General features: G+C 40.4%; 1 protein-coding gene across 1 annotated transcript; it reads left to right on the top strand.

Annotated features, from left to right (window-relative positions):
- Window positions 1-30,428: 30,428 nt before the first annotated feature.
- On the top strand, window positions 30,429-68,398 carry EGFL6 (EGF like domain multiple 6). The gene is made up of 12 exons (XM_065675735.1): window positions 30,429-30,541; window positions 35,700-35,812; window positions 37,958-38,050; window positions 40,942-41,061; window positions 43,906-44,025; window positions 44,515-44,649; window positions 46,399-46,521; window positions 52,589-52,918; window positions 61,663-61,743; window positions 63,716-63,802; window positions 65,180-65,445; window positions 68,303-68,398. Exons 1-12 carry the CDS (start codon window positions 30,474-30,476, stop codon window positions 68,396-68,398), a joined length of 1,632 nt encoding a protein of 543 aa, XP_065531807.1. The 5' UTR covers window positions 30,429-30,473.
- Window positions 68,399-72,089: the final 3,691 nt, after the last annotated feature.

The following is a 72,089-nucleotide window of genomic DNA, read 5'->3' as shown; positions in this document are numbered from 1 at the left end:
ATTTTATGTTAAGGACATCCTCCTTAAGAATATGACCTATAATCATATTCCAAATTGCACTTAGGTAGTCAGTAGGGTGAAAGTGCATGAAGTGAGAGGAAAGGATTTTGCCACACTAGCAATGAGTTAAAAAAATTGTTCATGGATACTTTACTGGCTCATGCAGCTTTTGGTGATATCAAGAGCAGAAAATAAGAGAGACCATCCAATCACTCCTGCAGACTTCTTAATCTTCCTGCTTGTTGGTCTTTTCCTTAATTTACATGAAATTTACTTCTTTAGGAAAGGCTACAGAAAGAGTATGAAACTATCAAGTATCCTGATGATCCACACTGCTCAGGGACTCCATTCTGCAGCCACCTCACAGGATGAGGGCTGATGGCTACCGCCGAGTCACATGAGAGGTCATCATGCACTCACATGATCCCCCCAAAAAATCTGCACTAAAGCTGAATTTCTGTCTTCCCACTGTTCTAGGAGGAATGCAGCACCAAGTTTGGCTTGTAACAATTTAGGCTGAACTCAACAAGATTTTGGTGGGTTTTTCCCTCCACCTGTGCTTCTTGGGATAACTTTTCCATGAGACTTAAATGAATTCCAGAATCTCAGTCAATAGCAGTATCCTAATCAGGACTGTAATTATCTGGGAGGAAAATGAAAGGTACTTTCCACTTCCTACAGTTACCTCAAAGCAAATGACTGCTTTCACTAGCAGACTGTCACAACACAAGACCTCTGCTCAACACCTCAGTAGAGCAGCCTGAATGACACATAGTACAGAGGCAAAGGGCAAAAAGTGAATGCTACTCCTGCCTCTGATCAGGAAACATGGGGATAGAGAGACCGAGCACAGGACAATGGCAGCAGGAATATGGTGAATTTGGGAGTAAAGCGATAAAACAAAATCTCTCACATGACTGCTGTTAGCAAAAAGAGAACAGGAAGAAGCAGGTAGTGAGGAAGATCAGAAACACTAGGTATACTACACAGTATCTCACACATAGAGCACCATCCTTTACACAGACAGAAATGCGACGTTGCTGATGGGGACCGCGCTGATGTGGACCTCGCTGATGGGGACCTCATGCAGCGTGATGGTGAAGGTACAAACAGAGCAGGCTCTAAGCAAGCCAAGAAGCATGAATACATTTTGCTTCATGCAGGACAGAGGAAAACTTTAGCTGAAGTTATGTTGCTATGGAAGCACAGGAAAAAACAGAGGAAAGGATCCCTCCTATATGAGATTCGTTATTCTTTATTTCAAGGTGTTGGTCAACAGAATGCAGCTCTGCTGTACTCACACAGCAGCACAGCTGCTAGCACTGTATTTCAGGAATATTCAGAACTCTATAAGGACCTCCTGGGATCCTTCCCAGCCCTGTTTACTGCTATTTGGTGTGGGAGATTTTGAGCTTTCTGACTGCATTTTTAAGTGCTGCCTGGTAATTTATTTATCCACTTACATTGCCATTCAAAGCAATTATAGGCAATTGAATAACCTTGAGAGCTCCTAAGAGCTCTCACTTTTGTAAAGCCGTAAACAGAGCTCTTCACTTTCAGAGGAAAATCACATTCTGACAGAGCTGTGAAGGGGTTAATGGCTTTGTTCCACCATATATAATGGGGCCACAGAGAATTCTTTTAATAGTGAAGCAGAATGAAAGCTGGAATCTGCTTCAGCCCACTGGAACATGAGGCCTACAGTTTTTTTTACAGTGAAATCTAACATAGCAAGTTTATTCTATGCTTCGGAACTGGGGTGTTAAAAGTGAAGTGGAGGAGCCCTTACTCTGTTTTCTTCTTTGTCAATATACTTTGATGTACTTCAAGGTCACTTGGTTTATTCTGCTCTTGGCTGATTTTTTAGAAGTCATGTCCTTTCTATTACATGTAAACACATGCTGTTTTTCAACATCACTTTGGGGGATTCCTGATCTTTGCATTCCTGTGTATGGACCAATTTAAAGACTCACAAACAAGCCATTACCACTAGGATGAATCCTCTAAACCTGTTTCCATTTGTGCCTTTTCTTTCACTTTTATACATATCTGTGTCCTGTTACTATTCCTGATGTGGTAAATGCACCCACCACACCAAAATGGCACATTATGCATGCCTGCATAGTATAGCTTTTTTTTCTTTTTTTTTTTTTTTTTTTAAACAGAAGTTACTGGTGTAACCGGCAATACTGGAGTTAAGCCATATGTTCCTTTATTCATAACCATAATATGTTGGATAAATAACTGCAACTATTATGAGGTGTGTGTTTGTTTGTAAAACTACCATATGTTTCAATGCAATACTGAAAACATTTCCTGGATCAGGCAGAGCTAGAGATAAGCATTTTTTGGTGAAATACAGAGTGACTGGAAATGAAGAGACGGGGCAGCTCAACTTCATTAACTTGCCATTCATAAATGTTTAAACCATCATTATACTCAATTTATTAGTATCAGTTTTCAGCAAATGACCATTTCATTTAAACTGGAAGCAGCTGAATAAATACAAGGAAGAAAAACAACCTTCCTAAAAGCTGAATTGCACATCCTTGTAGATGACAGCATATGCTAACACTCATGAGCTTCCTTCCCTCCTGCTTCCCATTCTTTTTGATTCTTGCACAATTTTCCTCTCACAATTGCCTCGGACATAAGCTTAATTTAACGTCACAGTTGCTTTGCTTTATGCTTTGAAAAGATGTGGTACTGAACTACAGAATGGCAGCACCTAGGGACTCTGTGTGAGCAGTGACAAAACAGTGACAAAGAAGAAACAAACCCTGAACCTTTCTTCATGTCAAGCTTAATCTTCCTTTTCCTTCTCATGAGTTCCATAAAATTGCTTCTCAATCACAATGTTTCACAAATGTTAGAGGTTCATCTTAATGACAAGAATATCCAAGAATGTTATGAGCAGCTGGAGACCAGAGAATCTAATGTTTAACTCCTTCAGACTGCCTAACTGGGATCCCAAACTACCTCACATAGATTAATGACTACAGCTGTCACTGATACTGATGGAAGCAGAACCAGAATTCATATTTGGATGGTGGAGCTCAGAATTAAATTTTTACATATGATTCTGAACACATGGAAATTTTTCATCATGGTAGCATTTCAGTGTTTTAGTGGTAACATAATAACATCATGTGTACACAAATGAGGTACGTATTTATGATCTTACGCACATACTTTAATTTTCCCTTTCTTCACAGCCGAGTCCTTTCGTATGTTTCCCTTTTCCAGATTTTCCTTGCAACATGTTTTCCTGTTAAAACAGACTGAAAGAAGGTTGAAGGCATAATTGGAAGAAGGCTTTATACTCTCTGTTTCATCTTAATTTCAACTTGATATAATTAACACTGTTAATAGATCGTAGTTGCCCCAAATATACCCTGTACATAGCAAGTGTCATGAATTTGAGAAAGGGAGAAATATGAAGAGAAATAAAGTTTAAAATCTTATTTTCTAATTCCTCATAAATTACTGGTCTCAGGTGAATCCTCAAGATAAATTCTGAAGACTGTGAAGAGCAACTAAAAATGAAAATAAAAATAAAAATTAAACAAGCAATAGAATGGGAGGATTCTTTTACAAAGCACTAATGCAAACGGATACAGGAGAAATTAAGCTGACAAAAGATAAGAGGCTTTTCTTTGGGGCCCTAAGGGAGTCTAATTAACTTACACCTAGAAATGGGACAGAAACATCATACTGATTTTACTGTCAGATATTTGGCTAGAAATCAAAAGCTTCAAAAGACTTTAATGGGGAAAAAGGTAACATCTGACGATGAAGCAGACAGGCTCATATAAACTGTGGGCTCCTTAATTTAAAAGTTCCTGAGGACATACTGAGCACAGACAAATGATGGACTGCAAAAGAGAATCTGAAGTAAGTAACAAAAATAGATTATCAGCAAAACAGCAATTTCCTTTCCATGTAGTAAGAGCCACTACCAGTCTAAAAAATGAGGAATAAACCTCAGAAAATAGGTTACAGAGTTTGCTTTGACCTGCTGTGGCTGCTATAGGGTTCAGGCCGTCAGCATATCAGCGTTGCATGTAAGTGCATTAAATCATTACTGGCATATAGGCACACAACCTCGTTATTTCCATTTATTACTTTTTTTTGGTCAAGTTCATGAAAGAATTCCTGATGAAAGTGCAGTATTCCAGATGATGTTACAACTAACAGAGTAGGCCACATGCAAACCTTCGTGCTTACTAGCTGATGCTCTTTTCAAAGGCGAATTTAGGTCAGTGTAACTTTCTATGATATTCTACTTTTGATTAGCAGTGTTGTCAGTGCCACTTCCTAAAGGCAAAAGGCATCCATCATCTTCAGGATTTTATCATATGTAAGCTAAAAACTTAAACTTTTTACTTTCCTCAAAAAAGGAATGGGGGAAGGTTGTTAATGGTACTATGCGCTTCTCCTGAGACAACAAGTTTTCTAAAGGAATTATATTTATAAATACAATCTACTGTACTATTTTTATCAGACCTGTCAAGTACAGCCCTTTTCCAAACATATATATGATGCAAACATAAGACTCTCAATTCTCTAAGAAAAGTAGGTTTGGCTGCAGAAGTTCCAAACCCAAGATATTTCAGAACTATGATAGAGATACTGTGATTTACGGCAGTAGTCTACAAAGAAGCATGGAAACTATTTTTTCTAGTATAAACCATAATTTCAATTACATCTGTAACAAGAAAATACTTCCTGTAGTCATCATGAACAGTCATCAGAATGATCACCTTTACACGCTCATTTTCAGCCATTCCAATACTACCTGTTTCCCCTTTACTGGATGTATTTGCTCTCTCAGGGCACACACTGCATTGGACACGTGAGACAATTGCAGAAACAGAAAACTCCAACAGCAAGTAATGTTCTGAAATAATTCAGATTTCATCTGTCAGCCTAAGATCCACTTCAGGCAGCAGCCTGCTCGCTTGACTGTCACCTCTTTTTAATCTTTCCCATGCAGGTGTCCTCACACACTCGAATGTGCCAAATCCCAGTGCTGCTCTTTCTATAGCCATACTATAAGTGGGGTAGTAAACACCTCTGGCAAGGAAACCCTAGTAACAACTGGGGTTAATCTTACCCAAGCTTCACATTCTCCCATCCCCATCCCAAATGATAGGCAATACTTACAAGAACCAACAAGTGTTTCTGGTATCAATATAACTCCAGTTTTAAAATATAGTTTCTAAACAGTCCTGTTATTTCAATGATGGCTGACAGGATTCCATGTCTCTCTCTTTCTACTTTAAATTTAACCCTTATAGTGTTAAAAATTTTTAGCTTTTAGAGCAATAGAACACAGAAATTATGTAAAAGAAAATCCCTTGAGACCTACAAGGTCACAATGATACTCAAGGAGAGAGCTTAATGTAAACTGCTATAGTAAATGACAGAACATTTCAGTATGTTCTCTACATGGCAGTGTAATGAATTTCTGTTCTGAGAAGAATAGAAAAAAAGTATTCTCAGATAAAATCACTATGAATGCAGTTTCTGTTTCAGGAAAACAGGGTAGATTATAAAAATAAGTATCACTATTGGCCTCTTTAAAATGTGACCCAAAAGAATGAGATAAACCCAACTGACTCTTAATTCATTTATTCCACAACACTGCTTCTAGGATAAGACAATGTGAAAGCTAATTGCTAAGGCTGGCTGGCTACTCAGCAAGCATAAATCCGTGTAGCTTCTCTAACATCAGCTGAATGTTGTGAACGTGTAATTTCCCAGACTGATTCTTTGCTATGCCTACAGAATGTTTGGCTAACTCTGGAGCTATATACCAGCTGAGGAAACAGCCTTGAGCAGTGCCAACCATAACTTTTTAAATTGTGAAAAATAGAAACTCTGGTCTACTACTGAGTGAAGTCATACAAATCACTGAATGACTTCCTCCCTTTCTCTCATCTTCTTCACAGGACACAGGTTCCCAGTGACTTGCCCAGACTTAGACCATGTCTTTTAGCAGAGTAGGAACCAAAAACAGCTTCTAGCCAATTCCCTTAAACACTGGTCAGTTCTTTTTTAATAAGGCAACAAAACTGCAGTTTCAAAAGCACTTTAGCCTTGAACATTCCTGGACACACTCCTCTGCACCTGGAGCTGGAAGGATGTTTGCTGTTACAAAATACATTCTTTTCAGGCTTTAAATTTAAAGATGATGTGAACAGTGATAAAAGATATGCGTCTGTGAGTAATGACAACTACTAAACGTAGGTCTGCAAGAGATGTACATACATATATGGGTACGGAGTTTAAACACATATTCCCACATGTTCCCACAATATTTAGCAGCCCATTCTCTCCCATCTCAGGAATCCAGCCATGGTTAGGCAACAGTGTAAAGGGAAGAAGGGGACATTCACAGATTGCTGTGGAAAAATGAAATTACATGACATTCTTCTACTAACACTAACAATGATCTTTCTAGTTACATACAAAATTGCCAGGTCCATTTTTAGATCTGGCTTCTCTGCTTTATGCAAGCAGTTCTTGTGTGTCATTAAGTGTCATTAGCATCTCACAGGGTCATCGGTACCTCTGAGAATGACTGAATGAACAGACCACCAAGGTAGCTTACACAAACAACTGATTAGCAGGCACTTTATGTGTCAGTATTTTTCTTGAGGTCCCAGGACCTGTGAGCTGCTTTTGAGTGCTGAAAGCCAAGGAAAAACAGTTTGGAGGAGACTAGGACACATTCACTGCAATGAAGACATCTGCAGCTTTCGACTCAAAGCATGCATAGCGAAAGTACAGTTTCATCATAAACATAAGCCAAAATCAATTAAATTTATATGGGAAACATTCTACTGACTCTATCAGAGATTTGGGTTGGGAACTCTTTAAAGAGTATAAAATTCAGCTTTTCAGGTCTGACAACAGTCAGCTGGTCCCAGTTTTGGTGGGTCTGCAGGCACCACCATAATAAGAGAGATTTATAATGAAATTTCACTCATCCCAATTATTTTGCAATATTACTGTTTTCTTGTATAGCTTTACAGTAAGAGGACACACGTGAAGTGTGGTTCTTTCTAACAGTTGGTCATGTACCTATAGCTTTTTTCAGTCTTATCAAGTCACTTGAGTGTCCTGTCTGAAATCAGACGGCTGCACTTAGACTGGAAACAAGCCCCAGAATTCGTAATTCTTGAGAATACTTCTGCATGCAGTAGCTCAGCAAGTTAATGGGAAAGGCAAATGGGAAGGAGAAAATATTTCAGTTTGGAAGGGATGTACAGTTGTTTACAAATATTTCACACCAATGGGAGAGCCTCAAAGCTAAGACTCAGTCTTCAGTCAAGTAATTCAAAAATGCCACCAGATGGTTCATAGACTGGGCAAAAATATTTTATCAATGTTTTCTTTGCTAAAAATACTAAGCTGGATCAAAGATGCATTTTGCAGATTGATATGGTTCATAGCTGAAGCATGCTGATAAGTACAGGGATATAGATATATTCTCTGTGCTTTACAGGTTCTTTTTATGATGATAGCCAGACTCTGACTTTTTCTACATTGCAAAACATCATATTTTTGTTAAAAATGTTCAGCACTACTGACATCTTCTCAAAGCATTCCATTTGAAATGTGATAACGTTTTTTGGATACAATTTTGCACACTCAGAAAAAATTATATTTTAAATGCTGTAGTTGGAATTATTTATCACTGGTAAATTCAGCTGACAATTTCCCAAAGTCAAAGCCTCTTTTAGGCAAGATATGCTATGAAAGAAAAAAAAACCTATTCAAGGCTTGTAGGTGGAAACTAGACTGCCAAGAGGCAGCTGCTGCCATGCAGTGCTGTAAAAGTATTTGAAAATAATCTCAAAAGTTCTGTTTTCCCAAAGTCAGCAAAAATCAAGCTTTACTGATATTTCCAAGCACCTTTTCATGTCAGTACCTAGCTCAAATGCTCTTTCTATTCTTTATCGTGCTCCTAAACAAAATGCTTTTTCACACTGTTTTGGGCTTTCTTAGATAGCTTTGGGTTGTTTGGGCTTTTTTCTCCCTTTACTTCTTTGATCTTTCTGTTCCCCTTTCACAAGCTTTTACTTAAAAGCTAACCTGAACTCACTCACTGTCCCTTAGTGTGCTATGATGTTCATGTCTCTATTCTTTAGAATGATATTACTTCAGGTATTTTACAAATGACCTTAAATTTTCCTGCACTTACGTTAAGAGAAAGGCTATGGCCACATACAATCTTTATCAAAATATTACTACTTTAGAGGCAATAAGCTGAAGGCATACAATTGCAGGTCATTCTGAGGTTCTTGGTATTTCTTCTTTCCTAAAAAATCACAGAATCACACAGAATCAAATCTATGTCTTGTTACAATTTCATGACATTTAGCATGCCTAGGAGCCAGCAGTAAAGAATAATTGACTCTGTACAGACAGGAGAGTTTCTTATCTGGAGAACATTTCACAAATATCCTGAGATACATGTTGCAAAATGGTCTGAAGTCTTCTTTTTAATCTATTTTTGCTCATAAAGTTTCAGTGCCAGAGTACTTTTCAGCAGAATTACAAGTGAAAATTCAGTAGAAATATTAACGTTCCTTAGCTAACCAGTGAGAAGAGAGGAAATGTTCAAACTAAGACTTGTTCTTGTAGCCACCTAAGTGTATTGCATTTACAAGACCTTAATTTCTCTAGCTATGAGACCACCTAACACTACAGTTCAAAGACCTGATTTTACTTTTCCATAGCCCAGCTTAAATCCAGAAGTTCCCTCTCAGCTTTTCATTATTTCCTTCCAAAAGAGAGATTGCTGCAACTAGTAGTTCCCTAATCAAAGTTCAATCAGATCTGTCTCAAGTGTATGCCCCAAGACCACCTTTCCTAAGGTACCTCCTGTAGGTCCACTACAGTGAACAAAAACCAGGCCTCCACAGCAGTTCACAGAGGTGAAGACGAAATGCCAGATGCATGACAGTTTTTGAATGTTTTAGTCTTTTACTACAACCTAATCAAAACACGCCAAGTAAGCCATTCATGCATGAGTGAAAATAACGCATCAGTGAAAACATTTCTTTCAGAGAAGTCAGAAAATACTACCACTGGTATCATCAAGGACTATTTTGTGTATTTGTTGTATGCAACTTATTTACATCTTGCTTTAAGAAAAGCAAGGATACAAATTGCCTTTTGGGCCAGTGAAAATCCTAAGTAACTCTATCACAAAGTAGGCACAAGTGTCTGATGCCTGGAATACTGCCTTTCTGTGGGGAGACAGTAGTTCATCAGTTTAAGTTGTTGAATTACCAGGTATTTGCTGTAACTGGAAATATGTTAGAAGCTTCCCTTTCTTCTGTGGACTTCTGACAGATATTGCCCAAAGGGCCAGATGAAACTATTTCATTTAATAATGTGCATGACCTGATTATTGAGATTACTATGATTTGGATCTACCAGAGAGTTATATGTGCAAGGAGGTGATTTGAACCTGTTTCTGGAGTACAATGAAGGAGAGAGGTATCTGAGAGTCATCTGCCCTAACTGGAGTCTATGCATAAGCTAGTCATCCTTGGTTCGCTTTACAACAAGGACATAGTCACCTTCAGAGAGCTACATGTCCCAGCTTAAGATTGGTCAGATAAGAGTTATATAGAGTGAATCCCACTTTTACCTCCAATTACCACAACTTCATAAGAATCAGACCACCACCCACCAGTCAGAAGTAGGGGGTTATTTAACAGAACATATGTGGGAGCTGAACCATTAATGCCAAATGATTAACCAAGTGATTATCTGATCAGTCAGCAATTACCTCAGTCAGAAAGCTTCTAAATACTTGAGTAATAGGTGCTCAGGAGGTCTCTTCGTGACAGGCTCCTTCTTGTTGCACTTCGAATTCAAAGATCTTCAGGCTGTGCATCTTTACTTACTATCTTTATTGTATAGTAGACCTATGCAGTGATTTTTTTCAGCTATATCATTGCTGACTTAACAATCTTGTCTTTAAGTCTGTTAAACGCATGACTATGCATAAGCTATTAGCAATTTAATTTCAAAGCCAAAACAATAAGAATAAAAAGCTCATTATTTATTCCTTATTTTACATTCTAACAAAAGAAAGTAATTCCTATACTGCTCCCCCATTTTAGATAAGTGAAATTTTTCAACAACAGAAATTCAATAGGCAAGTGTTTATCACCAAAACCAAGGATACACCACCCACGGTGAATAACAAGCTTCAGCTCCCTTCCTTTGGCAGTCGATTTTGTACAGTACCATACAGACTTATTACACTTAGGACCTATTAATTTTTCCCTTTGCCCAAAGTACTAAGGTTCAAGACAGACTCTGACAAAGTATTACAGGATATGAGGCCAATAAACTATTTCAATGCTGCAAACATTCACTTCTAATCATTTTCAAGAACACGATTAATTAATTTAGAGCTATGATTTTAGCAAAGGGCACCCAGTATGCAGTTGTATTGACTGTGACTGGCTTACTCCAACTTCTTTTCTAGGTATTAAGCCAAAGCTAAATGCTGTAAGTAAATACAAACCCAGCAGTCAAGTGCTCATCCCACAGCATGTGGAGCCACCACCTAATAAAACCAAGTTATCAGGTAGCAACTTTCAGTAAGCTCTCTCAGAAAAAAATTCTCAATATTAAAGAATGTTCTCCTCATCAATAGTTTTGCAATAGTAATGGGCTACCTCTCTGCAAGTTCTTTCAATATATGTAACTGGTGTGCATGATACATTTAAACCAAATACTTTTAAGGAAGAAAGAACTGTCTGTTAGGTTCATTTTAACAGCCTTTTGAGTATGCAAGTCCCATTAACATTTCTGGGATACCAAAACAATGCCTGGCAACACAGAGAAGGCAGATACTCAGGAACTTTCACGAGCTGAAATAAATATGGTTTTGTGTATCAGAACAATACAGAAGACATTTAACCACTACTGAGATGAAAAGCAATAGAGACAAAAGAGACAAAGTGTCTCAAAACCTTTTTTACTAAGTTGAAGAACAGATGATTGCACAGAGGAGAGTAGGGATGAGAAACATGTTTTGGGTTGGTTTTTTTCCCCAAGAAGCGTACTCCCAGAACAGGCATAATATAGTTTCTGTTTTTGTCTCAGGAGGCTGGCCATACAGCCGGGTCTGAAAAAACCTTGCTGCATGGCCAAGTTCCTCCCCTAAATGCACATAATTAGTTCCCATTGAGAAGGCAAACCATAATACATCCCAGACTAGGATCTGATCCATTTCTGTTCTTCAGTCTCCTGGTGGCTATTAATGGGTGGACTAGAACTAGAACACCCTTTACTAGTTTCCAAAGTTTCCCACTTGCATGACAGAGTTGTGTGGAATAAGGTTCCATTTCTCTTAATTTAAAAGTTTTCTACAAATTAACCCCTCATTCGGTGAAGCAAGTGTGAAAAAATACAAATGCATAGACACCCTTAACCAGGAGCATAACATTATCACAAGAAAGGCATGCAAAGGCATGATAAGCATGAATGTTATTTGAACTAGTCTCTATTAGTTTCTCCATCCCCAGCTCAGTAATACTATGAACACACTCCTGCCTGTTCTGGTCCTTGTAAGAGGGTAAATGGTACCTTGAGACCTGTATTTTACTGAGAGACACAGACATGTAGATATTTGTGACATTAAACATGTGGTCATGCGCTTAGAATTACCACAAAACATGGTTTTCTTGTAGTTGAGAAAAGCAGCATCCATCTTTGTTTAAAAACTATTTTCACGCGATCCATTAAGAGCTCTGGCAAACCCTGACTGTGACAAACTTAGCACAGTACAACAGAGCACCGAGAAGCAAGAATTAACACAGCTATATATCCAGTGTTATGTATATCACCATACACATTTTCACAGTAGCATTCTCCTCAGAAAGCTCAGTGTGTGCAATGCAATTCTGTCTACAGCTAACAGATCCAGCCTGAAACATGTTACTCAACTGGTAACACACAGGCACTGTGGCCAAATATCTACCATCCAGCCAAACAGAGAAGAAGATTTGGAGCCCTCTTTTAGCTCACCATCTGCAGTACATTTCTACAGTGCTGTGGACACACTGCTACCAGGTATCCTGAAGGAAAAGTAGTAAGGGTATTTGCTTGGTTTTGACTGGAGAACAAGTCTAGCAACTTTGTAGACTTTAGAACAATCATACTCAAATACATAATTTTATCGACAGATCTTTAAAAAGACAAAATCTACTCTGCTTTCCTTATTCAGACAGGTAAAGGAATCAAAAGCTCTGTTATAATCTCAGTTTTTGAAAATTCTAGGCATGATTCTCCATTTTTTAACTGTAGTATATTGCTGTAAAATACTTTGGATCCTAAGAATGGCAATGAACATGAATGACAATGACTGTGAAATTCTTATTGGGTTTTATGGTTTGGTTTGGTTTTTTGTTTTTAATTGGTCTTCTCAAGGCTTTTTTGGAGACACCATAACAGCAGATCTTAGAACAAACAAGTTGATTTCAATTAAAAAACCCCACAGAACATTATTTTAGCACTGTGAAAAGGATAAAATAATCTAAACATCAGTCTGTAGAGAGTTTTGACGTAATGAAATAGCATTTATGCAACCATGATGTTATCAACTGTTGGACTAAAGAATGGACTTCTGTAGCCACATAAAGGGCAATTTTCTCATGTGGTTTCCCAAGCATCATACTAGGAACAAATGCTACAGCCAGGTTCTGAAGTCACAAAGTTTCCAAATTTCAGTCCAAGATCTTAAGCAAAATACTCCACCTCCTTTTACTAAACTAGAGACGAGCCCGAACACCTTCACTCTGAATTCGGACCAGATTCAACATCCGTTTTTATAAGCTGCCTAGTCAGAATTTTAGATTTTGATTTCTGTTCATAACTTGATAACATAGGCTCAGCTCTGATGTGGCAGGCAAAAAAAAAGCTGTTTTCAAGGTCTCCCCACCGATCTGGAAGACAGCCTTCAGAGCTATAAAATCTGTTTCCACTCTTAGTTTCCTTCTTGCAGCTCCGTAGCTCTTTCTAGAAATAATCCACACAGAGATAAGCAAGGATGTAGAAGCGGGCTTACACACATACTGTCAAAATGTGGAGTGTATTTTCAATATGTAATATCCTAGTTTAATAGAAATATTATCTCAGTTTCACAATTTTAATGTTACAATTTTGCTGTTATGAAATGCCTCCAATTCTACAAAGGCAACATTTGCCATACCAACACATTTTGCAAGTGATTGCTCTGTAATTGTAATAATCCTCTCGACAGATTTAATGGTAATTTTCAAAGCTGAGGAAACAATGCTGGTTGTTCCTTTTACCATTAAGTTGAACAGAGGATTAAGAAAGAAAATAAGGCAGGTACACAGCTTAGTATCTCTCAAATTCCACGTGTATTTTATAACCTTTAAGAAAACCCTAAAAAAGCATTTTTGAGAGCGATGTGGAAGAAGTTAGATAATGATAATAATTCCCCCTTCAGCAACAACGGAAAAATTGTTTTCCACCTTTTCTCAGTCTCTCTTACATCTTACCTACAGCCAGCACCTCTCCAAAGCGAAGTCAATGAGAAAGATGTATCTATTTAAAGTCTACTCAAACCAGAAAAGCAAAGCTAGTACATTTACAAAAATATGCCTGCATCCCTCATTTGCTCACTGGGCAAGCCACATGTTAATACTATGGAAGTAATGCAAGTGTAAAAGTACATGGTTTTCCTTACGCTTCTGGCAGTTTTCCTTGCATCATTTAATAATGAAGCAGAGGGAGTCCCAGTTCAAAACAAATAAAGCAAAACCTTGTATATAAATAACATTGAGCAGAGACAACTCATTAATCTCTCTCTGAGACCTGACCCTCCCTCCATATCAGTATCTCATAGGAAAAAAAACAATCAGATATTTGAAAAACAACTGTAACAGCCTAATAGAGTGGCTCTGAGGGCAAAAATGAGCAGATGCAGATGGAAAATATTCAACCCAAAACTGCTGACAGAAAAATGCACATCAAGTTACTCTCCAAAAATATTCCCAAAGTTAGAAGCCTCCTATAAACCTGAAGTGGTGATGGCCAGGACGTGGGGTGTTCTGAAGACCTACAAGCATGAATGTAAACAAGTTGGAAAGAGAATATGACCTTCTCAGAGGTACACTGGAATGAGACAAGAGGCAATGGACACGACTTGGAACAATTCCAGTTAGATACAAGGAGTACACTGATAATAGTATTGGAAATGGAAGACTGTTCCAAAATATGAGACAGCTTCCTGCAGGCCCCAGAATCATACAGACTCAGAAGGATACACTAGCTGCTAGTGCAATTCCCAACATTGGAATATCAGTTTCTGCTGTTTCTAGCAAGAAGATACTACATTTCTTCTGATTGAAATTCATGATAAATGCTGATTGAAATTAATGATAAAGAAATTAAGTTCCAAATTATTGAGCAACCTCGATGATTGATACAGAAGACAAAGAAAGAACTCCTACTTTTAGGATTTTGCGCTCACAGCCCAGAAAGCCAACCATATCCTGGGCTGCATCAAAAGGAGCGTGACCAGCAGGTCGAAGGAGGTGATCCTGCCCCCCTACTCTGCTCTTGTGAGACCTCACCTGGAGTATTGTGTGCAGTTCTGGTGTCCTCAACTTAAAAAGGACATGGAACTGCTGGAACAAGTCCAGAGGAGGGCCACGAGGATGATCAGGGGACTGGAGCACCTCCCGTATGAAGACAGGCTGAGGAAGTTGGGGCTGTTCAGCCTGGAGAAGAGAAGGCTGCGTGGGGACCTCATAGCAGCCTTCCAGTATCTGAAGGTGGGCTATAAGGATGCTGGGGAGGGACTCCTCATCGGGGACTGTAGTGACAGGACAAGGGGTAACGGGTCAAAACTTAAACAAGGGAAGTTTAGATTGGATATAAGGAGGAAATTCTTTCCTGTTAGTGTGGTGAGGCACTGGAATGGGTTGCCCAGGGAGGTTGTGAGTGCTCCATCCCTGGTGGTGCTCAAGACCGGGTTGGACAAAGCCTTGGGTGACATGGTTTAGTGTGAGGTGTCCCTGCCCATGGCAGGGGGGTTGGAACTAGATGATCTTGAGGTCCTTTCCAACCCTAACTATTCTATGATTCTATGATTCTATGACTTTTTTTCCAGAAAATCATGATCCTACACTAGTTTTTTACTCACATGGATCTAAGATGTTTGTGTGCTTCTGTTCTCTATGGAACATTCCAGCCTCCAATCCCACATGGCAGCCACTTCCAGAAGAACTGTGATTACATAGTATAGGGCAAAATGACAGTGAAACTCAATTACAGAGCAGTGACAAATTGTCTGTAAATTTCACCTAACATAAATTGGATTTTTGTTTAGCAGGGCAGGATTAGCTGTTATTCTTACAAACCATCTGAAGTTACTAGCATGGTCAAGAATGTTGATACACAAAACACATGGTGCCAAATAACATCACACTGGGGCAATTCCTGCTGCTAAGAGGGCTATGAGTCTGTTTTTATCACTAGTGCTCCTGAGCTCTGCAGATTACATCATACAGGTTTTTTATGTATCTGGCATCCATTCAGCCTGCATGTATATTTATCCACCTCCACCTATCTGCTTAGAAAAATCAGCAATGGAAAAGAAAAAAAAAAAAGAAGCCAGATAGCATGTAAATCCATGTGCACTGAGTTACAGAAGAATTAATGTTAAATGTTGTGCAATGAAGTACTTTAGATTTCAAAATAGAACAGCTCCCATCTAGAGAACCTGGGAATCCAGTCCACAATAGGAATAGAAAAACTGAACACTCTTACATGTTCAAGCACAGCAGATACCAATGGGGTACAACATTACAAAATAGAACCAGCGAGTATACAGCTGTCTATTCAATGCTACCATCCATCAGTATTGTCTCACACTGTGAGTCTACAATGCCTGTTTTCTTCAAGCCTTTTGTTATAAGACATGTATATGCTTCCTTAAACACAATGGCATCAAAATCCAACAGTTTATTGTACGGGAATATAAATGAGGACGCAGAGGAAGTACGTACTCAGTTGAAAAAAATAATTTTTCATTTTTTTAGTTTTTTTTACATAAGAGTAAAAAAATAATAATTTAAAAACTGTTATACTCAAGGGATAATATCATTTTTCTCCTCAAAAGAAAGATAATCCTTAAACTGAAGATTTAAAGCTCTCTCACTCTTAACATGATCCCACATTACCTGGTAGTATTTGAATAAGACAGAGGAATGGCCTCCCCTTGACAAGACAGCAGAACATCATATATACTAATCTTCCTATTATCACAACAGAAGGATAATAGCAAAACACTAGTCCTAAATGGACATGAAAAGTTTGTCCAAAAACTAGTTTATCACTGCCAACCCTGAAGAACCCCAGAGTTGTGACAAGGACTCAGTAGCCAGTGCCCCTGGTCCTTTGTGTCACACAGAATGCCAGAACACTCAGACATACTTGGTGCTTGCGAGTAACAGAAGGTAAGAGTGTAAATTAAGACAGTGACAGAATGAGAGTGAATAAAATCAACTTAGAGCTTTTGAAAATAGCTTTCACCTTCTCCTTCCTCAACACTTCTTGGATAATGGGAAGGAGAAGAGCTGTTCCATCTTCCTGAACCTAGACCACAAGTAACGGTAGATAAAATGAAAGAACACCTACCAAGCAGGCTGAAACAATGATTGCTTTCAAGCTTTCATCAACTGGTTGGGCATTTAGAACCATGCTGTGAATTCATGGGAACAAACTGCTTGTTAGTGGTGTTAACAAGGGGGTTCTGAAATATTGCATAATTTTTAAAATAACATCTATTATTGTAACAGCAGTCATTTTCCAGTTACTGTGGTAAGCACACCACCCAAAGTGACTTTAAGGCTGAAGAGTATAAGAATGGGGTATTTCAGGAGGTTGAGCTTCCAGGCAAGAAACCAAGCATCATGGAAGAGCTGCTGGGAGTTTATGGAGAGAAAATAATAAAGCTCATAGAGAAAAAAGCTGTGAGGTCCTCTTTTTCTGGAAGTTGCCATACAAAGGTTAAACATGGAAACTTCTTTATGAGTACTGTGGTTGTTTTCTGTTTGACACAGTAATAGAAAGCAGATGTTTCTGAATAGCCACCTTTAAGAAAGGGGAGCAGGGGTGGATAAGAGAGAAAGGCAGCTGGATATAAATGCTATGGCTTCAGAGTTTCAAATTTATTTACAGTATGCAAAGCTGAGAAGTGAAAAATGAAAAAAAAAGTCAGCAAAAATATTTTCCAGGAGGGACCTAAGGCAAACACAACTTCACGTTGTGCATATTAGCAACAGATAAATGTTAAACAGATGTTTGTTGTAAAAATACGCATCTCCACATATAAGCTTAAGAAATAACTGGCTCACACGAAATGTTTAAAGGAGAGGAATACACATTGGAGGAAAAAGTTGCAAGACAGAGTGGTTAAGACCAAAGAGAAGGACATCAACTCAGCAATGCAAATGCAGCAGTAAGATGGAGCGCCACTCTGGAAGAGAGAGTGACACGATACAAAAATGGTGAGTGGTGAAAGATGCCTGTATTGCCTAAGGAAATTAATAGTTTTGATCTCCTAGTTTCAATCTCCAAGAGCCTGCAAAGATTTCCAGCCTGGGAACAAGACAGCAGATCAATATCAAAAGGACAGTCCTGATCCTGCATGAAACACAACTCAGAGGTCTTTTACCTGTATTGCAGACTAGGACCAAAGCCAATGATAACAGTTTCAAAAGCATTGACACAACAAAGAAAGAAATGTGTGCACTTGTAGATATGAAAGTGTATTAACTGCATGTTTATGTGAACAGTTGTTACTGAAAACCAAAGTAAGTTTTATAAAATATTGCATATTTAGACATTTTTTACTTTGACTTAATCATGCATTTTTTCTGATTTTGTCGGATCTTCTCTGGATTCCGTTAAGATTTGTATGAGGGCAGAAGTAGTCATAACATTTATAAGAAAAGGAGTTAAAGGTCACTGATCAAATGTTGAGGGAATTCAGAAAGTTCGGCTGAAGAGTAAGAACATCTCCAAAACTCGCATCTGACATTTCAATATCTTGACTGGATGCCAGACTCCTTACAGTGGCTACAACATTAAAGCAATAAAATCTCTATGAAGGTCATTCTTTCCAAGTGCAATTTTAACCAGAAAATATTCTCATGCTTTTTGTCTTTTTCTATCTTATAATTTCTAGATGATGTACAAATGTTTAGCTATTTTATAGCCAGCTTTATAAGTATCAGAAGACACCACAAGAAGAATTACAAAGTAAATTGTACTAGAAAGTCATTGTATACCTAGGGGCTGAGTGACATTTTTGCAGGAGTTCCTAGTAGCCCAGAAACTTAGGAGATATCATTAACAAATAAATTTGTGACACTTTTCCCTCACCCTTCACCCTTCCTTTTTTAATACTTCTAAGCCAATGCAGGAGAATGCATGCAAAATATAAATCAATAGTTTCTGTTCTGCCCATAATAAATAAAAAGAATTGAGCACCCATCAGAGCAATGTACCAAAATCATCCACAGACAGTTCCTGTTCTGGCATGATGTTTGGGATTACGTCAGTCATACAAAGAAGAAGAACCAAGAATAAATGACAAAAATATGACTCCAGAAGTGAAAGATTAATATCCCAGGTGTGGTTTCTAGAGGTATATCACTGATGTCAAGGGGTGACTTTCAAAGCAAAGGGCTAGGAACTAGTTTTGCCAGAAGAAAGCAAGCCAAAAAGAATTAACATTCCATTTTAGAGGAGGTTATAGGCATAAAATGAGCAGAAACATAAAGAATACAGTCTCATTCCAAGTAGGAGACAGTATTGAAGAGGTCAGTTTTTGCTTAAGAGCAGATTGATCACTAAGAATAAAAGCCCCAAGACAATGTCATCCGACAAGAGAAGCAACCAAAGCGGGAAGTCATTTGTCTTTCAGAGGAAAGCACTGTGTACTCTGTTTTGTGACAGTGAAAATTAACAAAACTGTTCACCTAGATGTGAAAAACACTTTCTACACATGCATGTGACAAGATGGTTCTTTTAGGAGCAGAGATCACAAAGGGGATTATTTTCAGGAAAAATTAGATAGCCACATTTCTAAGCGCTGGATATTAAGCTCCAGGGAAGAGGAAAGAGATTATGAAAGGAGTTACATAAAGACAGGGTAGACAGCCAGATAAAAATCCTGAGGGTTTGAAGGAGTCCCTTTGGAAAGATTTTTTCCAAAGAGCAAGTAGTTATTTATTATAATACCAGTACTGTCCATACTGCAGACACAGATGGTGTGTCTACATCTGCACTTTAGTTCAAATTATAATTGCACTTTTAAAGTAAATCTCATGATTGAATCTGCTTAGGTTCACACAGACTCATGAAATGGACTTCGTGGATTTTAGCTGAAACCTTAAGATGCACTCCAAAAGCATACCTGATGCAAATAAACCAGCAATGAACGTCCATGCCACAGAACCCGACTACAGCAGAAATTTGACATTTCCACGCATACTTTTATCCATGATCCCTCTGATTTTTCATTAGTTCCATATTGTCTTCCTTTCCTTTAACAAACTTTGTCTTAGCTGTCAAAATAAACTTTGCCAGCTTTCACTGAGTTCTTGATGTTCACATGCACATATATCCTGCCGTTGAGTCACTAATGCCAAATAGCTTTATAACCTCACGTGGGAATCCAGACTGTGGAATACAAATCTACCATGTGAAACCTCTTACTCATATGTTTAGAAAAGTGAACTACTGCCTGATGGTATAATTTTAACAGGCTCTTGTTAATGTTGTGTTAGGCCACCCACCATCTTAAACTCATGATTTTTAATTATTTAAATGTAATAAAATACAAAACATTTCCTAAACGCAGCTTTTATGCTTGCCGTTATTTTGGCCGGAAAGAAGGATTCCCTCATAGAAACCAGAATTTGATTAGATGTACTGATCCCTTGTTAGGGGCATCTTGGATCCATGGTGACTGTGTCATTATTTCTTACCCCCTTCTGCACAGAGACAGCAAGTGTTGCCTCACAGACTACAGGGTTGAGTTTAACCATGGTAGCAACCTGAAAAATGTTATCAAAGGATGCAAACAGCCAATTTTGAGGGTTATTTTATAATTTCAGCTAGAAAATAAGGTTAAGGCTCCAACTAAATTTTCAAGGTGGCAGAGATTTATTAATACTGGTGCTCTACCTTTAGCAATCTAGTATGCCAACTCTTCCTCATGCACATAGTCTCAGTGAAGCAATATTACCACATATCATAAATCCATATTTGGATATTTGGCAGTTTTCCTAAAGCCACACATCCTAGCTAAAAAACTGCAAGATTTTTTTTTCTCAAGATAGCCTAAAGCAATACTAAATGAATGATTTCTGACTCTCAACCAGCCAAACCAAAAAAAAAAAAAAGCGCAATTCATTTTATAATCATGATTCTAACCCAATTCAGACGTTCCATTCATGACTTTTTAGTGTTTTGAAATGGTCCGTTAAAGCTGATAGAATGATTCATGGGAACAAGAAATTGTTTGCTTTTATTCCTCTGTTTATTCTACCACACGAAAACTGTATAAAATTACTCGATCTGAAACTACTTGGCAATACAAATGGAAACTTTAGTTACCTAAAAAAAAGGACATAGTCAGGATTGCTATTATAGCAATATTTTAGTCTGCTCTGTCCTATTTTTCACTCTATCCAAAGATAGTCTTTGATAGACTAGTAAGTGTCTTAGCTAAAGTATTTCTATTTCAACTTCTTTGGTTCTTTGTGACTCCTAATTAGAGATGAGAAAATTGGTATTTCCAGTGTAAGAAAAATTAGAATCCTAAACCAACACCTGATCCCAATAATAAGACACAGAAAGAACCTGCAACTCACATGATAACAGAAGTATAGTCTTGGCAGTTATCACTGTAACTACAACCGTATGTCAGCTGAGAATACAGAACCAAATGCATTTGTGTTGTGAAACCGTGAAGAACCTCAAAAACAATAATAGACCTTTGTTTGGAGAAATCAGTTTCTGGCCACTCTCAAAATGGACTTACACTGCTATAGAGAGAAGTTTCTGTCCAAAGCTATTTAGACGGCCATACACATAGCAGATGGTCTTTACACATAACTTAATTATCTCAATGGACTAAAGGGATTTCACTGTTTTGACAGATGTAAACCTTCATTCAACCTACATCTAACTTCATCTACAACATGAGAAAAGATCTGTTCTAGGAGCTGAGTACTTTAACATGCAGAGGGGGCTTGATGAATTCTGCAAAGTAGCTCTGCATCCTAGCTCACAAAAATGTAAGTGCTGTCAAGCTAGATACAGTCATTTTAAAAAATACACACAAAGAAAAATCTTTAGACCCTTGGCTTCCTCCTGGAAATACAGAATCCAGTTGCCCCATTCTTCTCACTCCTGTCATCCTGGGTGCCTCGTGGCCACTGGCATGTTTCACTAAAATGTCAGGTAAATATGAAAAGATGTAATTTAAAAAAGAGTTTTCCATACCTTTTATCTGAAGAGAAGGTTTCATTCAAAAAGCCCTAAGAGAAAAATAAAAAGATCCATTACTGATTTTAAGTTATACAAAAGATTATGAACAATTACTGAATTATTTTTGTTACAGGCCAACGTAGTCAAGCAGCAAAAGATTTATGCTTTAGTATGTAGAGAAATAATAGGAGAAAAAAATGCCAATTTATTTGGCAGGAGACCTGAAACTGAAGAAAATCATGTTAAAAGCCAGGAAGTTATAAAAATCCTCAGTAAAACCCACACAGTGGTCTCATATTACATTCATTCATAAAGTTGCTGGAAATGACAATCATTGATACATATGCGGATTACATAGGTATCAATTAAAATAGGTTGGGTGGGAAACAAGGGCTCATATGGGGGATGTTATATAGTAGATACTTGGTACTGGGTTCTTCACATAGGACTAGCAGCACTTTTCAGAGTTCAAGGTTTAATTTGAAAGTGTAATGCCTTCCATTCTATTGTAAGGGATACTTGAAGTGTGGGAAAGAAAGGGGCAAACCTACCTCAGCTCTTCCATAGGCTCAGTAAGTCACCTTCCATCCCACCCTTCCATCCCATTATGAACACTACTGCCTCAGAGGAGAAAGCATAGTAAAACCATGGTAGAGCCAGAGTAGCAGCCGTGACTATACTTCATGTATCCTCAGCATGCTGTGGAAACTTAATCTCTACCTCTGCACAGGACCTCCAGGGTCCAGTTCCTCAGTAACCTTCAGAAAGGAAGTTGCAAGTAGGAAAAGTAGAAAAAACCCAAGCAAATACAAATTTGTTGGATTTCCCAGCACTTTGAATAATGTACCATGAGGAGACTGAAGTGCATGAGGATACTCAAGGTCTTAATTACCTGGATGTACCAAGCTGAAGAAATCACTCTTCCACCCAGAATCGGGATTCAGAGGCCATAGAGATGGAAGCAGTCATGTGAAAGACACAAGCCTCCTCAAAATTACCATAACTATCTTATTAGCATAGCTAACATTTAAATCTTGGTGGAAAAATTGCAGGAATACTGACAGTCATAAAAGACCCTCGAAAATAACTTCACTTGCTAAAAACTGTGAACTTCAGTTTTTGTTTTCCATTTTTGTGTTTTCTTTCTGTTTGCTGTCACTATCATTCACCTGGGGCTGTGAAACACATTTAGCATGAAAGACAAGAGGGTTACATCTGAGAAAAAAAAAAAAAGCAATGTGGCTCAGGCTGATTTCCCACAGTTTTCAGTCCTGTTATGACCTGGTGAGGTTATAGTTGGACCCTTGACCTCTTCTGTGGCAAAGATGCATGTAACTTTTGGGATGGTTAAAGCAAAACCTAATTAAAATGGTAAGTAAATGTGAATATACGTGTCCTGTTTTATAGGCTTGAAAATCTAAAGACTACAAATATGAATATCCTAGCAAATATAAACATGCTCTGTGAAATCCATTGCTCTTGTTTCTCTAATTACTGTTTTAAATGAAGGACAGTTTCAGGTCATCATTTTATTATCTATCCACAAGTTATTCTTTCTGAAAAAAGAAAGATTTTTGAGGAGATAAGTATAGCTTGAATCAGGATACATGCACTACAGTTCAGAACTGAATTCTCTTCTGACCAGTAAAACTTGTCTTGACAACCAATCAGTATTTTAATGGCAAGCCCAGCATCAAATGATATAATCACATCTATTTTTTGGAGTAAATACACATAATGAAAACTGCATCTTTGAATGCAGACTTAGGTAATTGGAATATTTTAAAACCAAAAGGGTACTTCTCCCATACATGAAAACAAGTCTAATGAAGAGAGCTGGAGAGTCTCAGGGTACTACTGCATTTCAGAAAGACAGCAGAGCAGCTGCAAACCAGCAATTGCTTTTGTGTCCAGCAGCTAGAAAAAAGTGAAGTGCCTTTACCAACCTGTACAGCACTTAATTGGCATCGCACAGTGATTTTTAAATTAGGTGTTATTTGAATCCTGGGACTAAATTTGCCATCTTTTGGTAACTCCAACTTTGTACTGTTCCACTCTCCAAGGTGACCCTTAGCGTCAGGAGTCCGAGGAAATCATCAGAAGATCACAGGCTTAAAACCAAGAGTGGATGGGCAACATCTGATTGTTTTAGGACCACTGAAAAAGTTATCTTATCCAAAATGCTTTGATACAAGCATAGTGGAAACCCCTGGACAACCTTTCTGCAGAGATTTTAGACTGACCTAAATAGGCACCACTACTTCAAATACCTCTCTTAGGTGCAGGTGTGGATATTGCAGAGGATTAAGCAGGAGTGACTAAAACAGTTGCCATCCCAGGCTTCCTGGACATTCCCATTGTTATGGCAAAGATGACAGAAGAAAAAGCTGGCAAAGGCTTGTGCTTAAAATGCTGAGTTTAAAATGCCAGTGCACAAACATTCTCCTGCGGCATTCCTAGCCATCCCTGTGGACCACAGATAGTGGCACGGTGTCAAACATCTGCCCATCTGCTGAGGTATGCTTGTTGATCTCTGCTCCCCATGGCAAGTAACCTTGCAAGAAGACCTGTTTTCCTTTCCTGCCTTTACCACAGACTTCCTGGGTGATCCCAGACAAGTCACTTACTCCTCAGCTTTCCCTTCTGTCAAAAAAAGGAAAACTAGTCCCTTCAAACTCCCAGCAATGTCCCAGGGCCGACCTTACGCTCACAAGGGTCTATGACATGACTGAGGGGGTGATTGATTCAAATACAAACAGTCAGGAGTGACAAAAGCTTTCCCTATTTTATTTTAGCACTTGAGGGTATTGGAGGTATTTCGTAAGAAATTCACCCAGCTAACAACACTGGCTGGTGGTAGTGGTGCATACTTTTATTCCACAGTTACCATTGTAGGTCAGAATTCTCTCAACTTCAATATTCAGATTTGTTTCATAGAATCACAGAATCACAGAATAGTGGTTAACGGACCTTAGAGACCATTCAGTTTCAACCCCCTGCCATGGGCTGGGACACCTCCCACTAGACCAGGTTGATCAAAGCTCCATCCAACCTGGCCTTGGAACACTTCCAGGGATGGGGCATTCACAGCTTCTCTGGGCAGCCTGTGCCAGGGCCTCACCACCCTCATAGAAAAGAACTTTCAAATGTCTAATCTAAACCCACCCTCTGTCAGCTGAAAGCCTCGTCCTGTCACTACAGGCCGTTGTAAAAAGCCCCTCTCCAGGTTTCAACACTACTTCTATAATCTGTCTGCTTTCTGAATCAACTACATTGCATATCACAGAATCACAGAATCACAGAATCCCAAGGGTTGGAAGGGACCTAAAAAGATCATCTAGTCCAACCCCCCTGCAAGAGCAGGGTAACCTACAGTACATCACACAGGAACTTGTCCAGGCGGGCCTTGAATATCTCCAGTGTAGGAGACTCCACAACCCCCCTGGGCAGCCTGTTCCAGTGCTCTGTCACTCTTACAGTAAAGAAGTTCTTCCTGATGTTAACGTGGAACTTCCTATGCTCCAGTTTACACCCATTGCCCCTTGTCCTATCACTGGATATCACTGAAAAAAGCCTAGCTCCATCATCCTGACACCTACCCTTCACATATTTGTAAACATTGATGAGGTCACCCCTCAGTCTCCTCTTTTGCAAGCTAAAGAGACCCAGCTCCCTCAGCCTCTCCTCATAAGGGAGATGTTCCACTCCCTTAATCATCTTTGTGGCTCTGCGCTGGACTCCTTCAAGCAATTCCCTGTCCTTCTTGAACAGAGGGGCCCAGAACTGGACGCAATATTCCAGATGCGGCCTCACCAAGGCTGAGTAGAGGGGGAGGAGAACCTCTCTTGACCTACTAACCACTCCCTTTCTAATGCACCCTAAGATGCCATTTGCCTTCTTGGCCACAAGAGCACATTGCTGGCTCATGGTCATCCTCCTATCCACCAGGACCCCCAGGTCCCTTTCCCCTTCACTACTTTCCAGCAGGTCACCCCCCAACCTGTACTGGTACATGGGGTTGTTCTTCCCCAGATGCAAGACTCTACACTTGCCCTTGTTAAATTTCATCCAGTTTCTCCCCGCCCAACTCTCCAGCCTGTCCAGGTCTCGCTGAATGGCAGCACAGTCCTCTGGTGTGTCAGCCACTCCTCCCAGTTTTGTGTCATCAGCAAACTTGCTGAGGGTGCACTCAGTTCCCTCATCCAGGTCATTGATGAAAATATTAAACAGCACCGGTCCCAGCACCGACCCCTGAGGAACTCCACTAGTCACAGACCTCCAGCTAGATTCTGCGCCATTGACCACAACTCTCTGCCTTCTTCCTTTCAACCAGTTCTCGATCCACCTCACTACTTGATCGTCAAGCCCACACTTCCTTAGCTTATCTATGAGGATGCTGTGGGAGACAGTATCAAATGCCTTACTGAAATCAAGAAAAACTACATCTACCGCTCTACCATCATCCCTCCACCTAGTCACTTCCTCATAGAAGGCTATAAGGTTGGTCATACATGACTTCCCCCTCATAAAACCATGTTGGCTGTTCTTAATGACCCCCTCATCCTTGATATGCCTAGTGATGGAGTCAAGAATAAGTTGTTCCATCATCTTTCCAGGGATGGAGGTAAGGCTGACCGGTCTATAATTACCCGGGTCCTCCTTCTTGCCCTTCTTATAGATTGGTGTGACCTTTGCCATCCGCCAATCCTCAGGCACCTCGCCCATTTCCCACGACTTACCAAAGATGATGGAAAGTGGCCTAGCAATGACCTCCGCCAGCTCCCTCAGCACCCGTGGGTGCATTCCATCCGGACCCATCGATTTACAGATGTCCAGATTGCATAGCTGATCCCTAACCCAATCCTCATCTACCAAAGCAAACTCCTCCTTTGTCCTGACTCCTTCTGGGGCTATAGAAATCCGGGGCCCTCGGGGAGAGTCTGCAGGAGTAAAGACAGAGGCAAAGAAGGCATTCAGCACCTCTGCCTTCTTTATATCCTCTGTCTCCAGGGTACCCACTTCGTTCAGCAGTGGGCCTATATTGCCTCTTGTTTTAGTTTTATTTGCTATGTATTTGAAGAAGCCCTTTCTATTGTCTTTAACCCGACTAGCAAGATTGAGTTCCAAGGAGGCCTTAGCTGTCCTAATTGCCTCCCTACATCCTCTAACAACTGTCCTATATTCCTCCCAAGCGGCCAGCCCCTCCTTCCATAATCCATAGATTCTCCTTTTCCACTTGAGTTTGCCCAGCAGCTCCTTGTTTAACCACGCCGGTCTCCTAGATCCCTTACTTGACTTCCTACTCATTGGGACGCTCCGATCCTGAGCTTGGAAGAAGCGGTCCTTGAATGCTAACCAACTATCTTGAGCCCCTTTACCGCCTAGTACACTTTCCCATGAGACTTCCCTTAGCAGTTGACTGAAGAGGCCAAAGTTGGCCCTTCGGAAATCCAGAACTGTGGCTTTGCTAGGTATTCTATTCCTCCCACACAGGATCCTAAACTCCACCATCTCATGGTCACTGCAGCCAAGGCTGCCATTGACCGTCACCACTTCGACCAAACCCTCCTTGTTGGCGAGTACTAAATCTAGCAGCGCTGCTCCCCTAGTTGGTACGTCCACCATTTGCATTAAGAAATTATCATCAATGCACTCGAGGAACCTCCTAGACTGTGAATGACTGGCTGTGTGAGTCTTCCAGCAAATATCGGGGTAATTAAAGTCCCCCACGACGACTAAGGCATGTAGTCGCGAGGCTACTTCCAGTTGCCTGTAGAAAGCCTCATCAACTCCTTCGTGCTGATCAGGAGGTCTGTAATAGACCCCCACAACTGTATCACCCGTGCCAGTCAGCCCCTTGATTCGTACCCACAGACATTCCACTTGCTCCTCATCCGACCCCGGACAGAACTCAATACATTCTAGTTGCTCTCTCACGTAAAGAGCAACTCCACCACCTCGCTTCGCTGACCTATCTTTCCTAAAAAGGACATAGCCATCCATGACCACATTCCAGTCATGTGAACTGTCCCACCATGTCTCTGTAATCGCCACTAGATCATAACCTTTAGCCCGCACACAGACTTCTAACTCCTCCTGTTTATTCCCCATGCTGCGTGCATTGGTGTACAGGCATTTCAGGGAGCCAGTCCTAGTACTCTTTTTCCCCTGCGGGACAGGGTCTAAAGAGCTATCCTTTCCCACAAGTGAAACAAGAGATTGATAGTCCTCCTTAGCCCGCCACCCTTCAATCCCTAGCATGTTCCTCTTGGGCTTGTCCCCAACAGGCCCAGTTAAATCCCCTCCCCCCTTCCTAACTAGTTTAAAGCCCTGTCAATAAGCCCTGCTAACTCCTGCCCCAAAACCCTTTTTTTTCTCTGGGACTGGTGTATCCCGCCTGTCACCAGCAAACCAGGTGTCCCATACAGCAACCCGTGACTGAAAAACCCAAACCCCTGCCTTTGGCACCAGTCACGTAGCCATACATTAACCTGCAGAGTCTTCTTATATATCCCTTCACCCTCGCTTGCAACAGGTATGGAGGCAAACACCACTTGCGCTCCAGACCCTTTAACCAGCCGTCCCAGGGCCCTGTAGTCTCTCTTCATTGCCCTTACGTTCCTCGTAATAATTTCGTCACTGCCAACCTGAAAAACCAGCAGTGGGTAGTAGTCAGACGGCTGCACCAGTTCAGAGAGCTTATTTTTAACATCTCTAATCCGAGCCCCAGGCAGGCAGCAGACCTCCCTGTGGGGTGGATCCGGTCGACAAATGGGCCCTTCTGTTCCCCTCAGAAGGGAGTCACCCACCACAATTACTCTTCTTTTCTTCTTGGTTGGGGAAGTTCTGAGGCATGTGGGTGAGTGACTAGCCCTGGGTGACTCACTAGATAGATTTGCCTCACCATCTCCATTCACCTGGCCCTGAATTTCCAAGACCTCATACCTGTTATTCAAGGGCAACTGGGAGGGAGGAAGGGATTGTGAGGGTTTTTGCTTACCTCTCCGAGGAGGAACCTCCCTCCATCCATCCTTGTCCATTAAGCTCTCTCCTTCTGTCTGATGGTAGAAGGGAAGGGGATCCATATCTTGTTGAACCACTTCCCTCTGCCCTTGCCTTAGGGTGTGGTTCCACCAATCTATTTCACTTTCACACTCTCTAATGGCTCTCAACCTTTCTACCTCCTCCCTCAGTTCAGCCACCTGCCTGAGCAGGTCATTTATTTGCTCACAGCGAACACAAGCAGTGTCACTGGCTCCCTCCAATACAAGTGCCAGGCTCAGGCATTCGCTGCAGCCAGAGACCTGCACAGCTGCATGTCTGCAGGAAGGCTCAGTCTGGATACCCACATTAGTACTCACTACAGCTTTCGATCGTGTTGTAACCATGATCTATCTGGTCAATCAATCCGTCTACGTCCCTCAGCACTCCTTCCCCCTCCTGTACTCCAGGTACTGTTAGCACTTGGGAATTTTAAGTCTGAATTACTACCTCCTTGTGATTACTCAGATAGCAACTTTCCATCAAGCTGGCCTTTATAACAGCTGCTCTTTTACACTCTGTGGTCTAATTCTGGATGTGTCCAACTACAAATGGGCTCAGAATGCAGGGTCCAGATACGTTTGATAAGAACAGTAAATCTGACTAAATAGCCTCTGCTTTGTGCAGGTGCTATGCTGTCTCTGCTGAATCTGGCTGCCCTCTCCATATGCTCAATACATAAGAGTTTCAACAGGAACAACTCTCCAGATCTTGGGACTGAGAAAATTGTTCATGGATGTATCTGGAAATTGGGAACAGAGTCAGTGTTTTTTGACACAGTATTTTTTATTGCCAAAAAGTGTTTAGCAAACAGGCTGGTGTGAGCAGTGGCATGAAAGAAAGAAAGAGAGAGAGAAAGAGAAGGAAAGAAGCAAGGACAAAGAAAGGAAGAAAGAAAGAAAAAGAAAAAGAAGGAAAAAAGGAAAGAAAGACCAGACATATCCTTCTCCTGCTGGGTGCTTTTATAGCATGAAGAAGGCAACAAGGGACATAACACATAGCTGACCAGTATGGCACAGAGAATTTCTTAATTTGCTGGCAAACGTCACATCTTAACCAAGTTTTTCCATCACTGCAAAAACCATAGAATTCTTAGTTGATCTTGAAAATAAAAAAGCCTAATATGAAATCCAGCGCCCCCGAAGTGCAAGCATTACCCTAGGAGGATACACAACGGGCGAGGTAGTTCACACACCGCGATAGCAACACTAAAGCCGAAGGACCAGCCAGCAAGAAGTAACATAACCGATTAGCGTTAGCAGATTAGACGAAACCTTAGCGCAGGGGCAGTTGCCTTAGCAGCTAAAGCGGAGTTTGTGCACGGAATGTCCTGCAGCTGATACGCAAGCCCTGAAAACCCGTTGTTTACCGGGTTTCCGCACCCCTCGCAGGGCTGCCGCGGTGGAGGGTGGGTCCCTGCGGGGCAGAGGCTGAGGGACACCGCCGGGTATTGCAGGGATCAAGCCTGCAGCACCGGCCGCGCCGAGCCTCGGGACGCGGCCGGGGGCCGTGCATCCCGCCGGGCTGCCGTGCCTTTCCCAAGGGGACACGGCCGGTGCCCCGTGCCCGCACCCTGTACCCGAGCTGCACCCTGCCCTCTTCCCGGCGGGGGCGAAACTCCCCCAGCCCGGTCCCGGTTCCGCTCGCCTCCCACCGGGGGTCGCTGCCCACCCCAGCCCGCGGCGTGCGGGAGGTGCGGGACGATGGCGGCCGGAGGAGGCCCCTCTCCGCCCCTCCCAGCCCTGTTAAACAGCCCGGTCCCGCCGCCCGCCCGCTCTCCGCTCCTCTCGCCCCGCCGCCAAGGGCCAGCCAGCCGCCGCCTCACCGCCTCGGGGCCGGCTCCCCGCCGATGGGCGATGGTGCCGGCGCCAGCTGGTGCCCTGCTCGCCGCCATCCTCGCCGCCTCGCTGATCGCCGCGGGCAGGTGAGCAAGGACGGCGAGGCGGGGAGGAGGGAGGGAGAGGGACAGGGATCGATGCCCCTCTCCTGCGTGCGGTTGGGTCCTGGTCCTCGGCCGGCGGCTCCGCAGGTGGCCGGTCCGGGGCTGCCGTGCTCGCGCACTGGTGCTTTGGTGTGAGCCCGTACCCCAGCAGGGTACAGCGGTTGGTACAGTGGTACAGTGTAGGGCGGTTGTCAGGGCTCCCAGCTCCGTGGTGCTGAACGGCGAAGGCTCTGCTGCTGGTTGTGTGTGTCTGCCGCTCCCATGCAGGGATCACAGCCGAGCTGCGGGGCTTTTTTACTGGGGGGAAAATGGTAACTGCAGTGCAGCAATGAAGATCATAGAATCACAGGATGGTTTGGGTTGGAAGAGACCTTAAAGATCATCCAGTTCCAATATCCCTGCCACAGGCGGAGACACCTTCCACTAGAGCAGGTTGCTCAACACCCCATCCAACCCGGCCTTGAAACAGTGACCCGAATGATAAGACAGCTCTACTGCCTATGGAAAGGTGTGGGCTCCTCTAGTCTTTTGTTTGCTTGTAGAAACAAATGCTTTAAAATCATCCTTCTATGGCAGTTGTGTTCTGCAGAGGCAGGTGCACTCTGGAAACAGAATGGGATATTGAGAGAGGGTAATTAAAGACTTGCTCCAGATCAAGGCATTCCAGTGTTTCCTCTCCTAGTTCTCCAGCAACAAATAAAAGGTGAGAAGTGCTGCAGCAAGGGAGTAGCTAGTAAAGTAGGAACACTGGGCACTGGAAAAACAGCACCTGGGGATGAAGCCTTCAAGATGTGTGGTTTATTTCTTCAGTATCACATCTGTGAGTGGGAATGTTTCTAATCAACAAGTGGCAGAGTGCTGGTACGGCACACACAGGGCTGCCAAGTGGTCAAACACACTTGTTCTCAGAGCAGAGCTCTGTTTAAATGCTCGTGTTAGTTATTTCTCCATGTTGTGTATTTGCATTTCAAGCACTTCAAGAGGTGTAAAACTGCAAAATTAAAGCATCATCTCTTCCAGGAAAAAAAAAAGTATGGCCTGGAGTTAGCTGAAACCAAGAACCATGTGTCTGGTAAAAATGATGTTAATTCACAGTAAGTCAGGAAACCTACAAACTACCTGAGACTGCTCTACAGCCTGTCTTGTCCAAGTTGATGTTGGATGATGGTGGTGGCATCTCTGTCTTCTACCAAGGTTTTCACTCTACCTTTTCTATTGGGACAAAGAAGAAAGACATTTTTCACACATCTTGGTTGAACTCTTGGATGACAAGGGATTCTAATTTAAGAGCACAAAGAAATCCTATCTGCTCTGAATAGCTAAGAAAAAAGACCAGGTGATAGAATTTGAATAAATTTTGAAAGAATGAATTGATTATTGTTTTTGTCTCTTAGCTTTCATACCTGGACTCTTCTGCTATAAGCACTTACTTTAAGGAGTTTGGTGGGCACATGAAGCCTTAAAGAAGGAACTTTTGCAAGCCCAAACTAAACTTCCTTTGTGTTTTGGGAGGGACTCACAGTGATGCAGAACTGTTGTCTTGTTGGGTGCCTGAAGCTGGCTGCAGGAATATCTAAGGCAGTTCTTGAAAGATTTTAGGTGACACCTGTTTGGCTTTATCTAATATGAATGGAGGTGATTTTTTTTTTTTTTTTCTAGAAGGAAGTCTCCCTTCAAATAAATTCATGTAGAAACAAACAAAACAAAAAACCAACACAACAATCACCATCCCCACCCCCCAATGCCTTTTTTTGGCAAACTGTTCAAATGCATCACTGCATGGCATACACTCATAAAGTTTTTAGGAATTTCTTTCAAATTGTTAAATTGTGAGATACCAACTTTTTGTCCTTCTGGGTATACCAGTAGATCAAAATTTTAGGCTTTGTGCTAGTTGGATTTTGCTAGCAACAATGTCCAGAATTTGTTTAGAAGAAACCTAAAGAAAGGGATAATATCCTGTCTTTGAAGTTAACTGGAAGCTGCTAATAACATGAATGAGACCTTTCCTCCCCACACCCTCACTGTAGCAGGCAGCTATTGTGTGCACAAGAGCTGACCAGAAGTGTCCTGTAGAGACCTTATGGAAACAGTGCACTAAATCTATTCAACAGCTGTATCTTAAAGGAAAAAAAAGAAGAAGAAAAAAGCTCCTATATGTTTCTTTCCAGAGAAAACTTTGGTAAAGGATAGAATACAGAACATTTATAGGACCTGCAAAGAAACAACTGTATTAACTCAGACCAGACCTGACTGTTATCTACCTACCTGGTTAAATCAGGCTTTTTGAAGATTTGCTCACTCATCCTCTGTCACATAACTCAGTTCAGGCAGGGCTTACACCGCTCGTGATCACTGGTCAGGAGAACATGACAAGTGACTTTTTGCTTTTTTATTTTAGTTGTTACTGGTAAAATTGCTGCTAACAATCACAGTCCAGCACAGCTACCAGCACAGTTGTTATATCTGCAATTTTTGACTGCCCACTGGTATGCAGATATTTCTAGTAGCTTGGATTTGGCGTAGGTCATGAACTAGTTTTGAGAAAATAATGCAATGTATAACTGTTTTCTTATTTTATAGAATGAAACAACAAAAAAGGGCTTTAGGGGGTGGCAGGGAGATTCTGTTGGACAAGCAAGTCCCAGCATCCAGGTGTGCTTTATTCACCCCTCTTTCACCCATTACTGTATTAGTAATATTTCCCTTTGCAGTTCTTTGTGTATTTAAGCTATTGGGGATATCAGTCTTACCCTATCTATCCACCTCCACGGAAAGATCTAGCTAGCCAATTGATCAGTGGAGCAGGCAGACTTTCTGTACAAGTTTTATTATAACTACATGTTTTCTTTTTTTTAATGTCAAATTAAGTATATCACTGCAAGAAGTCAAAGGTCCTGTATAGAAGTTTGAGGTCTGTCCTCACATAACACACACAATTTAGTCTGTCTGCTGCTCACACCACTATCCTCCTTATAGGATCAATTGTTTTCAGCAGCTAAATAGATGGAACATAACTTCATACCTATGTTTGTATGATTACAAGCAACACTAGATCTTTCTCAGTTCATGAAAGAGACCATGTATCTTAAAATTAGGTAGGAGTTGTTCTCCTGGTTCTTCAGTGCTTTTTAAGATTCTCACCCCTCTTGTGGTTGTGTTCATACTCTTGTATCTCCCTCAGAGTATTAATGGACAATAGCACGAGATCGAGTTGATATCCTGCCCCCCTACTCTGCTCTTGTGAGACCTCACCTGGAGTACTGTGTGCAGTTCTGGTGTCCTCAACTTAAAAAGGACATGGAACTGCTGGAACAAGTCCAGAGGAGGGCCACGAGGATGATCAGGGGACTGGAGCACCTCCCATATGAAGACAGGCTGAGGAAGTTGGGGCTGTTCAGCCTGGAGAAGAGAAGGCTGCGTGGAGACCTCATAGCAGCCTTCCAGTACCTGAAGGGGGCCTATAGGGATGCTGGGGAGGGACTCTTCGTCAGGGACTGTAGTGACAGGACAAGGGGTAACGGGTTAAAACTTAAACAGGGGAAGTTTAGATTGGATATAAGGAAGAAGTTCTTTCCTGTGGGGGTGGTGAGGCACTGGAATGGGTTGCCCAGGGAAGCTGTGACAGCTCCATCTCTGGTGGTGTTCAAGGCCAGGTTGGACCGAGCCTTGGGTGACATGGTTTAGTGTGAGGTGTCCCTGCCCATGGCAGGGGGGTTGGAACTAGATGATCTTGAGGTCCTTTCCAACCCTAACTAGTCTATGATTCTATGATATAAATTGGCCTTTCTCTTAACAAGCTCTTCTCTCTTTCAGAGCTGCCTGACATGTAATAGGAAGCAATCAGATCCCCTCTCACCTTTGGGTTCCATAGTGTCATAGAATAGTTTGGGCTGGAAGGGATGTACAAGTTCCTTCAGTTCCAACCCCCTTTTCATGGGCAGAAACACCTCCCAGTAGACCAGGTTGCTCAAAGCTTCATCCATCCTGGCCTTGAACACTGCCAGGGATGGGGCTCCCACAGCTTCTCTGGGAAATATATTCCAGTGCCTCACCACCCTCACAATAAATAATTTCTTCTTGGCATCTAATCTAAATCTGCCCTCTTTCAGTTTAAAGCCATTCTCGCTTGTTCTATCACTACATGCCCTTGTAAAAAGCCCCTCTCTAGCTTTATTATAGGCTCCCTTTAGGTACTGGAATGCTGCTATAAAGTCTCCCTGGAGCCTTCTCTTCTGCAGGCTGAACAACCCCAGCTCTCTAAGCCTCTTTTCACAGGAGAGGTGCTTCAGCCCTCTGACCATCTTCATGATGCTGCTCGAGCAGATCCACATCCTTCTTATGCTGGTGCCCCCAGAGCTGAACACAGTACTCCAGGCAGAGCAGAGGAGCAGAATCACCTCTCTCAACCTGCTGGTTATGCTCCTTTTGGTGCAGCATATGGTTGGCTTTCTGGCCTGCAGGCTTACATTGCCATGTCACGTTGAGCTTGAGTTTGTTCAACTGAGCCGAATTATAATCCTCTGTAAAACAGGTCATTCTCTGTGGCTTTTATGATCATATATAAATCATATTTCTTCACCATGGATGTTAAGAGCTGTGCAACCAGAATTCACAGGACTTTCTGCACTTCTGCAAATAATTTGTACGTATGCAGTTGCCATGAGTCTGCAAATCACTAGCTTTTTTATGGTGCTGGCTGGTGTTCAGAAAGCTGTTTTTCTGCAGAATCAATATTTCATCATCCAAAGCAATAGCACTGTCAGGTATGGCATCATATATTTGATCCAGATTCTTCACGTGATGCAAGCTGAAGCAGCTCCTTTCACTTCACTGACTGATACTAAAAATGACTTATTCTAGCAGGGTACCTGGCTGTCCTTTTTGCCTTTGACATATTTCTCATTAGAAAGGATTTATGTTGCATGGTTCATTTACTGCAGGTGAAACTTTCCCATCTCCCCTGTTCTCCAACCAAATGCAACTTTGCATTCCTGTCTAGGAACACTGCTCTAGGCTTGATGAAATAAAAATGCCTGACAGTGGATAAAATATAAGGGAAATGTACAAAGGAGTATATGGAGCAACGGATTAAAGTGCATTTGCCTGCTGGAGTTAGTGTTTATCCTTCCTTACACAGCTCAAGAGCTAGTGGGCAACTGGTGGCTGTGAGCCAGCCTGGCGTGTGTCGCTATGGTTCCAGGTTGGATTGCTGTTATGGCTGGAAAAAGAACAACAAAGGCCAATGTGAAGGTAACATTAACACTTTATGCTTGTTTCCTCTTCATCACTGTATATTTAGTACTAATAAGGAGATTTCATATATGTCTGACAGAAGTTACAGAAAGAAACCTTCTGAGAAGTAAAGTCTCTTAACTGTAACAAAGTGTATAAAATATGTCTGAGAGACCCTCTCCTCAAAAAAGCAGAGCTTTGTGTAAATAACACCGAACCATAAAAGATGTATTTAAAAATCCTTAGGTCCAAAAGGGACCATCTGTTCTCACCCCCTGCACAGCCCTGGTCAGTGCCTATACCGTTACAGCTGCTAAGTGCCAAAAATGCAGTGCTTTCTGGTGCTACATATGGACTCCTAAAAATGTTTTTCTCTTGGCTGGAGCCCTTTATCTGCAGAGTGCACAGCCTCTGAGAACCAGGGAGTTTTACCCTTTTAAAAATATAAATAAAGCCCAAGCAGTAAGAGCACCTGTCTTTGGCTTGGTGAGCTGGCCAGCTTCCTGCTCTGCGGATTGTTGGCTTAATGAAGAGTCAGTGACGCTTAAAACATTTCTAATTTGTGAAAGGTCTATAGATCCCAAGGATAAGGTGATGCGGAATCTCTCTCTTGCTGTACTTGGGCAAAATGCAACAAAATCATAAAATAAAATGTTTTAGGAATCTTTTTCAGATGGTGCACCTGTTGTCCCGGAATGTTCAGCATTGCATATCTGGTGAATTTGAATAAAGCTTAGTTATTCATTGCTGCAAGTGTACATAGTGGCATCTAAAAGGGAAAATTGCCAAAATGTCTCTACTCTGTATGTATATAGCATGTCAGTTAAAAAAAAAAAGAAAAAAAGAAAAAGCTAACTAATACTTTCATTAATACTTCTGCATTGTTTAGTAACACCTTTGTTTTGATGCTGATAAATACCTGTAGGATCAACTGGCAACTACAGCTTTGACCAGCCAGTGCAGAAAGTTGTCTTGGTTTAAAGCAATGGGTTTCTTTCATACTAAAATATGGGTTTTATAAGCTTTATATATATATATATATATATATTGCAGATTATTTTAAGCTAGCTGTAATGTAATTCTGCATTGTAAATCCAGATGCAGCAGTGTTGGCTGCTTCAGTGCTAATACTCAGCTGGTATTGCAGTATGCTATGTTGCATTCAGAGATAGAGGTAGTGTTTAAAAAATCCTGAATCTCTAGAGTTAGTGGATCAGTATACCTGACTGAATCTTTAAACGTAGGAAATATACTGGAATTCAGAAGTATGAATTTTACTATACAGTAAATAACACTGTGACTTTTCTGCTTCCTATAGTTTGCACAACAGTTTAATTACACATGGTAGAAACATGTGCAGCCTGGTGCATACTTTTTTTCTGTTTTTCCAGAGCTAGTCCTGATTTAAATGCATGTTTGGTTTCATTTTCCTGAATAACACTCATGTTGACAATCACATTGACTTCAGGAGCCTTAAACCTTATAAAAGTCAGCATTTAATTTCTGGCAAATGGTCCAGAGGGCTGAGTTAGAAAATTTTTACTTTTCAATCTATCCAGGCTAAGCATAGCCCTCTTGAATCATTGTAAACCTGATGCAATTATATGTATTGGCATGTGTGGTAAAGACAGTTGCCTGATCATTTAACAGATGTGCTTTGGATGTTCCAGCATGGGATGGACATATTCCTCAGCTGCAACTGAGGAGGCCCGAGACTGGAAAACTGCTGTAGGATAATGTGTCTCCTTTGGCAGGAGAGTGCTGTTGCTTCTTTCGTACTCCAGGTGCCAGGTGTAGCAAGTCAAGCTGCTGGCCAGCTGCTTCTCGTATAGGCTTCTTAAAATAGGAAAAAGGCAAGAGTAAAAACTAAACGTGAACCATAATCATGGCAGAAAAACGTGAGGGAGAGAGCTAAAAGGAGTCCCTTCTTCATTGTGCCTTTACAAACCTGGAAAAGCCCACACACACTCAATCTGTGTTACTGTCACATTTCTCAAGCAGAAATAAAGTGCTGATCAGCAGCTGCCATGCTCAAACTAGACAGAGAGGTATGGAGGATGCTGAACTTGTGCAACAAGTTTTCAGGCAACTAAGCAGGGCAAAAGTTCTCAAATGGAGTGTTTCTAACTTTTTCTCTTTCCTTTCTGTGCCTGACTTCACCAGCTATCTGTGGACATGGCTGCAAGTACGGCGAGTGCATGGGACCAAACAAATGTAGATGTTTCCTTGGATTTACTGGGAAAACCTGTAATCAAGGTTTGTGCGCATGGGGGTATTACTCCAGAAAGCAAACTGTTGATGTTCTGTCTCCTTATCTTGTACTGGAGATTATCTCATCTTCCAAAATTGTAAACCAAAATATTTTCTTGTTTACACAGAGGAACTTGGAGTTTAATGTTCTTGCATCTCCAGCATCCCAAGCAAGCTCTAGGCCTCCCTTCAGCACACACAGGTTTGAACCTGTATCATGTATCTCCTGCAGGCTAATGACAAGGGCAAACTGTCATGTTGGTAGCAGAGGATTAAGGCATGGAGAAGTTATATAGGAAATTATTAGAAGAGATGGAAGTCAAATCCAGAACCAATGTTATTTTCTTAACTAGCAACGCATGTTATTTTCTTAACTAAACTTCTCATCAGAAAGACATGCAATTATGTGCTGGATATGTAATTTCTCAAGCTGCCTGGGCCAATCCATCTGTTTGCATATGTTGACTGGTATTTCTGAGAACCAGAATTGGGAAGTTTTAGAATTGCATATTCAGAAACTTTGAATGCACCACATTCCCCACCATAAACGTGCAATTAGACACGGAAATATTTCACCCAACATATTGGTGAGAACTAGGCCTTTTTTTACTGTTCCAGTATATGAGACCCCTGTGTTGGAGCCTATGAAAGGAACAGGTCACTGTGCATGGAGAGGCCATCCTACTGCAGTGCAGATGGGTGAACTGCAGGGGCTGTGAGGGAAGCGTGCCATAAAGGCCACACAAACGGGTGGGTCTGTCTTTGCTACTTTCATTAACACCTGCAGCTTTTGCTCAAAACCACTGCATTGACATCTACTACATACACATTTTTTAGAATCAAAAGAACCCATATATTACAAAGTATCTCTCAAACAAGATGCGATAAAGACATACTGTTAAGTATTTTAGAAAATGCCATCTTTTGCACTTTTGATGTTGCTCACAGGGAAAGAAGTCAATTCCTCTACCACTAGGGAGGAAGGTGGAACAGCAGCTGTGGTTGTACGTAATAGATGTGTAGGTATACAGCTTCAGCCTCTAAATCCAGAAGTTCAACCTCAGAATTATTTCACATCTTAAATGTTACTGAAAGGCAGCAGAGAAGCCTCCAGCTTCTAGGTGTTTTCTGTGCAGCAAGTCCAGCTGCATTTCGTATGCCTTCCATAGACAAGCAGATCAGTTCTGTGCACTTGCAGCAGATGCAGAGTCTGAGGTTTGGTGGAAGCACCGCACAGACCTACACATGCAAACTGCTTGTTAGCTGTTTTACCTTCTGAAGCACAGCCAGGAATTTTTTAGCAAAGTGGTGGCTGGCACAGGCCAGAAATGTCCCAGAGCTATTTCAATAGTATAGCCGTATAAGTGGTCATGTTCCAGCGGCCAGGAATGCTCAGAGTAGCTTTAAATTTACTGGCAGATGCAGCCTTGGTATGCCAGTACAGCAGAATGCCTTGCTGAGCAAGCTTAACATGAGCTAACTAAAATAACAGAGATAAGGGGACTGTATTAGTCTGCCACCAAGTCTGAGCTAAATTAGCCTTATCTCCATAGGTTGTCTTTTAGAGCTATGTGTGCTATCTGTGCATTACTGTGCATTGTGCAAGGTGGATGCAGCTAAGCACTTTTGAAAATGTATGGCCTAAGTGGAATAACTTTTCTTTCCCTAGTTTGCTCTCTAGTTTCTTTGTTAAGAGTCTCAGTTATTTAGTGCAACCACAGTAGCACAACAGTATTTGCAAGCTGATAGGTTGTCCTGTCTCAAACAGACCCTACGTCCAAGGGATAGAATGAAACCCTACTTTTCTTCCCTGGACAGAGCTGTAACAAACACTTCTGCACGTGTATAACCCCTGCAGTTATACTTGCTTATGCTTGCAATGGTTTGGAGTTTTTTCTATAGTCTGCTGGGCACATAGACATGCAAACAGATGCTGCTCCCATTTAGAACTGGAGCTACATAAGTTCAGCCTGCTAAAGGACTTGCATCTTTACTGAAATTATATTATTTGTCATATGTGTCATTAAATACATGTTTAACAGGCTATGTGTGCTGGTGCCTTCTGCTAATGGGTTCCATCTGCTTGCTAGTCAGGTCTCAAAATACAAGAGGTAGAGGTGTCAGTTCACAGAAATCACAAGCACAGATATTGTCCCCTTGTCATAGGGTCTATACCATTGCCAGCACTGCTCTGCCTATACCACACAAATTAAACTTTTTAGGATTCTAATTTTCTCCCTGTGAAGGACAGCTACTGGGAAATTGAAATTAATTTAGTTTGTGCAAAGCCTTTTGAATCCTGGATATTGGGAAGGATTTAGGATGCTTTTATACACAGGATTTTGAGATTTTTGAGATTTGTCCTTTTATTCTTAAAGTCACATGATTCTTATCATGTATTGTATTTCATTTATGCTACTGATAATGTTGGTGCCCACGTGCATCTCAGAGAAGAAAAAAAAAAAAGGAAAAAAAAATCTTTGTTTCACTTTATCTCAAGCTGATTTGCTGCTCTTCATCTCATATTTTTTCCTTTTTTAGTACAGAGGTCAACTGGAGGGCTGAAATCTCCAGCTAGAATCAGGGAAAGCCAGAAAAATAACTCCCAGAAAAGTGACTAACTGCAATTCTCTCCCCACCCCTCCATCTCTCCCTAACGAGCTGCCAGATGTGGCCAGAGTTTGCATTAGTTTTTCAGGTGTAGGAGGCTGTGTGTGTTAGTTTTGCTAGTGGTCTTTCAGCCAGATGGTTTGCTAAGCTCTCATCTTGCAAGAGGCTGGCTCATATTCAGTCCAGGCAATTTTACTGTGGGGAATTCAAGGTATTAGCCAGTATTATCCACCTATATGTACGAATATACAAACCCAGCACTCACTTTGTTCCAATGATTTCTGCAGATCTGAATGAATGTGGACTGAAACCACGTCCCTGTGAACACAGATGTATGAATACACATGGCAGCTACAAGTGCTATTGTCTCAACGGGTACATACTTATGCCAGATGGCACATGTGCAAGTAAGTAATAGAACTGATAGGACAGGCACACCAAAAGCATCTAATCACATTTGATCCCAGCAGATTTTCTTCTTGTGATGAATGGATTTAGCTTATTCAGGATACAGTCTTTGCCTCAGCTTTCTGGTACTGTCAGCAACTGACAGGGGCTTTATATTTGGCAGTACGTGGATAAAGTAAACTTGTATTTTGGTCCTCTTAGAAGTAAAAATCTTTAATAGCAGTAATTCAAATGAAGGATAGCTAATATAATCTTGGTGCATAGTTCTGCCAGTTCATCTGTTGAATAAGGATGCATTAATCTATCCAAGCAAAGCACCAATCTAGTCTACTTTTTACTGTGCTCAATTTCATGCCATTATTCCTTGCTTTACCTTTTTGTGCTCCCTGACCAATTTATTTTATCTGTGCATTGATATGTTTCCCATAGTTGCCATCAGCTTCTTGCAAACACTTTTTCCCTGAGCTCAAGCTTACCTAAACAGTATTTCCACCTATTTTCTTTGTCTTTAAGCTAGCATGTAATGGAAACCATTCTGCTTTCTTAGCCAACCTGATTTTTCAGACCTGAGGAAGCTTCTTACTTTTCAATAACACTGTCTTGTTTGTAGAAAATTGCTTTTCTTCACCTGAGCTGTTCTATACAAGTGTTTTGGCTTTGAATTTCATAAAACCGTTTATGGAGTCCAGTGGTCTGGGGCAGATACATCAGTTGGACAAGGAAGCTACTTTGTCTGAGCAGTGTAACAATCTGGTTGAAAGGTCTGTCCTGTACCAGTGGACCTAGCTGTATGGGGTGCAGCACCATCTATCCCATGAAAATTACAGAAAACCATAAACTGAAAACCTTTGATTTCCAGACCCTGGAGACAGCCATTCACTGGGCAGGGTGCCCATCTGAGGAGTTTGCTGCCAGTCTTGGGATAATTGGGAAAATATATCCAGCTTTGGCAAACACGTGCAGGAGTGCAGGGTCTACAGCTCTCTCACAGGAAGGAAAGCCAGAGCTCCTATTCTCTCTCTCTTATTGGAGGGAGAATGAAATTACCACAAAAGGTGGCTGGGGCCAGAGCGTCTGGGGGGTTTCCTTCCCTGCATCACAGTAGACAACAGCTGCAGCGTCCTGAGATCCCTGAGAAATGGATATATATTCCTTTTGTTTCATCCAAGATGATTTGTGTATCTTCTGACATCATTGCCGAGCAGTTATCAGGAAGGCCACTGTCTCATGGACAGCTGAAGTTGGCAGGAGGCAGAACTGCAGCTGAAAGAAACTATCCGTGGAGCCCAGCAGAAGCTTTGTCCCATCCATCCCTCAGTCCCACTCCTCTGCACACAAACACTTACTGCAGCCATGCTTCTGAACCAAGTCAGAAAATTAGACCCACACTGTAAATTAATGTTTTTGCTGCACTAGTTTTAAGCCAGTCATAGTTCAGGACTCAATTCCTATTTAAGAAACTGCATTTGTACCAAATGGGCAGTTGCACCATCCCTTGCTTAAGGCAGCACAAAATGCTGGATTTCTCAGTGGCAGTGGTGAACAGTGTCAACTATATACAAAAAAATGGTTTGAGCAGCTCTGAGCCCTAAAACGTCCCTTTCACTTTGGCACATGGAAACACAAAATGAAACCAAATTTCAGGGGGCTAACCAAGTTTCCCATAGAAAGGAAGTTTTCATTCTTCACAGCTCTAGTTAAGGAAGGAAGAAATGTACATCAAGTTGTGCTTCATTAACGCAACCCATCTGCCATCTTTTAGTTCCAAAGAGCCTTTATTTTCTTCAGCAGAAATTGTGATTCTGAAAGTTTTTGATTATGATAATTATTTGCTCAAGTAGAAATTATTCTTGATTAAATTTAGTAGCCTTCCTTTTAACTTGATGCTAACTTAAGCCTGTGCGCGGTTTAAATGCTACATTGTTTAACCAACTACATAATTTTCATCATTTGATTCAGGCCAACATTTTGAACATATTTTTCCTTCCAATTAAATTCATCATGATGTAAGTCTCCTTAGCAAGATGACTTCCACCTTGTCTGAGCAGTCAGGCTTATCTGCAACCATGGCAAGGGACCAGGGAGCTAGAAGAAACATATCAGAAGAATGTGGCTTTGGGCCACAGAGAACCATTGTTTAACAGTTAGGAGGTTAGTACCTAAGACAAAATCACCCAAACTCTGCATTTCTCCTAGTTTTCTAATCTTTCATAAGTCTTTCAGACAGGACCTGGCCACCTACATTTCTATTCAGATGCTAATCAAGAATCATCTCAAATAATTCAGACTCTTAACCAAGCTATGGCAACCAAGACTTGTGTTCTGGCTAGTGCCTCATTAGATTCAGATATTTGTCAAAATAAACCACAGTTTCTAAGTCCATCAGGCTTAATAGTTTTTAAAATCAGATTCCATACTGGAAGCATATTTCGTGGTGAACAATAAAATCATTTCACTAATGAATAACAGTTTTCTGTAAGGTATAACAGTTTCTATGGAAAATGGAAAAAACGTCTTTTCTACTTTGATCAGTTCTGTCTCTAAATCTAAAAGGTATTAGTAGGAAGTCACAGAACTGGGATCAAATGAAAAAGAAGGAAAAAGGGGGATAAGGAAAAAAAAAGTGAAGGGGGATGTCAGACTATCTTATGGACTCCTGAATTGCCAATGTATTGATGTATAAACAGCTTGATTTGTGATGTATTGATGTATAAACAGCTTGATTTGTGATGGATGGAATTTTGTTGTTCTAATTAATTTTCTGCATTCACACAAATCTAACATAAGTGTGTGATCCTAGCCTAGAATTTTGCTCTTTTTGTTATGTTGAATACTATTTTCAGGTTCTAGGACATGTGCCATGGTGAACTGCCAATATGGATGTGAAGAAGCCAGAGGAGAGGTGCAGTGTCTTTGTCCATCGGGTGGCCTTCAGCTGGGACCAAACGGAAGGACATGCATTGGTATGGTTAGAGAGCTCACTCTCAGCTTCTTTTCTACGGGAAAACTGATATGTCTTAACTCAGTTCAGCAAGGGGAGGTGCAGAGATTCAGTAGAAGAGCTGCTGAAGCTCTCAGGTTCCTGTTTCTGGGGCTTTCTCTTAAACTATTCTCTGATATTTCCTTTCTTTCGGAAAGAACGGAATTCCTGGAGTTCCTCCTGACCCTGCTCCATGACTTCAGGGCAAATAATTGTCCCCAGTGGACTGCATTTCCAGAGCCAGTTACCCTAGCTTTTACCGTGCCAGGTCTCAAAATCTTCCGTAAGTTATTTCACATTTTGCTGCTTCGTTCATATGAGCACATGCAGAAGCCATCCCTGAGTGTGAAACTATAGGACTTATTTTTTAAACAACTTGTGATAGCCAAGACCAAACCATTCCCATTTCCCAACTAGTTCATTCTTTCCAATTTTACCTTCTTGTGGATCTGAATCCCTTCTCCTGCTCTAGACATTGATGAATGCTCCACTGGCAAAGCTGTCTGCTCTCACAACCGCAGATGCATCAACACGTTTGGAAGCTACTACTGCAAGTGTCAGCTTGGTTATGAACTGAAATATGTCAGCGGCCGTTATGACTGTGTAGGTAAGATTTAGCCCATGAATTTTCCCTTTTCAGTCTTTTGCATTCTCACACCATGCATCTTTCCTGGAATTGCCGGGCATGTTGGCCTAATCTGGGGATACTGCCTTAAAAATGGATAAAAGATGTCTCACTAATAATATTCTTGATGGCACTTTGAAGTTTTTTCTGGGTTTTCTCTTAGTGAAAACCTGTGCATTGGCACTTGCAAATGATATTGCCTCATTGTACCAAGCCAACATGTGGAAGAGCTAATAGCAAGTTAGCGATATTTGACCACAAAGAAGTGCTACTTCTGGTACAGGTTTAGTTAAAGAGCCATTTTTCATCCTCTCAGCATTCAACCTGTGATGAATGAGCAGTCCCACAACAGTTTGGGTGTTTTCGGGGAGGGGGGGGCGGAGGGAGGTGTTGTTAGTTTGTTTTATTTTGTGTCATTAATGAGGAATGTGAATCAAGTGCCTTCATGACTATAAAAACAGTTGTTTGGATGGAGAGTAGAGCACTTAAAACCAAAAAAGTATGAAAAGAGTAGGTTTTAACTGTTTTTCAGGTCCTGTTTCATGACTAGTTTTCTCCCAAACAAAAATAAATACAGGCAAAAAGTTATCTTGACATGCCCAGCTGTTAAAACAAATGTCAGAGCACCTTTGCTCCCATTTCAATTTGTTAGCTGAATGGTGGAAGAACATCATAGCACAAATTACTGCAGCAGTATTGTTCAAGCAGTTGGCTCCACTGAACGGGTTGAAGTAAGTCCATACGAAACAGAGTTCATGACTTTTGGTTATATTTGCTTGGTATTAGGACTTCGGGGTGGGAGAGAGATCATAAGGCAGGTTTTAGAGACTCAAGTTTGCATTTCCTGTTGTACGCAAACCCTGAAAGCCTAAAAATAGAAAAGATACCCACTTTTTTCATGCAATATGCATGCATGGGGGAAAAACTGGACACGTCTCAGTAGTCAGGATTTTACCTGCAAACCTGAATCTTTTCGATTTGAAAGATTCAAATTTTTGCCTATTTTAGAGTCGGTCCTCCTGCTACTTGTCTCCTAGCTGACTTACATTATGAGAAGACCTGTCAGCTGATAAAAGTGAAGCAATCTGGATAAAATGCAAGGGGTGTGCACCAACGTAGCTCCCTCTTGTGGGAGAAATCAGAACATCTTTGTAATGTAACAAAAGGGGAAAGGAGCACACAGTTAACTCTAGACGCCTGTACATTTTGCTGTCAGTTGAATGTAGTATTTTCTATTGATTTTTTCCTGATTATACTTTTTCATACAGCATCATATGTATGCTGGAAGGTTAGAGGCAGAGAGAAGATCTCAATATCTGGGCATGCTCAGAGTTACTTTCCATTGAATTTCTTCTGGAGTGAATGAAAGAATGAGAAGGATTTGTGAATGCTTCTTTAATTGATGTCACACGTTTTCTTGGGGCCTTTTGCATTTTGTTAATAGAGTGGGTACAACCTACAGTCTGAATCCTGTTCTCAGTCAGAAAACCACTGTGTTCACTTTGCCTTTACTGGGATGCTCTAGATTTTCTATGGATGCAAATGCCAGTAGTTGTGTAGTTGGAGCTGATATTAGGCTAGAGTGAATTCTTCTGCCTTTGATGGTCTCTGGACCAACTTGGTCTAACACTAGTACTTACAATACCTGGAAACAGATGGCGAGCACAAACAGGCTGTCATGAAGCTTGAGTTTCAACACAGATTTCACTGAAGCCTGTATATCTTTCCTAGATGTAAATGAATGTGTGACAAATACACACAGGTGTAACCTCCATGCAGAGTGCCTCAACACCGAAGGATCCTTCAAATGCAAATGTAAACAGGGCTACCGAGGAAGTGGATTTGATTGTGCTGGTAAGTACTATTGGATGTCAGGAACAGTGATATGTTGTTTTTCTTTAAGTATTGATGGTTATAAGGGATTTTCTAGGAAATGTCATGCTGAAAGTGCTTCAATACCAATCAAGCAAGACTCCTCCATAAAATAGTATATTGATTGTACCAGTCATTGAACAGTGCATACAAGTATTGTTCAATTTGTCTCTGAGTCCCTAAGTCTCATAGTACCACTAGGAATTGCAAGTAGAACAGAGAAGACAATTTGTCCTGAAGAAACAGGGAACACAGGCTTTATGGAAGCCAAAGGAAGTTTTGTTATTGTGTTTAATAGGATGAGAACACCATCTTGGCAATTCGGAGGCTGAAGGCTGTAGCTTCACATTTCTTTAGGTGGCAGTGGCTGCAGCAGCTGCATCTCCTGCAGCCCATCTCAGCTCCAAGCAGTTGGGCCTGGGATTGTGCTGCAGCTAAACAAAAGGCTTCTTAAATATGTCCTCAGTACTCCATATAATTATTACCACAGGGTGAGAATCTCATTTTCACAGGGAAGTATTAATTCTTTATAGCAACTGTTTCTACTATGTAACAAACCGGCTACCATGGCAGCAGTATTAGCTTTTTCTAACAAATGAAAAACATTTAAATATATAGCTTAATTTTCAGAGTATGAAATGAAAGTAACTAAGCACATTGCTTATAATGAAATTTCTATGGCTACATCTCCTCATGCTACCAAGTAACCTAATAAGTAAGGTAACGTAAAATTCACTTTTGCACAGAAAATGGTGGAAATTCTTTCATTTAATTTGTATTGTCGATATACTAACGTAGGAGAAAGCTGCCTGAAATATCAAGCTGAAAACAGTGCTGCTTGTATGGATACTACCTGTGATTGTTCAAGCACCCTTTTGCCATTTAACACTCCTATATCCATGGAACATGGGAGGCTGTTACCAAACTGTCTCTAGCACACATTTCATTTGAGAATCCATAGAAATGTAATCTTCAAATGCTCCCTGAAAGGGTTCTACCCATTTCCACATCTGGCCTCCATCTTCCTGCAATCTGTTGCTGTTCTCAGGTTCATGTGTTTCCTGATTTCCTATTGTGCATTGGAAAACCACACTTCCCTCACCACATGCTTCTATGTGTATTTCAGCTTTTAGTTAAGAATAGAGTCTCACAAGATTCCATAACCAATTAAGATTCCTGGGGGGAAAATTAACCTATTTTTGATTCACTTTTTTTGTAAGACACTGCAAAATAACAGGAAAAAGCAGTATTAACTTAAAGCCTACAACTTTCAGGCAGAGCTCCACATTGACACTCCGGAGAGGGAGATCGCAATTCTTTGTTATACTTAGCAGGATACCTAAATGGCAATACAAAGTCATGCAAGCTCTCTCTGCACCTATTGTAGTACTCATATTCTTTTTTGCTCATAGGATATCCCCTAAACCGCATATATTATTTTGCTTTCTTATTAATTTGCCAGTCCTGAGAAAAGTTGGGTCTGACATACTAAAATTTCAAAGCTTAAAAAGCAATTCTGGTCACATCACTGGCAAGATTCCTTTGATTTAGTTCAGTATAGGGCCAAATACTGCTGTAACCCTTTAATGAATAACACTTAGGCTTTTGTCACCCCACATTTCCTACTGGAAGCATTGCTGGCTGTTGTAGTCATGTATTAAGTATAGTCCAGTGTGATGGAGTTACCCTGATTTCTCAAGGTATCCTTCCCTGAATAACATGGTGAGAATTTTAGAAATTAAAAAGGCTAGGAATGTATGTTGGTAGATCATATTCCATGGTGCTTTAAAGAGAATGATAGTCTAGAATCTGTTTTAATTGATCTATGAAAGCTTTCAGACTCTCTTAAGACTATCTAAAAGAGGTTGAGAACTTTCAGAATGATTTCTGAAACTATGTCCTGCTGATCTAATCTTTATGTCTACAGATTAAACATGGTAAATGGTTGTCTGTATCCCTCGTCCTCTCTCCAACTTTTAACACAGAAGCTACAAAGGGAGCTACGAGAGGATTTGTAAGCCAGTCTCCTAAGCCTGTCTTTCACCAGGTTTTTAAGCATATTACCAGCTGTGAGGGTGAAAGCAGCACGGTGCCTGCTGGAGTGCAGAGCAAGCGGTCTCCTATTGCAACCCCTTATGTTCAGAGCCCCAGCCTGTGCTGGCTGCGGTCACAGGGTATGTGGAAGGAAAACAGATCACTGCCTGTCCCTCTCCTGTGTCATCCCCTGAGTATTTCCCTTTACACAATGAAAGGGGGTTGGCATCTGCTTTCTCTATATTTTTTCCATCTCAACTTTCACAACTTCATCATTAGACATCCTACACCAAGCCATTTTTGTGGGTTTATAATTTCGTACAGCAACTGATGACAGAAAAAATTAATTTTAGCCCTCAGCCACCATTTGCCTTTGTTTTTCCATCTCTTCCTTTAATTCTCTCCAATTCAAAGGAATAAAACACTTTTGAAAGCTGAAATATTTTCATACTAGGGCAATAAACACAAACTGCATAAGAGCAGGAGGTATTAACCATGCTTCCTGATGGAAGGTACGTAAGGAAGACCTGAATGAAGTACAGTAAATTTCACTTTCCAAAATTCTCTGTGCAGTCATGCAGACAGAAAAATGCACAAATGTTTGTGAGCGGCACCTGTGCAGTTATATACAGGCCCTGGGACAAGGGGTCCTGAAAAATTACTGCTTCAGCTGTACCATCCTGGGTTGTCAGAGAAGGTGAGCTGTTAGTTCAGGCAAGTCCGCAGGCAGTGGATTCAACAGAACAAACCGAGTTTAAGGTGCTCTATCCTTACACTGGATTGTTTCTTCTCCAATTTATGGTTAGTCATATAAAACCATAAATCTGTACATCTGGCTGCTCTAAAGCTGGGTACAGGTTAGAAGTATACTAGTGATACATCCTAAAACATGCTTGGTGTCCCACTTTGTTCCCATGAGCATATGGATTTACATATTGCAGCAGCAAACTGGAGTGTGCAAGTGCATGGGGTTTTATACAGTTTCATCCCCCTCTTTTTGTCACTTCTGTCAGCTGATTTTCTGCACAGCTCAGTTTTGCACATAGAAGGAGATTGGTTTTCTGACACCGCAGAGGTTATTATGTTGACCTGTAAGAATTTTTAATTTCACTAGAAAAACTTCAAAGCAGAAACTAATAGCAGACGTTTAAGATTGCTGACCAGTCAGTCCTGGCTTGAAAATCTCCATAGCCTCTTTAGTAACAGTCTGAAGTTTCTTGTTGAATTGTCAAGAGGAAGTGTGCTTGGAATTAAGCAATTTTTATTGCTGCATTCACAGAACCTTACATCCTTTGTTACCTCATCCTCCAGAGGAAAGTCTTACTTAGTTGAGAATTAGTAAAAAGTTTACTTGCAAATATCTGACAAGGAAGGCTGCAAGTTTTATCCAAAAGAAAAGAAAAACCAAATCTTCAATTTTGATCTATTTTTTTATTGGCATCTATTTACTTTATACCTCCAACAGAAGCCTCAAAAAGCCTGAATACTCCAGTAAGCACACCAACTTCTGATTCTGTACCTGCACTAAATAGCATGTAGCTGTATTTGCCATTAATAAAATGTGGCAAATTCAGATCAGTAGAATTGTATTCTCCAGGACTGAATATAAACTCAGGCAACTTTCATTTTTTTTCCCTACCAGACTATGTTTCTATTTTATTAACTGGTGGTTTTCTTCTGATATGTTTGCATGAAAAGAAACACACAGAAAAAAAGTACAATCCAAGTTTACAATCCAAGTCTAGTCCATCTGTCCCAAAATACTACTATAAAGTTATTATTATTCCAAAGTGAGGATTAAAATAGGAGCATATTCTTGCCCTGATAATTCGATCACCAACAGCAAAAGCAGCGGGAAATTAAAATATCTGACTTCCCCACCATTTGCAATCTGAAAAGACTCTAGTCACTGCGACATCGATATTGATTGAAAATCCAAGATAAGAAAGAGTATATAAGGCTATTCTAGCCCATTGGTGGAAATAGCCTCCACCTGTGGAAAGAGCTTTTGTACAGCACACTGGGACTTCTCAGCTCTCATTATTTCCTAGGTACTTCACATAAAGGACTCAAACCGCAGTATCATAGAATCACAGAACAGTTTGGGTTGGAAGGCACCTTAGAGATCATCTAGTTCTAAATCCCTGCCGTGGGCAGGGACACCTTCCACGCCTGCAGTATTACCATAATTTCTCCTTTGAATTTGCTTTGTACTGTATACATACCTTGAACAAAATGATCCAAAGTACTCCTGGCTTTAGCCCTCAGTTATGATTTGGCCATCAGCACAAAGAGCCACCAGCCTTTTGTCAGATGACAGAAGAGTACATCTGGAAGGGACTAAAAAGATCAGTTTTTCTGTTCTTTTGCTTTGAGGCAGATCATACCCAGTATATTCATGACAGATGGTAGCCTAATAATTTTCAAAAAGTTCTAGAGATACAGTTCAAATAATCTGAGCATCTTGCTCCTGTGTTTTACAATCATAGAATAGTTAGGGTTGGAAAGGACCTCAAGATCATCTAGTTCCAACCCCCCTGCCATGGACAGGGACACCTCACACTAAACCATCCCACACAAGGCTTCATCCAAACTGGCCTTGAACACTGCCAGGGATGGAGCATTCACAACCTCCCTGGGCAACCCATTCCAGTGCCTCACCACCCTAACAGGAAAGAATTTCCTCCTTATATCCAATCTAAACTTCCCCTGTTTAAGTTTTAACCCGTTACCCCTTGTCCTGTCACTACAGTCCCTGACGAAGAGTCCCTCCCCAGCATCCCTATAGGCCTCCTTCAGGTATCCTACAGCAAGGATAATAAGCAAGTTTTTCATAATATGTAACTAAAACCTATCCTCATTTCATGTCAACTGATAATTTTCCTATCTTAAGTGAACATGGAGAACAGCTGGCCAACGTACTATCTTAAAGGAGCCCTCTGTGCTGCTACTGGGTCTCACCATTGGTGGAAAAATCAATCCCACCTCCCCACATCCCTAGAAATGCATTTTCAAAAGGGTCTATGAAAAATGTCCTTCATTCAAGCATCCAAACATAGTTTGATTATTTTAGGTAGAGAAAATTTGAATTTTAAAGGAAATAAAAGGCTTGTGACTTGAAACTCAATACACTGACAAGGAAAGCGTGATTTGAAAATCAGGGCTACCGTGTAAATGTAAAAATGTCCTCTTACCAATGAGTGTTTTGAAATTTTTGCCCTAGCATAGAGAGGATATTTGACTTTATTATATTTCTTAATAGCAAAACCCCCACATTCAGGTGTTTGGATTTGGTTTGGGTTTTTTGTGTTTGTTTGTTTTACAAATTTGAACGATCTCAGCTGACTTTCACCCGCTCTGAGTTTTTCACTTCTGGCAGAATTTGTGTTTTGGAGCAAAATACTAATTTGAAATATACTACAAGGCTGATTTTTTATTTTGGGGGGTTTACCTCTTATAAGTAAATATCCCTTAGAGATAAATGAAATGTGATGGAGCAGCTTGGTGTTTTTCCTCTCAAAATACACTCCATTTCAGTGGCTTGCAGCCTGTTGTGCAAGGAAAGTTAGGGCAGAGAAGATCACAGAAGATGAGTAAGAAAAAAATCTCATTGCTGTAGGCTGACATCTGTTATGCAGGGAATCACTGCTCCACGTACATCTTTTAGTAGTCCACAGATTGAAGAAGGATAATTTTTCTTAACCAAGCTCCAGTGTAAAAATGATTAATCTAAGGGGCTCTGTAGCCTGTGTTACAGAGGAGTCCAATGAGGTTGTTGTAGAGGATTTCTATTGTGTTTTCACTGTAACTCAAACAGAGGGTCATCTCTACAACAGAGCTAAACAAGTGCACGTGTACTGAGTTCTGTGCAGAGCTGAACTTATATCTCATACTAAAGAATTTTGCTGTATGGGTCTTCGGACATTTGAAAAGACACCATGGTCCCATTTATTAAATGTTGTCATTGCTGAATGATTCCTTAGATGAATATTTAATATTTTCTTCTTGGTTCTAGTTATCCCTGAAAAGTCAGCGAAGGAAATTGCAAGAATCCCTGGAACAGCTAAGGACACAATTAAGAAACTCCTTGCACATAAAAACAGCGTGAAAAAGCAGGAAACAATCAAGAATGCAATCCCAGAAGTAGCCGTGACGCCATCTTCTAAGACACAATTGCAGTTATTGGACTATAAAGGTGGCGCTGATCTTGGTGGGAGCTACAGTGAGGAGGAGAAACAAACTGAAGCTACTAAAGAAGAGGAGGCAGAAGAGTCAGATGAAGAGGAAAATGAAGATTTTGAGAATCAGATCAACCATGAGCAAAGACTTAGAGGAGATGTCTTTTGTAAGTTTCTTCATTTAAAAAAAATAAATCTGGTTTCAATATATATATAAGCACTAAAAAAATATGAAACATTACAGCCACCTTATTAGAATTTGCTTGTAGAAAAGGAAAAGCAACTTAACATACCTGGTCATGAGGCTAAAGATACTAAATCTCCCTTTTAGGTCAATTAACACTTGCAGTTAATGAGAGCAGAGGGAGTGCAGCTTCCTGACAGGCTCTGCTTTCAGAACAGTTTAGACATAGCACATAGAAGAACATGTTCATAGAAGAACAACGATGTAGTGTGTTGCTTTGTGACATGATGGTACTTAGCTTTGATTAATGACAGGCATACTCATCCTATGCAGTGTGCGTTGCTCAGAGACAAAACACAGACTTTGGTGTCCTTGTGTTTCAAATAATACAGACCATATAATAGGCACTACTGTTGTTCATGTCATTCCCAACAGAAAAAAGACCTGCGTGAATCACAGAGAGATTTTCTTTATCTCTTTTATTTAAATGTGAGAGCTTATCTGAATAGACACTCTCAAATTTGATGGTATTTGAGCAGTCATCCTGCTTAATTTCTGACACGAGTAATTTATCAGGATGATTGATACGCATGTCCTCGGCCTGCTTTCAGGTGTTTCCTTCCAACTATTATCTTGTACGCCATGCACTTTCTCGCTGTATTCCTTATACTGTTTTCATTTTTAATTTGTTCTTAGTACAGCTGGCTCAGTCAAACATTCTCCAAATGGCAAAAATGCTTAATATGAAAAATATATACTGCTAATAGTTTATTCATGATACTTTCTCTTTTCCAAAGTATAGAAAAATAAGTATGATCTCACAGTCATTAAAATTACACCCCATATTCCACAATGATAAGAATGAACACAAATGAAGATAAGTTAGCATTCAAATTGTTGTTATTTGATTTGAAAAGACATGGAAGTATAATTTTTTAAAGAAAAGGTCATTTTAAGGTCCTCTATAGAAAAATTATCTGTAATATTGCTACTGTAAGAAAGCCAAAAAACAAACAAAAAAGTGATTATTCACTGAAATACATTTGAGAATACAAGCTTATTTGCCAAAGGCACACTTCTAAAATTGCCTTTTATTCAGTTTGCAGTGGTAACTTGCCTGTTTCCGTTCAGGCTAAGGATAAAGATTAATATTGTTTTCCCAAATTATGTTAACAAGAGTGAAGTCAGGTCATTGTTCACCAACCTCCTTCCTTCCTGCAAATATTAGCAGTGAGCTTTTATGGCATATTTCAGGTTTGCTGACAATACCACACTGGGGAGAATGACCCATAGGCTAAAAGGCAGCACTGCTATTAAGGGGGACCCAGCCAGGCTGTGAAAATGGGCTCAGAGGATCGCTATAAAATTCAACAAAAGCAAATGCAAAGAGAGGAAAAAACCCTTGTGCAACATTATAGACATTAGGAAGAAGCTGTGTAGAAGAAGTGGTTCTTCCACTTTGTTTGGCACTTGTGAGACCACAGCTAAGGTGCTGTGTCCAGTTTCAGTCTTTCCATCACAAGACAGATACTGGCATAAGTATAGTAATAATCAATCAAGGTCAGGGGCTTGGAGAACATTCTATATGGAGGGGCTAAAAGTAACTAATTTTCAGCACTAAGAGGAGGCTAAGGAGAGATCTTACAGCTGTCTTCAACTATCTAATGAAACGTTATATGGAAGGCTCTTCTTAAAAATATATTACAATAGGACAAGAAGTAACATGTGCATGTTGGCGGGGGTGGTGGTGGAAATCTGATTGGATATAATGAAAAGAATATTTTACCATGAAGGTGGACAAAAATTGGTATGGGTATGCAGAGAGCTTATAAAACATCCATCTTCAGAGATATCCATAATATGACTGAGCTGGGTCAAGCAACCTCCTGGTCAGCAGCTCAGACTAGGTGACCTACAGATGTTCCTTCCAACCTACATGATTCTGTGATTCGTTCTGTACTTTTAACTGAACATTTCAAAGTAGTTTAGAAAATAGTGGTATCTAGTGTGCATAGACCTGCATCAGCTATGTGTAAGACTTCAGTCATTGTGCCATTTGCATTTTAAGTTCAGGATAGGTTGCATACATTAAATGTGTTTTATTTCCTTTTAAATTTCCACATGCTGTACTTGATCCTTGTAATTATAAAAGTTCAGTCACGATTTAAGCATTTAATTGCTTGAATGTTTGACTTTAAAAACACCTGAATTTTTAATGATATTGAATAATCCTTTGGAGTACATGATTAGCTCAAATTTACAGCTTGTAAATTTACATGTAATTTTTTTTCCTCCTCTGCTGATGTCAATCTACCAATGAGTCCTTTACTACCACATTAAGTTCCTCCATATAATCCCCTCAAGTACTCACATAGAGTCTGCCTTTTGTATTATTAATGTTGGTATCGTTTGTCTTCCCGAAAGAGTAGCTAATTAGGAAAAATTGATAGGTCACACTTTTTAGAGATCTCAATCATTATTTTTAAATGTATGTATTAATTTATCATAGCAGTTTTGCTACACAATAGAGTTTCCACAGAAAAATACTGTTGGGGAAAAGAATAATTATTATATGGAGACTTAAATTATTAAAATAGGCCAACTATCAAAATATAGAACCTTTATGAAAACTGCCATTCACATGGGGGAGGGGATAAAAAAACCACAACAGTTAAAGAGAGCAAACTGAAGCCCCAACATTTAAGAAATGTGAAAATTAAGGTAATCTGTGAAAACTTAAATTTTTCTTCTTATATTTTTATACCTTATGATACAGTCTTATAATGACTTTGAATGACTATTTTCTATAGGATCTTTACCTTGTTCAGTGTGAAGTCAGGACCTGTGCTGCTGTGAAAGGTGCAGTTTAATAAATAGGATTCCGTCCTATTGATTGCAAAAATTGCAGATGTATAGAAAATGAGAGTAAACCAAAGTAGTAGAAAAATCCTTACTGTGTGAGAAATATTCTTTCTGTACATAGAAGGGTTGGATCAAGGCACTTGTTACAGAAACAATGACTGTACAGATGTTACACTCAGACCGGAGGTGAACTTAATGTGCACAACGTCAATTCTGTCATTTTTCTAACATTTCAGTGCTTTTCATGTACCATTCATAATCCAGATTGGTATTGGCAACTGCAAGTAAATTCCATATTCTGTACTGTATCAGTTTATGGAACTCATATCATTCTTAAAATACTCCTGTGGTATCATGTAGCCAGCTAGGTTAATTACAAAGCCCCTTCCTTCTGTGTGAGTGAATAATTCTCAGAGCTCACTCCACAGCTGTAGATAAAAGGCTCAAAAGATGTCAGACATCTGGCAAATGTAATTCTTTCAGAGGACAATGTGATAGCAGAGATGTGGCATATTTCTTTGAGGTTAGTATAGTGATATACTGTACATATAGAAATCTAGTCTTCATCTTACTACCTCTCATATTCTGCTTGATATTTTTACAATACCGTTCTGGTTTTCTGGTTTTTGTTTTGGTTTGGGCTGGGTTTTTTTATTCATGGACTTTGAACACAAGAAACCAATGTTAGAAAGACAGCAAGTACCATATTTGTGAGAGTTCCCACATGCTGCAGTTTCCAGCACTTTAGAATTCCATGTGTTAGAATTACAAACAGCAAGTTACTTTTCCCAAATTTTGTGTTTTATTTTGTTTTGACTAACTAGACTACCTAGGCAAAACCAGGCATAGACTTGTTCCAAGGGAGAGAAAAATCAATAGCCATAACAAGAAATAAAAGTTGTCCACAATTAGTACACTTAAATACATGGGTGCTTATCTATCCATTATGTATATTCTGATATATATATTATATATTCTGCTATATATCCATTCTTCCAGTATAGCTGCCTCAGAAAGAGCTAAATGTGATGCCACAGATGATTTATAAGAAATACAGTCCCACTAACAGAGGATAAAAAAAAGAGAATTAAAGGTTTAAGGATAGCACATGCATTAATTCAGACAAATGGAAAATTACTTCCAAGCTACAAATGAAGCCGTATTTTTTTTTCAGACAAAAATGTCATTTCCAAATGCACTACAAGTAATTTTATATATGGCAGTTCCAAATCAAAGAGGTGAAATCAAGTGCACATAATGGAAAATCTGTTAGCATTTTCAGTAAGGAAAATCTATCAGCGTTTTCAGTAAGCTCCTTTAGCACTACAGTCACCTACCAGTCACCAGTGCTTTTGTACTGTTCTGAAGGGTGCCCATAAAACAGAGATCCACAGACCTATTCTGGTGACCTTCTGGAGTGCTTTTCCAGATGTGCTCCTGAAGCTTCCTGTTGCTTTTGTGATCTCATTGGCCCTTAACTGACTTCTAGACTGACTTGAGGGTCTATCTAATGGTACTTTTCAGGCAGACCTGAGCTAGTTCCAGGTGTTCCCCAAGCAATCCCAGTGCAAGACAGCTCCAAACAAGAAGTGACATAGCCAGAGTTGGTGCAACTGGTAGAGCAGTGCTAACAGACCTGTTTGACAGGCAGAGTGAATTGGTGTCTGCCTTCACTCTGTGGAACTGATGTGCCAGTCCATCTGATCATCTAGTGAGGGCTACACTCAGTATTAGTACACTAATACTAATTATACCCACACTAATAGTACACTGCTGTACACTCTACCAAAGGATATGCTTGAACCTCACTAGCTCTTTGCTGTATCTTTTAGTGGCAGTCTGTTACCTTTCTTTGCTATCTAAAAGTCCTCACACAGAGAGATAGCTAGAAGATAGAGCTTGTAGTGATAGAACAAGGGGCAACGGGTTAAAACTTACACAGGGGAAGTTTAGATTGGATATAAGAAAGAAGTTCTTTCCTGTTAGGGTGGTGAGGCACTGGAATGGGTTGCCAAGAGAAGTTGTGAAGGCTCCATCCCTGCCAGTGTTCAAGGCCAGGTTGAACGAAGCCTTGGGTGGGATGGTTTAGTGTGAGGTGTCCCTGCCCATGGCAGGGGGGTTGGAACTAGATGATCTTAAGGTCCTTTCAAACCCTAACTATTCTATGACTCTATGATTCTCAGATAGCTTTCAAATCTCATCTATTTCATTATCCACAGCACGTCCTGGTAAGCCTGGTGCTTTTAAAGTAGAATTCTAGTTTTATATATAAATTTGTTTCTAAACCCCCTTCATGGCACTCTATTTAGGCACATTTACTTATACTAGACCGATATCACAGCACTTTTTTTTCAGCACTACTTTCTCATTTCCTGAGATTATTGCTAAGAAGCGTTTCCATGATTGCAGGCATTCTCAGTTGTTTCAGAGTGGGTCTGTGTGAGTCCTGTTATTTTGGGGGAAAGCACTGTTAGCCTGGTAGAATGGGCTGGGGCTGTTCTATTTCTGCATAAAGTCTCTTTCCTTGCTGCAGATCCTGATACATAATACAGTTCATAGGATCACAGAAGGGTTTGGGTTGTAAGGGACCTTAAAGATTCTCTAGTTCCAACCCCCCTGCCACAGGCAGGGATACCTTCCAGTTGACAAACTACATCTAACATGGTTTAAAGAGATTCCTCTTCCTCAGAACAAGGGTAATACTCAGATGTATCTCACAGACAGCAACCCTGAATTTCTTGCTGTTGCAAGAACCTGTGTCAGCAACAAGGTGGCTGCTCTAAGGACCAGAACATCACCAATTACTTATGCTCAGATCACCACAGACATTCATAGACACAAATCTTATGGAAATTGTTGGTAGCCAGTTACATAGGTACCTCTCAAGACCTGGGCATTAGTTCTCTCTGCTACTAATTCCTGTTTATTTAAGATCAAACCATCTTACCTCATAAGAGCACCATGCTGACCTTAGCAGTTAAGAATGTGTGGCACCATGATATGAAGGATTTTATATGTAGAGATTATATAGTAGCTAAGTGCTGCAGACAATTAGGTGGGTGGGCACCAGCAGTTCAGAAAGAAGGATAGACTGTGCTGTGCATAAAATGAACACGTGAACTTTTCTTGGTCAGTCTGTCCTTAGAGAACATGAAACAAGGCCTCCCTTTCTGCAAGCACCACTTTTCAGCAGAAGAGCTGAAAGAGTAATCCCAACTTCTGCTTACTACTTAGGAGGGGTAAACTTTAGATCTTAGCTATGTCCAGTGATGGTCCGATGTAAAATGTAGGCACATTCAAAGAAGGTTTATTGGAAATCTTTCTGTAACCTGAAGCTTACAGTTTCTTATAACATGCAGCTGGAATCTTCTAGTAAGTGGAGAATGTGAGTATAATGGCTGACTTGGAAAACAAAAATAGATTTGGATACAAAATCTGTTTTTTCTTTCTGTGCATGACAGTTTTTCACATGAAGCGTCTGCAGCACACATCTACACCTGCATGTATATCCATCAAGTAAATTCAAGTGTAATTCAATAACTCAATAAATAAATCATTCTGACAGCTGTTGTCTTTAGCTAAGTCGCTCTGAACTGATCATATTTTAATAGCTCTCTTAATTTTGGCAAGGATTTTCACAGCCTGGGCCTCTTCAAGTATGAGGCCAAGGCTATGGCATGACAGTAAACTTAACACCTAATCTCTATATGCCTGTTCCTCAATGTGTGTACATAGACATGTATTAATTTGGAGAAAGATATATTAATCCTTGCCTTAAGTAAGAATATTATCCAGGTGATTCAAGCAATGGTCTGGGTGAGGGGAAGGCTGCAAGAGCAACAAGAAAAGACACGCTCCTGGCAATTCATCAGAAAGCTTGTAAGAATGCATTAGTCTCCCTTCTTTGCTCAATTCAGCACCTCTGGAAGTACCTTCAGGGCCTCTTCATTAGTGTGTATTTTCTCTGGTGCAACACAGAGCAATTTTTTGTGAGTTTTAAAGGAGAATAAAGATTAAGTCTTTTGGCGCTAGGAGGCTCTGGATTGTATTGTAAGTATATTCTGAAAATTGAGTATGTGGTTACAACTGTAAGTTGGAGTATGTCAATAGAAAGCCCAAGCTCAGTGGAACTCCCAAGCTCAGAGAACAAACTCCCCTCTGAAGAAATGTGCATGCGTGTGAAAGTAATGGCTTTCAAAATATTTGGCATTTATGACTTTCTAATAGTTTGCATGATATAATGCTGAGTAGGGAATAGTAATTTCCATTTCCATATCTTCTATCATCTGGCACTGTTGAGGAAGTCTGAGCTTGTCCTAACATTGCTGCCCACGTGGTGTAGCTGAAAAGTAAACTTCAGTCTGTCAGGCTTTCCATTTCCACTAATACTTTCTGTAAGCAGTAATCCTCACTCATTTTCTAAAATGGCACATTTAGGCTCCTGGTTTTGTAGGTGTGTACCTATATATCATAGGTATCATCTGCATATGTGCTTGCAAACGGTAGAATCTTCTGCAAGTGAAAGCAGTGAAAGCTGATCTTCTTATCTCTTGTGTGATTAGTTACTTACACAAGCTCTGCACAAAGAACTTGAGACTAATTATTTTTCTTTTTTAGTGAGTGCACTTTTCTATTAATCACCTAAAATAGCACAAAAGAAGCCTACTCACAGAACTTTAAAAATACTTAGGATACTTTAGAGTATTACTTAGAATAAATAAGAGTTTGCAAACTTCTATATCTTTGTAGCTCTTCAGACAGGAGAGGCTTTGCCTTAGTCTCTGAGGCTGCTGCTGAAAAGTTGTACTTCTTGAGTAACTACCTTCTTTAGGCTAGTATCTTAGAGAATAAACCTAACATTCATTGTCCTAGTGACAGGACAAGGGATAATGGGTTCAAACTTAAATAGGGAAGATTAAGGTTAGACATAAGGAAGAAACTGTTTACTGTGAGAGTGGTGAGGCAGTGGAACAGGCTGCTCAGAGAAACTGGGGCTGACCCATCCCTTGGAAGTGTTCAAGGCCAGGTTGGAGAGCACCTTGAACAACCTGGTTTAGCGGAATGTATCTCTGCCCGTGGCAGGGGTGTGGAACTAGATGATCTTAAGATCCTTTCCAACTGTAACCATTCTATGAGCCTATGATTCTATGACCGTGCTGCTGTACTAACTCTTCCAGTTTGGCACAAGACACATCAACTGATTTTTACAAAAGAATTTACTCAGGGGTTTCCACCAGGACTGGTTATCAAAACATGAGGCTCTGCTTGCCAGCTGTTGCAAGGACTGTGAGGAGAAGGTCGCTGCACCTTTTCTTCCCAGCAGACAGCATTGCTGATCAGGTCTGAAAGGGAGCATCTACCCCAGCAGAGAGTACGGCTTCAGAAAAATAACGTCTGGGGTTTCTGTTACAGCAGCACTAGCTATCATTTACCTGAATACAGGGCTCTGGCTTTTGATCCCACAGTGTTCATGGCTTTTATAAAGCTTCTGACAGTTTTTGAGGCTGTTGTGGGCAAAGTGCTGCCAAACCATTGAGTTCTTGTCTTCACAGGTACTTTGATCATTAGCTGAAGTTTCATAGCAAGAAAGCAGATCAGCACACCTCAGAGAGATCATGTCGAAGTTTTATGACCTTGTGAATCTTGTAGCTTAGGGCTTAGAAGCTGTAGTGCTGTGGAAAACAGCAATTTTAGCAAAGTTTTAAAATTCAGTGTCTAACTGGGGTTAGGAATGTGAGTTTGGTGGTGGAGTGGAAAACACATATATTGAGCTATTTAAATAACTCATGGCAACTGGTATAATGGAAGAAAATTCCATTTTCTATTTCCATGATGACTCAGCACTTGACAAATTGCTTTCTATAGTTCCCAAGGTGAAAGAAGCAGCTGTCTTTGGCCCTCTCCCTGCACAGAGGAAAGCTCCAATGTCAAGACCAGAGCAAGAAGGTAGATTATTCTTATTCTACAGTATTTATTTTCATGTGTATTGTGTGTTTTCATGACAACCTATATTAGCCAAGCCAGAATAAGTTAAAAGCCTTTGACATAAAAGGTTTGGTGAGTGTGTTAGAGACATTATATGGCCAGACCATTCTGCCAGTTCCAATGTGAGAAGCTGGTTTTGTGTCCTTTTCAGAACACATTTTAAATGTTTATAAACCATGTACAGGAAGTTCACTCACATTGAAACTTGACTTGTAATTGAATTTCACTTGCAATTTATTTCACAGTCACGAAAAAAATAAAATCATTTCTATAGTCTATAAAATGAAACCATGTTAGTAAAGTGTGCATAGCACACAATACGCCAATGTCCTTCAGGCATATTCTCTTGGTTTTTCCCCTGGTCCTCTGTCAGAAGCCAATAGGAGTTTCACTTGAACAAGACTGAAGAAATATTTACCCTGAATTTTAAATGGCTTGGCTATGAATTTATGATAGTTCCCAATTCATCAGTAAGTCCTGTGAATATCAGCTTAAGATGATACTAGTTGTTCTTTCTCATGTTAAAAAAAATTGTTGCAAAATCAGTCAGGGGAGCATACAAGGTCCAGGATCTGCCAGTTTATGTACAGAACTTAAGCTTCTGCTATACCTTAGGAAAGTGCTTCATGCGCTTTCAAACAGAAAATTTCACTGCCTGTTGGGGATTATAACAGACTGAGTGTAGCTCTGCTCAAAGCAGATTAAAGGGCACTCCTCCTCTCTCTCCTGGTGGGAAATAGTTTCTCTGTGATCCACTGAATCATAAAGCTGACTATAAGGACCTGCTTATGAAAGCCACAGGAAAAAGGGCAGAAACCAAAAGGGAGTACTGAGAGATCGTATTGATCTGATGCATTTACACGGTAGTAGCATCCTCTTGGGGAGTAAACAGCCAAGTGCACAGGGGCTGAAATGCTGGGATTGGCTGTAGCTGAGATTATTTTTAGGACAAGTTGGTTTTCACCCCCCCCCCCCCAGATATTGACAAATGCTTTCAAATCTTAAAGAAAACAAAAAAAAAAAAAAAAAAAAAAAAAACAGACAGATAGATAGATAGATAGATAGATAGATAGATAGATAGATGTGTTGGCTGACATTAGGGTAAGATTCTGCGGTTTTTCCAGTTCAGAAAGCAGTAGTTTCAGGAACAATGGATTTATACATTGAAGCTCTCTAAATGTCATGTACTGCACTTCTGTGTATCATGATAAAACACATTAAAAGAGCAAGAAGGATGCTTCTTTCTGAGGAAATTCAGATGGCTGATCTGTCGTGGTTGCATTGCGCAGTGTTTCTTTGTTCGTGTAAGACTTTTCATCCGTAGTCATGAAGGTTGCAGTGTGCTCTGGGTGACACCCTTTTTCAGTGTACTCTAAAGGTCAACTGATTTAGGCTATTTCCAGGTCCATATCGTAGGAGTATCGAGTGCTGACATAAAGGATTACTCCCATGGGAGGCCAGTTTCTCTCTTTCAATGGATAGAGCTGGAGCCTGAGCATCTCAGCTAGAGCAGTGTAACAAACGGAGAGAGGGGAACTCTAAAGTTGGCAGATCCCAAATCATTTATGATGCTAGAGTTCAAAACTAAAACCTCCACTATACCTGGCAGTCAGCAGGTACTCAGTATACAGAAGGCACAGCATATAAACTCATGTGCAGAAGTGAGACTGGCAGTAAAAAGACGCAACAGATTTGTCTTTCTTTAACTCATGTAAGTGAAAGAAAGAATTGCTACATAAATTTTAATGCTTTGCTTTTCTGCAATTTCACCTAGGTCAGTGCTATCTGAACTCAAATTGTATATGATTTTAGAATGACCTATACATTAATAACCAGATGAATAAAGAGCAAATGATTCCTATCAGTACTTATGATGCAGTGCTCCTCTTATCTCTGAGTCTCCATTGCCAAGTTTGGGGTTTTTTTTTTTCAGTTGATTGTAGCTTCAGTCGAGGAGTCTGTGACTGGAAACAAGATGCTGATGATGACTTTGACTGGAATCCTGCTGATCGAGATAAAGGTATTTAAATATCTGTCTCTAGGTATGCTTAGATTTGATGGCTCATCCCCTCCAAAAAAAAAAGGGGATGAAGGAGAAAGCAAAATCAAGAATTAGCTCTCCCATCAATGAGTTATCTTTATAAAAGAAAAAAAGGGCCAGAGGATGCTAGGAGTGGAAATTGTTTCTTTGAAATATCAGTGACAATTGGTAATCAGCAACATATTTCAACACAAATGAATCAAAGATGACAAAAATTATTAGAATGTAACTGTTCAGAATTGTAAGGTACAAGGCAATAGAAACCTTCTTAGTTATGTATGCATTGTGTCTCTCCAAGACTGGTAGGGCATTTAACTGCACTCTGCCGTTTAGATGGATATGGCAATGTAGTCACTCACATGGCTTAGACAGCACTGTGATAACTGCTTGGAAATCTCAAACTCTGCAAGACACACTAATGACAGCATTCCTCAGAATGAGCCCAACACAGGGAACTATTCAAGAACAGCTGATACCTGACCTGATACCAACAGCAGCCCTGCTAAAACCTGAGAAAGAGCTCCAGGAGTGCAATGTGTGACTGCTGTGTAGGTGGACACGTGTGGCTGAAGAAACTTATTTGAAAGGATGTCTCTTCCCCTGTGACACAGGCAATGTCGCAATAGTCGCTGCAGTAGGGACTGGTGGATCCTGCAGATCTTACAGGCCACTTGTTCCAGTTCCTACACACACATTGTCTCCCTCTTCCCTCACAGTCTTTCAATCCCAGTCTTTCTTCACTAATCCTCCCTCTCCTCCTCCATATATTTCCTTCTCCCCAAGTTCCTTCTCTGTACTGTAATTTCCAGGAAGACCTTATTCTGACCTTACCCTGTCTTCCCAAACTTACATCTGCTAGTTATGACTTTGTTTATGGGCCCAGATGTTTCATCCCTTTCCTTTATCTGTTTGTGTATACCTGTCATTTCGTTGGTCCCCCAGGATTTGTGGAACAAAAAACCATTTACGAGTTTATCATCACTGTAGAGAACAGTGGAAAAAGTGTTATCTAGCTCAAGTACTAAAAGGGTCTGACCACAGAGGCACAGCAGCATGTTTCAGACTGTTACATTTGGAAAACTGAAATGGTTTTGCACTTAAAAGATAGTGCAAGGAATAATAACTGTAATTGCCAGTGAAATATGAACTCATCTCCCCTGTAAATTGATCTGACTTCCAGCAGTGCAATTTTATTCCTTGCAAAGTATGCTTCCTGCTGCTTTTCTCCAGTTTGATTTTAAATTATTCAAGTAACACAGCTTCCATGCATTTTCTTAGCAAATATGTATTCAGTTTACTAATAATGGACACAAGACCATTAAAGATGAATTTACGGGTTTTTTTTTTTGTTACAAGGCGATGGGTACTACATGGCAGTTCCAGCTTTTGTGGGGCACAAGAAGGATATGGGGCGTCTAAACCTTCTCCTCACCAACCTGAAACCAAAGAGCAGCTACTGCCTGATTTTCAGTTATCGGCTTGCTGGTGAGAGAGTGGGGAAACTTCGAGTGTTCCTGGCAAACAAAAGACCTGCTCCTGTCTGGGAGGAGAGCAAAGGAAAAGATGAAAAATGGAGAACTGGAAAAGTAGAGATATTTCAGGGGGCTGAAACCACCAACAGTGTAAGTATAACACAATTTATAAGCCAACTGTCATAACCAACACGACAGCTCAATTTCATAATCCTCAAGTGTTCCACCAACTGTTTTATAGGCATCGACTACTGGCAATTGAAATGCTTATCTGAAATGGGAAAGAGGAGCACACATTTTAGGAGACAAAAAAGTTATTATCTGGTTGTAATTTCAGAACTGAATTACCCCAGTTGGTTAGAACACTGATGCCAATAATCCTGTCATTTTGTAGAAAACCTACATCAGATCATAAATTAACACATGCAATCAAAATCTGTCCTTAATATCTCGTGCAACAGAGGCATACATACATGCCTGGAAAAATGAAAATTATCTCTTTCATAGGACAGGAAGCTCTTAAACCACACTAGATGAGACCATTAGAGCAAAAGGAGACATCATATATGACCAAGGGTGGGCAATAGCCTTAGGAGCAGGACATACTAGCCAACAGGGAACACTGTGCACTAATGTATGCCTGAGAACTGCCTCAATAAGTACATCAGCAATTTTTCCTTGAAATTCTAGGGCCTGGTTCTCATGTATGTGACTGAACATGTTCAGTGCTGTGTAAAGGCTTTTACTGTATAATTGAATACTGTGAGTATAAATTAAATGTAACCCCTTCCCAAAGTTCCTTGCACTGCTAGAATGATGCAGAAAAGCCCTTACATAAATGAGAATCAGACTATAAAATAAAAGCTCAGGCATCCTATTTGTAAAAATAAATCAACTCTTTCTCTATAGTACACATAGAATCTTAGAATCATAGAATAGTTAGGGTTGGAAAGGACCTCAAGATCATCTAGTTCCAACCCCCCTGCCATGGGCAGGGACACCTCACACTAAATCATCCCATAGAAGGCTCTGTTCAACCTGGCCTTGAACACCACCAGGGACGGAGCTGTCACAGCTTCCCTGGGCAACCCATTCCAGTGCCTCACCACCCTAACAGGAAAAAATTTCCCCCTTATGTCCCATCTAAACTTCCGCTGTTCAAGTTTTAACCCAGTACCCCTTGTCCTATCACTACAGTCCCTAACGAAGAGTCCCTCCCAAGCATCCTTGTAGGCCCCCTTCAGATACTGGAAGGCTGCTATGAGGTCTCCACGCAGCCTTCCCTTCTCCAGGATGAACAGCCCCAACTTTCTCAGCCTATCTTTGTACGGGAGGTGCTCCAGTCCCCTGATCATCCTCGTGGCCCTCCTCTGGACTTGTTCCAGCAGTTCCATGTCCTTTTTATGTTGAGGACACCAGAACTGCACACAATATTCCAGGTGAGGTCTCACAAGAGCAGAGTAGAGGGGCAGGATCACCTCCTTCAACCTGCTGGTCACGCTCCTTTTGATGCAGCCCAGGATCTGGTTGGCTCTCTGGGCTGCGAGCTCACACTGAAGCTGGCTCATGTTAAGTTTCGCATCAGCCAGCACCCTCAAGTCCTTCTCCACAGGGCTGCTCTGAATCTCTTCTCTGCCCAACCTGTAGCTGTGCCTGGGATTGCTCCAACCCAGGTGTAGGACCTTGCACTTGGCATGGTTAAACTCCATAAGGTTGGCATCAGCCCACCTCACAAGCATGTCAAGGTCCCTCTGGATGGCTTTCCTTCCCTCCAGCGTATCAACCAAACCACACAGCTTGGTGTCATCGGCAAACCTGCTGAGGGCGCACTCAATCCCACTGTCCATGTCGCTAGCAAAGATGTTGAACAAGACCGGCCCCAACACCGATCCCTGAGGGACACCACTCGTTAGTGGTCTCCAGCCGGACACTGAATCGTTGACCACAACTCTTTGTGTGCAGCCATCCAGCCAGTTCTTTATCCACTGAGTGGTCCACCTATCAAATTGATGTCTCTCCAATTTAGAGACAAGGATGTTGTGTGGGGCAGTGTCAAACTCTTTGCACAAGTCCAGGTAGATGACATCAACTGCTCTGCCCCTGCCCATCAGTTCTGTAGCCCCATCATAGAAGGCCACCAAATTGGTCAGGCAGGATTTCCCCTTAGTGAAGCCATGCTGGCTGTCACCAAGCACCTTGTTGTTTTCCATGTGCCTTAGCATGCCTTCCAGGAGAATGTGCTCCAAGATTTTGCCAGGCACAGAGGTGAGACTGACTGGTCTGTAGTTCCCTGGGTCAGCCATTTTCCCCTTCTTGAAAATGGGGGTTATATTTCCCTTTTTCCAATCATGGAGAACTTCACCTGACTGCCACAGTTTTTCAGATATGATGGCCAGTGGCTTAGCAACTTCATTCGCCGGCTCCTTTAGGACCCGCAGATAGATTTCATCAGATCCCATGGACTTGTGCACATTCAGGTTCTTAAGATGGTCCCGAACCAGATCCTCTCCTACAATGGGCCTAGGGTCCTCATTCTCACAGTCCCTGCATCTACCTTCCAAGACTTGGGAGTATAGTACATAGAGTAAAAATATGTATAGAATATACACTGAAAAACTAACAATCCTAACAAATACATCAAAAATGAACAGTTGTAATGTCTTCTAGAAATGAAGTGCACTCACAACATATACTGTTATAAAACTTCATTATTATGACAGGATTTCACTCATTTGCCTTATTTTTTTTTTTTTTTTTGTACAATGGAAATAAGTAATCTTATTACCAGCATCCATTTGGTATTGTAAACCTGGGCAGGGGATTATAAATCTAGTTCAAATAATGCAGAGAAATTCTAAGAACTGCAAGGATTTAAGTCATAAAATTAATCCTGTATTGTCATAAAACATTCCTCAGATATAGTATTATAACTAATTAACATTAGGAATTGCTAAATGGTCGGATATATTACATTTTCATTCTTAAAACATCTCTTTTCTTATGACAGGTCACTTTTGAATCAGAACGTGGGAAGGGCAAAACTGGAGAAATCGGAGTGGACAATGTTATACTAATTTCTGGTCTATGCCCAGAAGATACCTGATACTGGATATTTGAGTGTACCGGATTTAATACTATTTTTAATGTTTGCCTTACTAGTAGTGTATTTCTGTATCATTTTGTTCTTTATAAAAAAAAAAAAAACAAAAACAGAACCATAAAAACTGTGCATTGAACTTAATGCAACAATGCAAACAGAAAAACTGACATGTGCAAGATGCAGAGTACACTTTTGTAGGAGTTATTCTAATTCTAATACACTCTTTGAGGGTAGCAGTACAGTATTTTATCATTGAAGGTCAGGGTTTCTAAAGTATTGTCTAGCTTTTCTTATGAAATCAACATGCTTTTATTCCTTAAAGTTGTTTTCAAGGCTATTCTTAAGTCTTCTATTTCATCTCTTCTACACTACAAGAACATAAAACAGTATTTAAGAGGGTGCTGGTACTTCTTGTGACGTAATTTTAACTTCTTGCTTAATGTGTGGACATTCAATCTATGCAACAAGTAAGAAGAAAGAGAAGAGCTTTATTTCCTTCTTGATGGTGCTAAGCAAGTTCTAAGAGCAGTCATGTATTTGAGGACTATTTTCATTACTAATAAAGTATGTAAAATACTTTGCCATCAGTATCTTTGAGTCATGCAATCACTATTTAGAAATGATCCCTTTATAGCTTTTATAAGCATTTAATGTTCATTATTAGCATATGATGTAACTAACTGGCACTGAAAAGGAAAGGTATAAAAGAATGACCCATAATTAGCACTTACGAAATTTCATGTTATGTACTGACCTTCAGGAACGAATTGGCCTCATGTCTCTTCAAACTTCAGCAAAAGGGATGGAGACTGTCTGTCATCCCCAGGAGCAGGAAGGTGAGCAGAATCTTCTCCCACAAACTAGGAGCTGCCACCCCGCCACGCTCACCCATGCATACGCACACATACAGGTATACACACACATATATATTTAAGGGGGGCCTAGAATCCAGGTTCCACCTTTTATGAAAAGCAGACAATGGTGTGGAGAGCAAAACCATCTTCTGCCATCTTGTTATCTTTTCTGAAAGTACCTACTGGTCTGAATCCCGAGAGGACAGAGATGCCCACAGAGAAGCCCTGTTTCTTCAGATAAATGTGCACACAAACATTTTCCTTTTGGTTAGTTCTATGTATCCCCTTCTAGGTTGACTGCTCACTGTTTATTTTTAGTAATGCTCTTTATTTTTTGTATGAAGAAGATGACATCTGGAACAACTGAGCAGAATTTTATAGACCAACACTAAAGAGCCTGGAAGAATATAGCCTATATGAGGCTAAGCTTTTTAACAGAAAACAACTACAGAAGTTCAAACACCTTTAATTGCACCTACAAAAGAACCCAGGGATTCTTGAGATATTTCTTGTTGAAACAATAATTTTGCACTTTGCACACAGCTGAGGAAAGGATAAGCAAGACTGGAAATGTCTGGAAAGTTCAAGACGAAAAAATCTGGTAAGATTCCTGTGTAATCTGGAAATGTTTATTCTTTGTTAGAACTGGTTTGTGTGATGAAACAGGTGCTCTAAGAACTGTACACAGACTTCAGCTTTGATATATGAACTTCTTTCCTGGTGTCTTTGGAGGTGATGAGGAAATTACAGAATAAGGAGTTGAGAAAACCAAACTCTCTTTAATCTTGGGGCCAAGACCTTGGGAATTTCAAAGCAAGGAGGAAAGCTCCTTCAGTATGTTTGGGTTGGATGCTGACTGTTATCTCAGGATGCCTGAAGAACCTGGTCACAATGAAGCAGAAAAGTGAAACAAGTATTTTTTTGGATGTGCTCTTCCTTGTCTGACTCTCTGAACTACCATTAGTGAAGACTAAGAGAATGTACTCAAATTCTGTGTCTAGCTTCAAACAGCAACAATTTACACATACACAGTGCCCCTAAAGCCTAAGAAGCCTATGAACTGTTACAGTCTTGAGCATTACAGTGCAAATTATATATCTGAAATACATATGTGGAGCAACTAAGTCTACCTTAAAAGGCACAGCTAGCCATTTCTTGCATATGCAGTTATTTGGCATGGAAAGATAAATACTGTCTCTGTAAGGCATAACAGCTAAATATTATTTGCTCAATACACAAACAATAGACAGTAAACACAATAGACATGGTCAGATATGGAGCCAAATATGCTGATATTTATTCATTGTTGGTTAAATTGTAGTCCACCATGACTAGTGACTGTGACAACTGCTTTAGTAGTTTTGGATGCATTCCATCCAAAAGACAAGATAAGAAAGAAAGATTTTTCATTTAATGGAACAAGCAAGAAAATTATTTGCATAGATCAACAAAGAGTGCAAAAGCTACCATAAGGTTTTCTGTAGGAGATGCAGAAGTTGTTTCTCATTTGTTTGCAATGGATTGTGAGATAGCTTGCACCACAGCAGGTCATAAAAATTATTCTAGTATAATAAGACCTGAAGAGCAAAACTGAAACCCTTTTTGTTGTGAATAAATTCAAAGATAGTTTCTGCAGAAGCAACAAAATAAATTCATTATGTAGATACATTCATATAAATCACATCGGCACATCAGCAAATTAACTGGTATTGTTTGCAACATTCATTCAGAAGATGCAACTGCTCAGGGCAAAAGCTACATGTTTCTCCTTCAGATGAAAAGTTAAAGGGCATATTATGCTCTACAGTTATTAAAGCCTCAAAATGTTTCTGACAGTTTTCCATTACTGTGAAATATGAAATCCATTATCTGCTTGATTATTTTAGACAGCAAGGAAACTGCACTAGGAGTATTTGAAAATGTTACAAGTATGCTATAATCAAGTGGCTTTAACTTTGATAACATCATTTGCAACTTTTAAGTCTGATAATAAACACTGGAAACGGTACTCTGCCTTACAGGTTAAAGGAAAAAAATTGCTTCTAGCTAATTACTGAAATCTATAATACATCCTTCAAAAATTACTCAACAGATGTGCTCACTTAATCTTGAAGGTTGAATAACAAAAGGTTTTGATCACTTTTCTTCAATTGCCAAAAGAATTAAAGGAGACATTTCATTTTGTCAGCCACAAACACATGGAAATGATGAGGCATGTTCCCACAAGGTGATTGTCTTGTACCCTGCAATTGAAAGGAACTTAAAACATTTTCCAGCTTTTAGATGTTATTTTTATACATTAAATAAGGATTCCCCCCTGCAATTTTTAAGATTAAGACAATGGAGAGTGCTTTCAGTAACTGGTTGCCACTCATATTTACTTCATAATTGCTATATTTTTTATATGCAGAGTCACACACCTGCATGTACTGGAGGTATTCAAATTCATTACATTATATTAATGAAAATATATATAACAAGAAAACATGGATAATAGCTTACTCTGTCATAATCTGTGGTGTTACATAAAAGCTTCTCACAGCAAAAGCTTTTTGACGGGAATGAATTTCTAATTTTGATAGTTATTAACCTTTCAAATACTTGACTTTAAAGTTTGATTTCAAGACATTCAGTCTCACTGACCCTCCCCCTTCCAAAACCCAGCTGTTCAGGAAGCACACATCATAGAACTGTTGTGAGAACACTGATCGTTAATTTTTTATTTGGGGAATATTTAGTCTTCAGTGATTCAGTAAAGCATGAAAGCATGACTGAATGTCTTAAGGAAACTAATACGCTGTCTGAAAATCTCTAAATTTCTTAATATTTCTGCAATGAAT

Source organism: Lathamus discolor, chromosome 4 (assembly GCF_037157495.1).
Source record: "Lathamus discolor isolate bLatDis1 chromosome 4, bLatDis1.hap1, whole genome shotgun sequence".
Taxonomy (NCBI): domain Eukaryota; kingdom Metazoa; phylum Chordata; class Aves; order Psittaciformes; family Psittacidae; genus Lathamus; species Lathamus discolor.
This window is presented reverse-complemented; position numbering and strand designations above follow the sequence as displayed.

Bases quoted from the DNA above. Each gene is read 5' to 3' on its own strand.
- EGFL6 (XM_065675735.1), top strand. From the start codon at position 30,474: ATGGTGCCGGCGCCAGCTGGTGCCCTGCTCGCCGCCATCCTCGCCGCC. The intron at 44,650-46,398 runs GTAAGATTTAGC...TATCTTTCCTAG, and splicing joins CGGCCGTTATGACTGTGTAG to ATGTAAATGAATGTGTGACA. The intron at 65,446-68,302 runs GTAAGTATAACA...TTCTTATGACAG, and splicing joins GGGCTGAAACCACCAACAGT to GTCACTTTTGAATCAGAACG.